The 60948-nt window shown below is 39.1% G+C and overlaps 1 protein-coding gene and 2 long non-coding RNA genes across 4 annotated transcripts; 1 reads left to right on the forward strand and 2 right to left on the reverse strand.

Moving 5' to 3' along the window:
• Positions 1–8670: 8670 nt before the first annotated feature.
• On the reverse strand, positions 8671–10767 carry LOC112166955. Of its 2 annotated transcripts, XR_005800191.1 has the most exons (4): positions 10503–10767; positions 9938–10182; positions 9452–9825; positions 8671–9245 (listed from the first exon to the last, which is right to left on the reverse strand). It is a non-coding gene; the product is annotated as an uncharacterized LOC112166955 (long non-coding RNA). The 2 variants fall into 2 exon arrangements; XR_002923509.2 differs by having other exon boundaries at positions 8671–9825.
• A 17996-nt stretch (positions 10768–28763) lies between these two features.
• LOC112164500 lies at positions 28764–36216 on the forward strand. The gene is made up of 4 exons (XR_002922351.2): positions 28764–28905; positions 29650–29691; positions 29791–29836; positions 36126–36216. It is a non-coding gene; the product is annotated as an uncharacterized LOC112164500 (long non-coding RNA).
• A 1166-nt stretch (positions 36217–37382) lies between these two features.
• LOC112163761 (lysosomal Pro-X carboxypeptidase) lies at positions 37383–40774 on the reverse strand. The gene is made up of 9 exons (XM_024300027.2): positions 40352–40774; positions 40060–40246; positions 39838–39974; positions 39498–39610; positions 39113–39356; positions 38371–38523; positions 38158–38237; positions 37971–38020; positions 37383–37857 (listed from the first exon to the last, which is right to left on the reverse strand). The coding sequence occupies exons 1-9, from the start codon at positions 40772–40774 to the stop codon at positions 37721–37723; spliced, it is 1524 nt and encodes a 507-aa protein (XP_024155795.1). The 3' UTR covers positions 37383–37720.
• Positions 40775–60948: the final 20174 nt, after the last annotated feature.

Below are 60948 nucleotides of genomic sequence, written 5' to 3' on the forward strand. Positions count from 1 at the left end.
ATTCCAAATAAATAAATGTGTCATAAGTTTATGTGATACTCTCATGCGGTGGGAAGCTTAAGTGGCGGAATTATCCAATAAAATATTGATCACTATAACTGTTTGACTGACAAATTGATTAGAAATGGTAAGAGTTGAAGTTATAATTTATGAATCCCAAAAATTAAGTAGTTTTTGTGTTTGCTGCATAAATTAATGGATCTGTAAAAGTAAAATGAGAAATTTCATTAGATAGTCCCTTCATATAAGGTGAGGAATATTACAACGGTCATAGCAATTACAATAATGACAATAATGGATGATTGAGTTGTAACTACTAATTCCCTAATTCCCTCTTCGTCAGTTACTTTGATGAAGGCACATAACGTGTTTTTCCTTTAACACTCCCCCTTGTGCCAAGTCAAAGACGGAATGGTGCATGAATTGTGCCTCAATAAAAACCTTGCCAAGTAACAATAAAAACCCTGTGGGAAAAATACACCTTGGTTGAAGGAAAAAAGCACAATGCACCTATAACATTTGATGATGACATGTGTGTGTTAGACCCCTCCTGAAGTCTACACCTGTAGACCCCGTGAAATTCCGAACATCACTTTTTGACGGAATAATTTTTCGTGTCCTTTGTTTGGTCAAAGAGTTTTGGAAATAGTTTGGGCTTGGGCCTTGGGTCCAAGAATAGCATAAGGTTAGAGTCCAAAATTTACTTTGGACACCCAACAAACGGATATGCTAGTGAACCTAGCCCAATAAGTTAGTTGACCTTTGTCCCGAACATCTCCTTGATCCAATAAGGTTCTTGTAGCTCATAATAGCATCATTGCATAATTTTGAAATCTACTTGTGCGTGCATTTACGATTTCTCATTTTACTCTATTCCTTAACAATTGGTTGAGTTCCTACTCGTCTTACCCGATGCTTACTCGTCAACTATCCCTCCAACTTTATAAAAACACTAATTATTTACTCCTTATGTTTTTCAAACTCGAGCAAAAATTCTGACAAAACTTACTTTACCATTTTCCTATCTAAGTAAAATTTTGGTGAGACACATTCTTTATTTGGTCTTGCCAACACTTTAATTTGAGTTTTCTTATATTTACTTATTTTACTTTTATTTTCTCCATCCTCTTGTTTTTTTTTACAACTTCTTGTTTTTACCCCAAATTTATCTGCCCAAGCTAAGCCTTCTCTTTCACATGCAAAGAGCTTTTCCTCTTTTCTTGTTCACGTCAGAATTGGGCTCAGAGAAAGGAACCTTGTTCAGCTCCACCCTTCCACGTTGCCAGCATGCATATGGCAACTCCTCCAAGAACATCATCTCAGACCTTCAAAAGGGAGAACCCAGGCCATAAATCGTCATTCACCCTTCTCTTCTCACATTTCCTCTCGTCCCTGGACACATCAGTGTGTTTGTGTGCCTCAAAACTCATGATTAGGGACCTCTGATCAAAAAACTTTCTTCACCAAAGTTGTTCGTCTATGTCTCCTCTATCTAGCCTCAAAATTTCAGCTCCATTGGAGTCTATTTGAGTCCTTTAAACCCCTCGAAGCGGAAGCTGTTCTGAAACGAGCCTGTTCCGGATTTCTGCTTGAATTCCCTCTCTTGCTCCACCCGAATCCCTCACATCTTACTTGAGACTGACACAAACACTTGGTAAGATTTTGGAACCATCAAGTTCCCCTTTCTTTCCTCGATTTTAGGCTCCATACATTCAAAACAACTCTTCCACATATTGAGAAGTTTCTGTTTCACTTTTCATGTTTGAGATGGAGCGGATTTCTTGACCTGCAACTGAGCTCGATCCAATCAGCTACCTCAGCTCTCTTTTCTGTTGAAACCCTCAAGAGAAACTCACCTTTTTTATTAGTCTTTGGTGAGTATCATCTTTTCCATAAAACTCTATATATTTTTGGTTGTTATTACGAATCCTTGAAGATTATGAACTTGTCACTGCTGTTGTTGGTATCTTGCTGCCTTAATTTTGATTTGTCATCCATTCTAATGTCTAGGGATTCTGCTAGGTCATGGCTACACCTTGAGTATTAGAATCATATTTGGTTCAAAGGTTATTTGTTGTTTGTAGCTGTCCAAATATCATGTTTCAATGCATTTTGTCATCGAGCTACAACACCTGCCCATATAGTATTAGAAAGTAACCTGAGCTATAGATCATTAGGAGCATTAGACTTGCCTCTTAAGTGTGTGGGATTTGTGCTAGAACATGGTTATTTTGAACTTCGAAATCATGCTTGATCATAGAGTTTATTTGTGTTATTGTTGTCCAAACACCATGTCTTCAAAACATCATGTTAGTGAGCTACAAGACCTTCCCCTTATAGTATTGAAGGGTGACTGAGACTTTAAGCCTTTAGAAGCTGTAGATACTTTCTATAGGTGTCTTAGAGTCTACTTAACTAGCCATTTTGGGTACCAAACGAGCTTTACACAAAAGAACCAATTTCTGCAGTTTTCATTTTCCAGTATAATCTGACCCAGCTGCATTCCTTTCAAAACTGGAGCTGAACCGTTGAGAATTTGGGGTCAGTTTCTTCTAGAGAAATATAGTAGACACAAAGGTGAACATTTCAAACTTTGAATCACTCTAAAACCATTTTTCTATAATTAGTTATGCAATTTTGAAATAGGAGGACAGACGCTGTTATTTCTGGAGAAAACCTGCACATTGTTTTACTTTAGCTTCTGAAACCTTTACTCTTCACATGGCTTCACTCAAAATTCTATAACCATTTCATTCTTACTGAGTTGGTGGTTAAACCATCTTCTTTCCAAAATTTTCCAAGAAACACCTCAAGTATTTTGGACACTCTTCCTTGGCCCTTAACAGTTCCTACTTAAACTCTGTTTCCAGCTTTTGACAACTTGTCTTCTAAAGGTGTTTTTGCCACTTTTTCCTGAAAAACAAACTCTCCCTTAGAGCCCTAATGGTCTGGTTATTAGTTAGTAATTAGGTTAAAGGAAAGGTTTTCTTCGGAGAGTAATGTGAGTGAATAGCTAGCCTAGTTTATCGTTATTAACGTCGCTTATTGATCTAGGCACGATACTGTTGTGGAATCTTGTGAAGTTGGTGGTTGCTACAAGGTTGGATTGAGGCCAAGTGCTGCAAGAGAAAGCTTGAGTTCCAGGTAGGGGATGCCTTTAAGTCTATCTATGCTTTTCTTGCATATACTATGTTTTATATGAGGCCTCTTGCATGTTTTGTAAATTATCTGTTTTTACAACTTGAAATGGTTTGCGTGGATTGGATTGATGTGTTGGAAATTGATGGGGATGTAAGGAGAGGTCAGTTCCTCCTTGAGCCACCGGTGGTGGGCAGTGTGCACCATGCCCTTGTTATCTCCCCTTTGTCTCTAGCCTTGTGATTATTGAATTCCGAAAAGTGATTGGCTAGATGGACGGTTGTGATGGAAGTGTGAAAGATGATCAATTGCTGTGGGATTCTAGTTACGTGGTGACAATCACGTGGAAGCGCAAACCGGTTTTTATCTACTTCTTTGATTCAAAACGATAACTCTTGTTTTTAAACTTAGATATGGGGCGGGCATGGGCAATGACTGGATGTAGGAGCCTAACCCCTACTTTAGTTTGTTTTGCAGGCTATTGTTGTCGAAGCTTAGGTACGGAGGATAATCCTTGGAGGCCAAAATTTGTTTTGTTTAAAGTTTATTTTATTTGGCTTGTTTGATTTTGTTAAATTTTTGTAACGTTATGTATGGTTGATGATGTGTGTGATTGCTTACCACCAAAGTGGAACCCTAGGGTTAGAACCTCCATTTGAGTTTAGGTCCTAGTGGGCTAGACCTAGAAGACTCACGTAACTTACCATTCAATGAACTTAATGCAAACTTGGGCTAAGAACTAAAAATTGACATAGGTTCTAAAACTCAACACAACACCACCTTCCTTTCCTCTTCCTCGCCTAGTTCGTAATCTTGTGATTACGAGCCAAGCCCACTATACAAGCTCAAAAATTTCGGGCTTATAGATTTCTTGTTTTCCAACCTAAAGGCCTTGTCTCTTTGAGGAATTCTAGGCCCAAAATACTTACTCCAAGTGTCGCGGGTGTAGGGTTCCTTGGGGAGGCGGCGCTGTGGTAATCCGGTCTCCGGGTCGCCACAACACCTCCCCTTGATCCTTACATCAGTCAAGGGAGCTTGGAAAGTCTTCACATTCCTATGTTTTTCACATGTTTCTCAAATATGGCCTTAGGCAATGATTTGGTAAACAAATCTGCGACATTCTTCTTAGAGCTTACTTGATTCACTTAAATCTTGAGGAGAGCCTGTTGTGGATGATTGTAGAAAAACTTTGGCAATATGTGTTTTGTATTATCACCCTTGATAATTCCTAGCTTCATATGTTTGATGCATGCTGTATTATCTTCATAAATGTAAGTAGGCTCTTCAGTGGTTGAGCTCAAACCACTAGTCCCTCGAATATGTGTAATGATAGCCCTTAACCATATACACACGAACTGCCTCATGTAGAGCAATAATCTCAGAGTGGATCGAGGAGGTAGCCACAAAGGTTTTCTTGGTTAATCTCCAAGATATCACCGTGTTGCTAATGGTAAATACATAACCAGTTTGGGAATGACCTTTATGTGGGTCAGAGAGGTACCCAACATCAGCAAAACCAACCTAAACATTATTTGGGGTTTCGATGTAGTAGGTGGTGCTTTCGCCATCAACATTTCCTTTAGGGATTGCAGTTCCATTTGCAATCCCCCTTGTCTCTCTGTAGGGAAAGAACAGTCCCAACTCAATGGTTCCTTTTAGGTATCGGAAAATGTTCTAATACCATTCCAGTGACGCTGCGTTGGCGCTAAGCTAAATCTAGCTAACAAGTTCACTGAGAATGCAATGTCTAGTCGAGTGCACTGGGCTAAGTACAATAATGCGCCTATTGCACTTAGATAGGGAATTTCAGCTCCCAATACCTCTTCGTCATCTTTCTTTGGACGAAATGGATCTTTCCTTGCATCCAAACTTCGACCAATCATGGGAGTGCTAGCAGGATGCGCTTTATCCATGTTAAATTGCCTGAGCATCTTTTGGACATACGCAGACTGGTGGATTAATATTCCACAAACTCGGTGATCTGGTTCAAGCCCTAGACAGAATCGAGTTTTCTCCAGATCCTTCATCTCAAATTCTGATTTCAAGTAGCTCGCGGTTTCTCTTATTTCATCAAGATTAACTATTATGTTAATATCATCGACATATATAGCTACAATTACAAATCCAGAACTTGTTTTCTTTATGAATACGCAAGGGCATAATTCATCTTTCTTATATCCCTTCCCAATCAAGTAGTCACTTAGAATGGTATACCACATCCGCCGTGATTGTTTCAATCCATAAAGTGAGCGTTTCAACCTAATTGCAAACGCACTCCATAGTTTAGAGTCACTTGATTTGGGTGATGTAAGCCCATCAACCACTTTCATATATATCTCTGAATCAAGATCCCCATAGAGATATGCAGTAAACACATCCATGAGCTGCATTTCTAGTCCTTCTGAAACTACCGAGCTAACTAAATAGCGGCACATTATAACGTCCATTACTGGAGAGTATGTCTCCTCATAGTCAATTCCAGGGTGTTGTGAGAAACCTTGCACCACAAGGTGAGTCTTGTACCTCAAGACTTTATTCTTCTCATTACGCGTTCTGACAAAATCCCATTTATGTCCTACAGGCTTTACACTTGGTGGGGTTAGCACTACCGGACCAAATACCTGTCTCTTTTCCAGAGAATCTAGTCCTGCCTGGATTTCTTCTTTCCATTTAGGCCAATCTGCTCTTTGTTGACATTCTGCAACAGAGCACAGTTTGATATCATCGTGCTTTATGATTTCTTGAGCAACAGTGTATACAAATACATCATCAATGTGTATGGAATATCTTTCCATCAACTCATACACACTCTCATAATCTATTGAAATTTCTTTGTTCACTAGAATCATTTTAAATATCGGAGCGTCCTCTAGTGTTGCTTCAATGACATTACTGTAATTAGAGACATGACATTACTGTAATTAGAGACAATCTCATGTGAGGAATTCTCTATATTGATGATTAATGGATCGATTTGTGCCTTACTCGCCCTCTTCTTCCTTAGGTGAGTGTCAGTCGAACCAAGTGGTCTCCCTGTTTTCCTTTGGGGAGCCGTGGCCTCAACCACACCTCCAGTAAGTGTGGTTGCAGCACCTCTATCTGTGGCGTCGTGCCCCTTGTTAAGGACTGCTAACCTTGCAGGCGCATTTGCAGCTGGTATATGTGATCTCACCACTTTTGTGTTATCAGTAAACGCATCAGGCATCGAATCTGCTACGTTCTGAAGATCGATTATTCTTTTCACTTCACGTTCATATTGTGAAGTGCGGGGATCAAAATGAGATAGAGTTGGGACAAACCATGACAAATCATGTTGTTCTCTTGGACAATCCTTTTTCCTATCTCCCCCTAACGACGAGAAGACTGTCTCATCAAAGTGACAATTCGTAAATCTAGCGGTAAAGAGATTGCATGTTAAGGTTTCCAAATAGAGGATAATTGTTGTAGATTCGTATCCAACATCAATATCTAATCGTCTCTGATGACCCATTTTGGTGCACTTTGGGGGCGTAATAGGCACATATGCTGCACAACCAAATATGCGTAAGTGTGAAATGTCAGGCTCATATCCAGTTACCAACTGGTACGCAAAAAATGGTTGGCTAGCAGTGGGTTTGAAACAAATAAGTAAAGCTGCGTGCAATATTGCATAACCTCAGGCATATACAGGCAGGTTGGTGCGCATAACCAATGCCCTAGCCACCATCTGTAGCCTTTTGACAGTGGCTTCTGTGAGACCATTTTGAGTATTCACATGGGGTACAGGATGCTCTACATCGATCCCAATATACATGCAATAATCATCAAATGCTTTTGATGTAAACTCTCCAGCGTTATCAAGCCTTATAGACTTGATAGGGTGATCAGGGTGGTGAGCCCTTAAACGTATAATCTGTACTAGGAGTTTTGCAAATGCAGCATTTCTTGTGGACAATAATGCGACATGTGACCAGCGTGTCGAAGCATTCACCAGAACCATAAAGTACTTGAATAGTCTGCATTCTGGATGGATAGGTCCACAGATATCTCCTTGTGTCCTTTGTAAGAATGGAGTCAGTGTCCCACATTTCATTGTTAGTGACAGCATAGGATTCAATGATCCGAATAGTAGTGAGGTGCAGTCCACTAGATTGACTCCTTAGTTTCTCTAAAATGCATTTCGTTCCACATTCATTAGAGGTAATATAAAGGTATTCCGTTCCATTCTCACAGTGGGTTTCTATATGATAACCGTTGGCACAAATATCATTGAAACTTAACAAGGTTCAATTAGCTCTCGGTGCATAGCGTCTGTGACTTTAAATATGGTGCTGTTAGGCAGCAAAAATTTGGCAGTTCCTCGCTCTTTTATTACTTGTGATGTTCCAATCATCATAGTCACAGAGGAATTATAGGCTATTAATTCAATGAATAATTGCCTGTTGCTTAATATGGTGTGGGTAGTCCCACTATCAACTAAGCACTCAAGTTCTCCTTGATTCATTCCTCTGTGGATAAATCGAGAGCTAATCGAACGCAACTCAACTGTTCAACGTCAAGCAGGGCGCAGAAGAAACATTAAAGGCATTCGTCACCATGTGGCGAGCGGCAGCATCTCAGTGCCGCGTTCTTGATAAAACAATGGCCTTAGTAGCCTTCAAGCAAGGACTCCTAAAGGGACCATTTCTCTATCATCTCAATTACAACCATCCAAATGCTGCGTATGACCATGTCATGAGCGAAGCTGTCATCCATGCATAGCCAGAATTCATAACATATGGAGAAACCCCACCATCACCGCCAATGCCAGCAAAGTCCACTCAGCCCTCCTCCAGCCATCAGGAAACCGCTAACAAAACCTCTGCTACACCGCCACCCGATAAGAAGAGAGAGTGGCAACAGGGCAACTATCAGAGCAAGCGACAGAAGGACCAGCATTATAATAAGGGCAACCGCTCATCCCATGGGGATAACAGTAACAAACAAACTGAGTCCTCCCAGTGGTCACTAGTACAAGAATGTTGATAAACATCAGTTAAGCACTGATGTCTATTTCAATAAGCAACCGATGTCTCATTAAGTGATGTCTAATGTTATGTGTTTATACATCAGTTGTTGGCCGATGTCTATACCATGTTTAGACAACATAGATTTACAAGAAAACGATGTCCTATGTATACTATAAACCCATGACTACCTAGAATTATCGATGTCTAAGCACCAACTTCTGATGTCTCACATTACTTTAACATCGGTAAGTTGTTTTCACCTAATGTGGAGTCCTGAAACCAAATCAGTTTTTTACTTATATTTGATGTCTAAGAAGAATTTGACATCAGTTATTTACTAGTTTCTGTTTACAAATACATCTTTACACCACTAATTGCTTTTAAACCTGTTGTTATCTAGTCTTTTGGCATCCCTTTTAACTTCAATCCTTACTATAGAACTAATAACTTTTGTACTTCAAGATAAGATTAATACAACCGTTCACATACTAAAAGAGCTGTTCTTATTGCTCATATTAAATAGAGAATAAAAGTAAATCGAGATTGATAAGAGGTATTGTTTATTAGCACAAAAAAAAAATACAATAGCTAGAGAGGGGGACATAAGGCCTGACCTCTTAGTAACAAAAAACATAAATAACTTACATAATGGAAAGCAACAAAAGTTCAACCGATCAAAATTAAATATCTTGGCTATTGAAATCAAATTGGTACCCAAGAATTAATATAATTAAAATGTTATATGAATAAGCACCCTTGGAATGAGAGAAGAACAACTCTTCCTTGCACAAAACATTGCAGAAAATCCTTGTGCAAATCCAATAGAGCAGCAACCCCTTGAATTATCTAGTGAAACCAATGCAACAAGTAAAATAACGCCAAAACACATAATCTCAGGAATAGATGCAGGAAAACAACGTTTCATAGCACTCGAGCAAATATAACACCATTTTTGTCCATGTACTTCAACTCGAATGTTGTAATTCCATAGCACCTATGGATTGTAAATTTAATTAAATCATCTTGAAATCAAACTGAAGCCCACATTTTAAGAAAGTTGTCACCGCATATATAACCATGTCTAGTACTCCAATTTTCATCTCATCTTGCATATCAAATCTAATAACCAAACAAACAAACATAATGATGATTTTAGTGAAACAACTACAAAAGAAATTGAAAAAAGCTTCACATCCACCAACTAGGTCCTATTCTCCTCTTTAAAAAAAAAATTTGAAAACAAAGATAATAACGGTTTTGGGGAATGAACTACAGTACCCAAAAAAATAGAAAGAAAGAAAAAACAAGAAGAAAGAAAATAAAACCTCAATGTCTTCAGCATTTGCAAAAATGCAAGGCAAATTCAAGGTCACTTGCTTTGTCCACAGCTTTTCCTTATGGGGCTGCTGTTCTTAATTTTTCTTCTTGTTCTTTCTCCCCGATCTACTGTAGACACATTCATAGTGCAAAACTTAAGAAAATAAAGACACAAAACGGCGTCATCTCATCCTTAATTGTTAGATGCTTCAATTCATTTAAGTTCCAAGTGAACCTGCAATTTCCAATTGATGTCACGCATTATATACCAAGTAAAAACACATATAATGAGTAAAAGCAGATCAATTGAGGTTTTCCTTCAAGTTCTTCAATAGTTCAACTCCCTCCTTTTTGCCGATCTACAGTTGTTCACCAATGGCTCCTTCAAAGATTGATGAAGGAATTTAATGATACTCCATAAAGTATGTACTTAATCAAACACCCAATTAAACAGGGATGTAGAAAAAACAAAGGATGGAAAGAGAGTTTCCTACCTTCAAATGTGCTCCGTGCAGCAATGATTTAGAGGGAGAGTACAATTAGAATTCGAAACTTATGGTAACTGCAACAAATGTGGGGAGTTGCCGAGTTTTTCAGAACTCAATTTCTAGAGTTCAAAAAATAATATATATGAAATGGAAATTGCAATAGGATGATACGAAATGCGAAGATAAGAATGAACCAAATGGTAGATGTGATAAGAAGGTCTTGGTTCAGGCTTGTCAATTATAAATCAGACCTGCAAAATCAAGCAAAATATACACAATCCACCATTCACAAAACCATCCAAAAACATTTACAAATTACAGGTTCAAGGTTCTCTACTAATCTCAGCACTACTCATCAATCAAAACCAAATACAAACTACGGGCAAAGAAAAGGCAATTACGAAAGCAATTGGGTGAAGTCCTTGTTGTCCTTTTCATGTTGATTGATTAGAGTGATTATTGATTTGACGTACAAAACCACAATAAAAACGGAATAGCTTCTAAGAGAGTAAATCAAATATGAATTAAAGAAATTAGTAATAGAAAAGGTATGGTAGAAGAGGAAGCTTACATCGAGGAGGATGAAGTCGGGCTTCATTGCGCTTGGGTTGGATTCCTTTGTAACAAGAATTCGGTCTTCTGAGAAATTTTTGGCCTTTGGTAATTGCAGAGAGAGAGAGATCAGAGAGAGAGAGAGAGAGAGAGATCAAAGAGAGAGAGGTAGCCGAAAGAAGGGAGAGATTTCGGTGACAGATCAGTTCAGGTCTTAAGGACGTGGGAATTTGATTTTTTTTTGTTTTTCGTGGAAAGTGGGAAGTTTTCATTCTCCAAAACTCTTAACAGAGGAGCGCGCTTCACTTTTCTAATTTTGAGGTTCCCGCAATTAAAAATAAATAAATTATATCAGTCGCCGTAAGGCCCGATGTGTATGTCCATGTTAGAAATTAGAAATAAGAGAATGCGATGTCAAAATACTTATAACATCAGATTTTGGTTAACCTGATGTCAGTCAGGCGATGTCTATAAAGGGATTTGTAGTAGTGGGTACGCAGTGTTTACAGTCCTCACGGCCTCGTATGAAGAGATATACGACTAGTGCAAAGACCATATCCCACCGCCACCTCCTAGAAAGTACCCAAGAGTGGGAAAACCAAGATACACTGGCTAGTGGTGTAAATACCACTAGGACAGCGGGCACAACACCAACAATTGCAACGCTCTTAAAACGGCAGTTGAGACTCTGTATCGTGATGGTAAGTTAGAACAGTTCCGCTCCAGGTCCCGCTCAACGACAACGTTAAGCTTGTCGCGGGCATCCAACGCGTCACACTCTGCCTTGGTCGGGCGCCACTCAACATCCGCTAACTTGTCTTTGGCCTCCACTAACTCCCTCTTGAGACCTTTGATCTCTTCCCTCAGCTGCCGCTCAACCCGAGGTTGGGTAGATGCCGCCAGGAACAGCTCGTGTAGCCCAACAGACAGATGCCCAAATGCCGAGCTGAACGGTGACTGCTGAACGACCGTCGAGCGAACGGTCCTGTCCAGCACGCCGAACCCAAGCCGCTCACAGAGGTGGAACAAGAACTCCCGCTCGGGATCGGTCAGAAATTTTGCATATGCAAAGAATGAGTCCAGACCACCCTGCTGCACCTCCCCAGCGACAGCCACAATCACCGGCTGTGAGGCCTGCTTCGCCTTCTTCTGTTGTCGGGCCCCGATGGTCTCTGCATCATCTACCTCGTCTGCCTCATCGGCGTCGTTCTGCCGCCGCTTCCTTTGAAGAACTACCCGTGTGACACCAGCGGTGACAGGCCTCGAGGTTACCTGCGGCTCCAACACCGCAATGGTAACGGGCTCCCTCCTTGACACCACCCTCTCCTTCTAGGGCCCACGACGGTTGGCGGGCACTCTCTCCCTTACCTTCTCAGGGGCAGCCTGTACCATGCTACCGCCGGCAGCCCCACGATCTGCGTTAGTTTCCGCCTGAACCACAGGCGAACCGTCGACACTGAGATGAGAGTGGTGCAGCATCGGCATCACCACCGGAGTCTCTGACTCACTCACCGTCGGGGTCTGCAGATCGAAGACAGTTTTCTTGGGTGCCAGCCCAGCCGCGTTCATGCCCTCCAAAAAGTTGTTAATTTCAGCGCAGTCCATGGTTTTGTCAAATGCGTCACGGCTCGCTTTGTTACCCGGCGGTGTATCTAAAACAAGCACAACGATAGTCAACCTGGGACAAATTGGGCAAAGGCACAAGTCAGCGGGAGTTACTTACCAAGGGCGCACGTCAATTGTAGGTTGACCAAGCTCCCAACCAGTGAGCAGGAGGAGGTCGAGAAGATTGTGGTTCTGCCAACAACCTTTAATCCTTACCACGCGGCACTGTTCCTCACGCGTTAAGTTGAAGCGCAAACTTGCTGCACAGAGAACCAATGATTAGGAAAAAGATATAAAATACAAGCATATCATACAAACATTTTCTGCCAACTTTGGTCAGCGGAGGCTAGTGACAACCTCAGATTGATTGAAACTCCGACTTAATCCTAAACGCCGGCGCACCATCGTTTGCTCATGCGTTATACTCCCAGCCCAAGGTCGCAACGCAGAAGGTCGCCCGCCAAGAAGACATCTAATCTTTCAAGTTCCCTATCAACTTGGGTGCCCCCTGTCGGCGAGTGAGGTTCACCTGTCTGCTACACCCTAGTCGCCTCACGTAGACAAGTTCGTAGAAATGGAGTACCTCCGCCATGGTCGGCCCTTCACACCCAGATAGATGCCAAAGCAAGTTCAGCGCCATCAGTAACTGCCACATATTAGGGCAAATTTGCCCAAAGGTAAGATTGAACTCACACACTAGGATCTGAAGGTTGGGGAGTAGCAGAAAGGTGACACCTTGGAGGAAGATGGCCTCGTGAACGGCATTGTACTCCGCTGGCAGAATAGAAGCCCTCTTGTCAGCAGTTGGCGGGCGCAACTTCACTACACTAGGAAGGCGAAACACCCGCTTCAGATAGCTGACGGCGGCCATAGTCATCGACCCTCCCGCCTCGTCAACTGCGGTACTGTCACGTAGAACCCAGGCTGACTTTATCTCTTCCCCGCCAACCTTTCCCCCCTCAGCGGAACCACTAGTGGCCTGTTACTGGCTAGCCTCTCCTCATGATGATGGCGGGCGGCGGTCTCCTCCCTTACCCTAGAACTCTTGGGGCGCCCGGCATGACCCATTGCCACTTCCCAGGGTATGGTCTGTAGCGGCTCGATATCTAGCGGATCGGACAATGAGGTTCCTGCATGGGCAAACGGATACAACGAGTCAATAAATATCCTATCTGCCACGCTGAGCGACATGTCAGACCCGGAATCCTCACTGCTCGAGATATCTACGACGCTACCCATCACAAACCCCAAAACCCAGGTCAGTTAGTTCAACAACGATCTAAGCTAACCCCATGGCAGTTTTCAGTCAAGAACATCAAGAACAACCATACCCAGAAAACCCAGAAAGTACCAAAACAAGAACAAAATGCATATACACTAAAAACCCAGATTCGACCATCTAACAAAGCACAAAACCTCAACCCTCTGTCAAACACCTAATCCTATCCCCAAAAATCACTCTACCTCTAAAACACACCAAGGAATGGAACAAATCACTCCAAGTAGCAAAACCAGAAACTGACAGAAAACAAGGAAATAAAGAAACTCGGATCACCAACCTGTAAATATGGAAGATCTGGTACGCTTGGGATGTATGCCTTCACTTCCAAGGATCTCTTTCCTTCACCGAAAGACGCTTTCTCCTGATTTGCAGAAATCACTCCTCGACTATCAGAGAACAAGGCTTGAAGACGACGATGATATCAGTTCTAAGTACAGAAGGTATCGAACCACTCGGTTTCCCTCTCTTTTACATCAACATCAAACAAATCTAGGCCATCCGCTGAAAAATGACATCGCACGACACCTGTACACGTGCCCCACGATCGCACTTACTCTCTGGATTAACTGAGGCGTCGCCTCAGTTACAAAATCAATAATTACTCGCATTACTGGCGAGGAGGCGGGCGTGCTGCGGGGATGTTATCCCACACGCTAACCTAGTACATGACGGCCACGTGTCGGGCGCCGTCAGACGAAGCGTCTATCCGAAGTAACCATCAAAAGGCCAAGTATACCAATCATCGACGCTCCGCTAAGTGCAACTCCGCTAGTGGGACTTCTCCCTTTTCATCTTGCAAGTGATACAGTCTCTGCTAAGCGCAACTCCACTAGCCAGACTTCTCCCTTCTTGCAAGTGACAGTCTCCGCTAAGCGCAACTTCGCTAGCAGAACTTCTCCCTTTTCATCTTGCAAGTGAGGCAGTCTCTGCTAAGCACAACTCCGCTAGCGGGATGTACTTACATGAGCATTTGCCAAGCATAATTAGCTATAATGAGCCACTCGCCGTGTCAAGATAGCATCAGAAGCTCCAGAAGCTGGGAACTGAAGCATATCAGTCACACATCGAAAACATGGAAGAGGTCAGCCTCTTCCCTACCTATAAAATGTTCTCTCCTCTCTCCTCATTAATTACGCATTTACTACTTACCTATTGTTATTCTGTCAGCACAAATACATTGATTAACTTAGGCATCAGAGAAGACAAGACCGCCCAACGCGGTCTCCCTCTGACGCCCTTTGTATTCTACTTGACAGGTAGCGGAAATATCAATAAAACTATAAATGTTTTATAGTTTGTCCAAAGAAAAAATGTTTTATAGTTTTATTTGAAATGTTTTGTCTATATCTATAAAACAAATTAATTAATTTTTGTTGAGATCTTATTTTTAAATTTTTTTTTCATAAGAGGGTAGAGATACATTTTTAATTGAACTTCTATTTTTATTAACATATTAATTGATTAAAATATCTAGTAAACAAAATTATTTAAATGGGTATTTTCGTCAAACTACTCTTGAATATAGGTCATGTGTTTTGCACATGTTAGTTTTTAACGGAAGTTAGTGATAGGTACCATTTGACATGAAATCGAAAAGTTCAGGTACTAGTTGTGATCAAAATTGAAGTTCAGGTATCATCGATAAGATAGAGGATAAATTCAGGTACCATTTGTGATAATAACCCTAATATAAAATTATAATACTTGTTAATTTTAAACACATTCCTCCTCCATGGTAGCGCTGAAAACCTTAACCAGCTAATTTCAAAAACTGTAAGTCAACACAGTACCTCATAAAAGATTTACAGTGATGGTCACCCAACTAAGCTCATTCCCTAAATCATGTTAGGTGTCAAGTGTCAACATAAGAAGGTTAAGATTCAATGATAGATGTTTAATTTTAAAAAGTATTAACAAATTATGCACTAGTAAATCTAAAAAGATGATAATTTAGTTCAACTAAAAAAGAACTTAGTACTAGTGTTTGCTTCAAAAAATTAAATGGATATTAAATATGGTTTGGTATTGTAAGTTCCTTTTGCATATTGAATGAGTAGCTAGGGACATGTGTTCTATTCCTCTTCACTTGATTCCTGAGCTAATTTCCTCATAGGGTGTCTTCAGTTCCACATTTCCATAACTTTAGCATGGATACTCTTACTTGGAAGGACAAGCGTGTAAATAAAAGGGTGATTCGAGTGGGATGGTTCGATACAAGTGAGCCTAATAGAAGAGAGAGCTCAACCTTAGTAGTTGATACTTGTAGCAGTTGAATTTTCTTAGAACTGTCTAAATTATGTTCATTCCAAGGTTCACACTTGATGTATGAAAGAGGCTGAGCTCCAGATTCTGAATTACGGAACTCTATTTTGATTTTGGCTAGATATCTAGAGACGTGATGATGCTTTATGCAATGTAATTTACAAAATATATTCGAAAGTGATTGCTAACAGGCTAAAGGTAGTTTTACGTTCAGTGATATCTCCTTTCCATAGTGCTTTTATTCTAGGTAGGCTGATTACGGATATTCTGGTAGCAAATGAAGTGGTTCATTTTGTGCATAACAAGAGGGATGGTAATGATGGCTACATGGCTCTGAAGTTGGATCTAAGCAAAGCATATGACATGATGGAATGGACATTTCTGGAATGAGTGTTCATTCATTTTGGCTTTGCAAAGAGTTGGATTGATGTTGTGATGCAATGTGTATGTACTGTCCGGTACTCATTTTTGGTGAGGGGTAAGCCACGGGGATATGTTACTCCAACTAGGGGATTACGACAGGGAGATCCTCTGTCTCCCTATCTATTTCTCCTTGGAGCTAAGGGTTTTTCTGCACTGTTGCAACAAAAGCAGGTCTCTGGTTTACTACCCGGGATTGAGGCATGTACTGATGCTCCCTTGGTGAACCATTTGTTATTCGTGGATGATAGTATGCTCTATGCTCAAGCCTCCTTAGAGGCTTGTTACGAATTACAGGAGGTTTTGGAGACTTATGGACGGGCTTCTAGACAATTGGTAAATTTTGCTAAGAGTTCAGTGGTGTTTAGTAAGAATGTGATTGAGGATATGCTGGAGGAGATTTCTGGTCTATTGGGGGTGGTAGTTGTGGACTCACATGAAAAGTACTTAGGTTTATCCACATATGTGGGTCGCAAGAAAATCTCAACTTTCCATTATATTAAGGAGAGATTGGCGAAGAAGCTGTCTGCTTGGCAAGGGAAGATTTTTTTAAGTGGTGCAGGGAAGGATATCTTGATACATGTAGTGGCCCAAGCACTACCTATGTATGCTATGAGTGTCTTTCAATTGACTCAGAGTTTCTGTGAGGATCTGGAACAGATGTGTGCAAGGTTTTGGTGGGGTAGCACCTTAGATAAATGGTAGATTCATTGAAAAAATTGGAATGTTTTGTGTAACCCGCGAGAAGAAGGTGGATTAGGTTTTTGTAGTCCCTCCAACTTCAATTATGCTATGTTGGCCAAACAAGCTTGGCGTACAAAGCGAAATATTTTCCTGATGGATCATTTTGGGAGGCTTTACAGCATGCCTGTCCTTCTTACTCGTGGAGGAATATATTTTCTACTAGAAACCTCTCATAAGACAGCTACTATTGGCAGGTGGGTAATGGGTCTAGCATTGATATTTTTACTGGCTATTGGGTTGTTGCTCTCCTTAGGGGTAAACCTAAAGCGTCAGCACTAGCTACAACGGAGGTCAGTAAGGTGAACGATTTAATGGTGAGTACGGGAGTGTGGAATGTTGCTTGGATTAACAGGTTGTTCTCGGTGGAGGAGGCGGCTGCTATCACTGCAATCCCTTTAAGTAGTCGTAATGTGGTGGACTGGTTGGTTTGGAAGCTTTCACATGATGGGAAGTTCTCGGTAAAGACTACTTATCGTTATGCTTTTGTTCATTCTTCAAGTTGTTGTCCTTTACTCTTACTAGTGGGTAGTGTGTGTTGGAAGAAGTTCTGAAAAGTGTCTATACCAAATAAGGCAAAGATCCATATGTGGCATGTGTGTCTTGATATCTTGCCATCTTTAGGCAGCTTGGCTTCAAAAAGAGTATTTTAGAATCTCATGTGTGTGTGTGTGTGTGTGTGTGAGGTTCACAGTGAAACTACTCTCCATCTATGTAGAGAGTGCCATTTCACGAAAGAAGTGGTTCAATCAAATGCTATCATACAACAGGTATGCTATAACCCTCAGATTGTGCATAGGGATGTCATTTCTAGGTTAAATCGATGTGCTCAAGATTTGTCTTTAACTCAGTTTGGGGATTTTTATTCTTGCTTTGGGGAATATGGACGAAAATGAATGAGAGGATCTGGAATCCAAAAAGAAGTAAGGCTTCTGATGTAAAGTTGGGTCTGATTTCAAGACTACAAGAGTTTTGATTCCATACTATGAAACAGGTCCAGAGTAGACTTGTTAGTTCAAGGGTAGTGCACTGGGCTACACCTGCTACAGGGCTTCTAAAAATAAATGTGAATGGAGCTTTCCATCATCAAACCCTGACAGGCGGGCTGGGATTTGTATCACGGATGAATGCGGTACAATGTTGGCTAGGGGAGCTTGTCCTCCGAAGGGACTGTTATCTCCAGAACATGCGGAGGTGCTGGCATGTAAACAGGTTTTGTAGTTTGCTCGAGATCATGGTTTCCTGCCAGCTATCTTGGAAACGGATACAATGGAGGGGCAACAAAAACTTAATACTCACAGTCCCACCAACACTTCTACGTTGGGTAGGATTTATGAGGATGTTGGGGTTCTGTTGGGTGTTCAGACCAACTTGAAGGTGAGTTATATAGGTCGAAAAGGAAATATGGTAACGCATCACACTATAAGAAAAAACATGTTTAACAACATGCAAATCATGTTATGAATCACTTTCGACAACATTCGGCACATAATGTAGATGTCAGAGTCGTTAAAAATCCTTAGCATCACGCTTGCACATTGTTGAAAATAGGCGAAGCTAGTTGTCGTAAGTATTCAACAATGTGCTTTGCACGTTGTCGTAAATTTTCGACAATGTTTCAACCGCGTGTTGTAATTTTTAACAACACTCTCGATATGTTGTCTTTAGTTTTCGACAACATACATGGTATGTTGTCATATTACTGAATGCGTTGTTATAATGTTTCAATATATTGCACCTAGATTGCTGGGTTCTTCTTACCTGTACCTGTACACATGTATAATTACTTAAGCACATTCACATGCCAATATCAGTACGCTATAACCATATAAAAGAAAAATATACATTTCATTTAGAGTACGGCATTGTTTGATACATAATTTCTTTACAAAACATACATGACAGCGTTTTGAATTCTTTGTGCATCATTGATAATTGACAATACATGAATAGTATTTCAACTTCCTGACCTACATACCAGTACGGCAGAGCCCTACAGTATTATAGTAAAGCAAAAGTATATCATAAATGTAGTATTAAGAAAGAAACATATTTCTTCAGGTTTCAATCTGTTGCAGATCAAATTTAGGATTTTAGCGAAAATGTCTTTGCAAAGAACAAGAGCTCTAAAGAAATAAATCCAGCACCTCTATCAGCAAATCATCCAAAGTAACCAAATAAGAAAATGCCACAAACGGAAAGAGGAAACTAGGAAGAAATTAGCTGCAGAACAACAAAGGAATAGAGGGAAATGGAACCTAAAATCAGTAGATGGATCTCTTCCCTGCCATCCCATCTCTTTCCATTGATCAGGTACCAAGCCATGAAGTTCTTGATCGGGATATGTAGCATACCAAAAGCTCTCGGCGCTTCATGTCCTCATCCAATTTTTGTAATACCAAGTATAAGAAACAAAATGCAAACATATACCACCAATTTTCTTTCCTACTGAATGTTCTTTCATGGGACTACAAAGTCAAAACTAAGACGACTCTCAGAATTTACAAATGAAAGCATAGAGCATCACCATTTGGTCCACAGTGCCACAAAATAATCAGCATTAGAAAAGAGAATAATCTCTAGAACTTTTCTCTGAGATGCAGGACTTTTGTAGAAGTCATGCGTAGATTTTTATCCCAAAGCTCCTTCTCAGCTACGCGGTGGTTGGCGCTGATCATCGGAGCCGGAACCCGAGGTCAATGGTTCGGCAGGAGGTACACGAGGGATTGGAGGAGCATAGCTGAGGTGGACATTCTTTACAACGCACATTCTTTACACGTTGTGGAAGACTGTTAGTAACAACGACATTTAGAGGATTATTGTGATGTTGTGGTAGACAACTTTTCTTGTAGTGTCGGCTAGCTACTTATGCTTCTACTCTTAGAGATGTTCAATTTTACTTTACTACTGATTTTCTTCTAGCTGCTGTTTTATATAGCAGATTTTTGTACTGTGTAAGCATGTTTCTATTCAATTAAGAGTTGACTTTGTTGGATTCAAAAAAAAAAAAGTAACACTTAGTTGTAATGATTCAGATATTGGGAAAGGTGCAATAGTCAGAACTTATTAGCAAATGTGTTTTGAAGATGATAAGATCCTTTATAATTAAGAAGGACCACATTGATTAATTCAAGTGAAAACGATTGAAACTTTAGGGATAAGATTGGTAGTAGAGACCAAGAGTGTGACGTAATTACAGTGTATGTTTAAGTAAATTGGAATTGCAGAGAGAATTGATAGGAGAATTGTAGTAGTATTATTGATAATAGGAGCCCTATTTATAAGGATTTACAGAGTACACAAAAGGTAATAGAATCCGAACATAACTAGGAAATCTAGAACCTTCTCCTATTACAACTCAAGGACTAAACCCTAGTTTGAAGAGGCACACCTGATGTCAACTTCCTTCAATACTCCCCCTTGTGCCGCTCAAACTTGGTGATGACGTTTTGATCGTCGCCTCACTAAAAACCTTGCCAGGTAACAAAAACCCTGTGGGACAAAAATAACCCTGGTCGAAGGACAAAAAGAGCACAACATGTCCTTCACTCTTCAAGATCGAACATGTAGACATCATACCTCCCCCTGATGTCGATATCTCCCCCTGATTGCTACAATCATGGGAGTTAGGATAACTTTCTCAATCCGATGCTCTTCACATGTTTCTTGAAGGTGGATTTAGGTAACGACTTGGTAAATAAGTCTGCTACATTATCCTCTGATCGGATTTGATTTACTTCAATCTTTAGAAGTGATTGTTGTTGTTGATTGTAAAAGAACTTAGGCGACATATGCTTGGTGTTGTCGCCCTTGATGAAATCTAATTTCATTTGCTCAATACATGCTGCATTATCTTAAATGCATGTAGGTTCATCTGTGGTAGACTTCAAACCACAAGTTCCTCGAATGTGTCTAATTATAGACCTTAGCCACATGCATTCTCGCACGGCTTCATGTAGAGCGATAATGTCTGCATGATTTGAGGAAGTAGCAACAAGGGTCTGCTTTGTAGACCTCCAAGATATCGCAGTGCTTCCCATGGTAAAGGCATAACCTGTTTGGGAGCGACCTTTGTGAGGGCTAGAGAGATACCCTGCATCAGCAAAACCCATCAAGACATCATTGTCATTTTGATGGAGGGGAGGAGGAGAACGTCGGCCACCATGGACGGCGGCACCGAAGTCTTCATCACGGAAGGTGGCATTTTGCCTTGTGGGGTCTGACCCCATACTTCCGTCATTTCTTTTCTCTTTGTAGGGATAAAACAAGCCCATATCAATCGTATCTCTCAAGTATCGAAAGACTTTATACCAGTCCAATGGTTTTGCGTTGGCGTTGGGCAACATCTAGCCAACAAGTTCATAACAAATGAGGTGTCCGGTCTTGAATTGTATTAAGTACAATAATGCGCCTATTGCACTTAGGTAAGACATTTATGCCAATTAACACGTCTTCGTCATCATCCATGGGACGAAACGTATCCCTCTTAGGGTCAAGACTACGGACGACCATGGGAGTGCATCTTTGACTTTATCAAAATGCAAAGCATTTATTGACAAGGTATACAAGTTCTAAATCTAGACAAATCTGTGTTCTCCCCAGATAATCTCAAACTCGGATTTCAGGTATTCAGCGGTCTCCCTTAACTCTCAAAGGTTCCAATTATGTTTATCAACATAAACCGTGACAATTGCAAATCCAGAACTGGTCATGAAAACGCAGGGCATAGTTCATCATATCCCTTCTCAATTAAGTAGTCACTTTAGTGAGCGTTTCACCCTTATTGCAAACGTGCTCCGTGGTCAAGAACCACTTGATTTGGGTAAATGAAGTACACAAGACCCTTCATTATATTTCATATCTAGATCCCCATAGAGATACGTAGTGACCATATTCGTAAGCTGCATGTTCAGTTATTCAGAAACTACCAAACTGACAAGGTAGTGGAGTGCAATGACATCCATTACGAGAGAATATGTCTTCTCGTAGTCGATTCCAGGGCATTTTGTGAGAAGCCTTGTGCCATAAGGCGAGATTATCATCTCTTTTTCTCATCACGCTATCTAACGAAGACCTATAATGTCAACAGGTTTTATGTTAAGAGGTGTTGGCATCTCAGGCCCAAAATCCTTCCTCTTCGTTAGTGAATCCAATTCAACCAGGATCGCATCTTTTCATTTAGGCCAATTTTCTCTACGTTAGCATTCTTCAACGGAGTAAGGTTCGATGTCATTGGTCTCAATAATTCCACATCTTCATATACACTAGTGTAATTCGTAGAGATCTCTATATTCTCATGAATTGGTTCTAACAATGAGGCGTCCTCCAGAATATTCTCATGAGACGGATTTTGAGTATCAATGATCAATGGATCAAGTTGTGCCAAACTCGCTCTCTTCCTAGGGCGAGAATCCATTGAACCTATGGGTCTCCTACGCTCAGTAGAGGAACCCATGGCCTATGACGCCATTATGCCACCTTTGTGTGTCACCATACCACCATCCATGGTAGTGGTGCCGTACCCATCTTCTTTGGGTGGCACCATGTCCTCTTGTGGGGACATCAATCCTTGCAGACATGTTTGCAGCAGGTATATGTGATCTCATCACTTTTAGGGGATCAAGATGAGATATAGTGGGGATAGACCACAACAATTCTTGTAGTTCCTGTTGAACGTTGACGTTCTAATCTCCCCCTAACGACGGGAAGATTGTCTCATCAAAGTGACAATCTGAAAATCCAGCGAAAAAGAGATCGCCTGTCAAGGGTTCTACATAGTGGACTTATGGTTGGAGACTTATGTCCAACACAAATATATATATATATATGCATTCATTGCAATAACTCATGTTGATGCGCTGTGGCGGCCCAATTGGCACATAAACTGTGCACTCAAATATGCATAAGTACGAGATATTAGACTCGAACCCAGTCACTAGCTGTAACGCAAATAAAAGTTGAGTGGCTGCTATGAGTCGTAGACGAATTAGCATAGCTGCATGCGATATTACATAACCCAAGCAGAAATATTGGTGAGCATTACCGAAGTCCAGGCTTCCATCGTAGTCTTTTAATGGTGGCTTTTCTGCAAGACCAATTGGCTGTGTACATGGGAATATGATACTTGATATCAATACCCAATGATATACAATAGTCATCGAAAATTTTCGATGTAAACTCTCTAGCATTATCAAGTCAAATTGACTGAATGGGATGATCTGGGTAGTGAGCCCGTAGCCATATGTTCTGGGCTAGGAGTTCATCATAAGCAGCATTACAAGTGGGCGATAGCGCGAAACTTGACCAGCATGTCCACACATCAACCAACATCCAAACAGTCCGCACGTTGGTTGAATCGGTCCACTGAATCCCCTTGGATTCTTTGTAAGAATGGAAATATTTCTGTTGGGTCCTTTGCATAGGATGGTCTCGATCCTAATTTTGCTAAAGAGCAGCCTTTGTGCTGCAGGGGGTAGGCGACGCAGGCCATTGATGGCCGGTTGTGCATAGGGATGGCGCCATGTGGTGCATGTGCCCTTCCTTGGACCGAATTTCGGTTTTTACTTCTTTTCGTTCTGAAAAATAGATGTCCGTGTGAAGTCTTTGGTATATGTATCATCATATCGTGACCTGGGTGTCCCAAACAGTCATGCCAAAGCCTATATGTGTCATAATCCCATAAGTCATCTCTCATGACATGGTTGGGTTCAGTGATGCAAATTGTGGTTGCATACAACCCACTAGAGCGACACATAAGTTTCTCTAATACTCGTTTATGTCCGTAGTCATTAGAGGTGATGCAAAGGAACTTTTGTCCATTCTCACAATGTGTGTCCACATGAAAATCATTGGCTTTTATATCTTTCAAATAATAAAGTTCGAATTAAGGTATGTCCCGGACATTAAGTAAAAGAATCGACACTTTATTAATAGCCAATGATTACATCAAAGTTTCTTAACCAAAGTCTAATCCAAAATAAAAATCAAACTTAGAAAAGTCGTAGTCACTCGATCCATTTAGTAACTCCAATCAAATATGGCCAGGGAAGTAGAGAGAGATGTCGGTGGGGCTCTCTTAAGTACCGCTAATCTCAATCACTTTCCTAGACATCATACTTCATTGGATACGCCACTTGAGAAAGAGTTAATACAAAATTGTCATTTATTGATTAAGGCATAATTGTCATTACATAATTCTTGGAAGAAAAAAAAAGACTATTCGAAATAAAAATCTGCGGCATTTTGTCTTCATCGCCAGATTTAAAGTCTTTTTGAACTCGATGTCTTGATCACGATGATGCGGCTACCTTCTTAGGTACATTGCAAATTTAGGTCCATTGATCAGACGTTCCATATCATAAATAGATACCATGAAGAGGATTCTCCCTTGATTGAGGCGCATTGGTGCAATGTGCATGGTCCCTAGGACCGGAGGCATTGGAAAATTATGACCATGGCCAACATTGGCTCTATGGTTTCCAACCCTTCGTCCCTCAAAGTCACAGCTTCTACGGTGGCGTCATTGTTGCCTTTGGCGACTACCTTCATGAGCATTTCGATTATATGGATCATGACTTCTATGGCGACTTTCTCTAGCCATAGGTAGATGCTCTGGATAGCTATCTCGAATCCTATCAATTTCTCTTCTCACAAGCTCGTTGCCTTGCCTTTCAGCAATTTCCATAGCTTCAATAAGCTGTTGAAAGCTTGTGATCCGTCTTGCATTTATATGAGTCTGAAATAAATCACAGGACCTCATAGCATAGACAGGGAAGGTATTGAGGGTTTTCTCAATCAAATGTTCTTCTGTGATCGTCTTGCCACAGAAGCGCATCATTCCTGTGATGCGGAGAGCTTCCGAATAAAATTGTATGACTGTATCAAAGTCAGAGAAGTGAAGATCATTCCATTCTGCTTCTAAATTTGGAGGGATGGAATCACGAACGTTGCCATAACGTTCACGAAGCGCTTGCCATAGCTTTATAGCGCTATCCTCATTCATGAACTCAAACCTGAGGTCCCTATCCATGTGACGCATCATTAGGGCAAGTACCCTAGAATTGTCGATCTTAGTTTGAGGGTCTGGAGCAGTTCCTTTATGACAAAGCTCTTGGATTGTATGCAATAAGTCACGCGCAATAAGGCGGAGCTCAACATCATGAGCCCACATTAGGTATCTTTTGCCTACATAATCTAATGGAACAAAATTGAGTATGTTCGAGTTTGACATCCTAAAAAAAAAGGTGAAAGAAGAACGAATTAGTTTCGGAGCTAAACTACCACGAAAACTAATAATAATAAGATTTCTGAGCTATGCTACCAAGAAATCAATTTCCAAGAATATTTGGATTAGACCGAAACATTGATGTTTAATATGGTCAAAAATTGATGCTTATGGACGCTCTTAGTCCGAAGATTATGAACACTCTTAGTTCATTGATTATGAACGCTCTTAGTTCTTTTATTATGAACACTCTTAGCTCATTGATTACAAAAGCTCTTAATTCGTTTAGCGTGAATCCCCACAATTCTGCTTATTAAATAATCGAACCCATGTTTGTATATTGCAAATCTTGCAGAAAAAAATGAAATTTAAAAGACAAGAAAGCAGGAACTTTAATCTTTAAAACTTGTTGAAATTTGGAGCAGATTCGCTTCTGAATAGCTCCCACTTCAAATAGTGTAAAGGTCTCAAAACCACTCCAATAGAGATGAAATTGGGAGGTCAGATAGAAGAGACAGAGATGAACAACTTTGATGAAGGAATGATTTTGATCTGAGGTCCCAATCAAGATGTTTTGGGGCGTGCAAACAGGCTAATATGCACAGGAACGAGTGTGCTGCTGTGCTACAGGGGCAGCAGGCGTGCGACGATGCTGCATGGGCAGGGCTGCAGCGTGGGATGTGGGCTACAGGGGAAGGGCTACAGAGAGGTGAGCAGGAGCACAGGAGGCTAGCACGGGCTGTAGGCTGCAGCGCTGGGAGCAGCTTGTGGCAGTTTTGGTGAAGGGAGTTTAGGGTTTTGTTTTTTTTTCTTCACTACAACAAATATAGACATTAGTGACCAAATCATAGTGACCAACTTATAACTGGTCACTAAAAGAATAGAATTAATGACCAACATTACCCATTGGTCACTAAAATAGTCAGCGCTAAATTTTTTCCAACTCCCGCCTAATTATTTTATGTTAGTGACCAAATCTATAATTGATAGTGACCAGGTTATGTTTGGCCGCTACAAGTTTAATGACACTTGTAGGGAAATGTTGTCGTTTTGCAATTAGTGACCAACTATTTTACATCTTTCCTTGGTGAATTTTCAAGCGGCAACTTCGCGGTCTCCAAAAAATTATAGGCGCGCTCCCAATTCCCAAATTGTGAATGAAAGAATGAAAGATGGATATTGTGATACCCATCTTGTTCTTCTCTCACTCCGACTCCGACTCAGATTTTCTCCTCTGCTCCTATTAATTCATCGAGTTATTTGAATTTCGAGCTATTGAGATTTTCTTTTGGAAAGATGATGTTGATTTAAATCTACTCCCGTGCTCCGACACCAAGGTCGCCAGGTTTGACTGCTTCAGCTTCGGGATCTCCTTCGCCTCCCGTTACGGCGCTAACTCCACCTCCCAGTTGTCTCCGTACGACACTAGACTCTCGCCCTCTCCGTCAACTCCTCTTTCGCTCCGGTCCATTCTCTCTCTCTCTCTCTCTCTCTCTCTCTCTAAACCATTGCGTTTCGTTTTGGTGATCCTTTAATTTTGTGAATCGCTACGGGGATTTGATGGGTTTAAGGTTAATGTTGATTTTGATATTGATAATTGCAAAATGTTGGTCTCAGTTTTGTAAGCTTAGCACTGAAAGTATCAGATTGTAGTTAAGTTAATGTTGACTTGTTTTGAATTCCATCGATTTATTGTGGTTTGTGATTTTGAATTTGCAGGATAATTATGGGGGATATATGGTTGCTTTTGCTGGGCATAAATATGCTACAAGGTCTACTGCGGCTCTTGTTGCCAATAGTACCTACACTGTCACCAGCTTTACTCTTGTAAGTGAGCAAGGAAATTGCAATTGGATTTGGAGTTTGAATTCGTTAATGTCGTTCGTGGTTTGTGGTTTAGGTTATGTAGTGAATGTGTTTTGATTTATGCAGGTGCTTGAGTTCACCAGGGCAGGCTGCAGCACCTGCATTGGAAAAGGGATGGGTGCGTCAAATGTTCTGGGAGCTCCAGCTTCGTTTGCCTGCACAATCGGGACTGTGCAATCAAGACAAACAGCTGCAAAACCCATGGAGGCACTGTGGATTGCAGCCTCAGGATCCAATTGGCATTTTCTGGCACGGATAAGCACCTATCCGTTCTGAACTCATGGTATGAAGCACAGAACCTTGGTCAGTACTCCCTTTATGGTCTGTATTCAAATATGAAGGATTCTCTCACTAGCCAGTATAACAAGTTCTTCTGATGTAAAATTGTTTCTGTCAGATTCTTGTAATTTTTTCACTACCCACTCGCTCGGTTTGATCGCTCACTTCTTTGTGTTTCATTTGTATGCTGTTGTAAAGTAAATCAAATTTGAGGATCATTGTGATTAGAGGAGAGATATATGATTTTCAGTAACATTTGTGTGCTTTGTTTTGATATGAATGTTTCGGTTTTGATTTGGTTTGATTTTCCTTATTTCTAAATTTTATTGATCAGGTTGCTTTTCATATATCCAGTGCAAGGATTAGCTGGAGACAACAAAGAAGGATCGACAGATAAACGATTGGCTTTTTGTATTTCTGGGTCTGCTAAGAAGTTGCCAGTGGTTTGATTTTTTTTTCTCATATAACTTGACTCTCTATGTTTGTGTTCTTTTCTATTGTCACTTCTATATATTGTGGATTTTAGGAAGTTTGGCAGTTGATTTTGCGATTAAATTGTATTCTGAATTATTAATTTATTAACTTGTCAGGATGCTCTGGATCTGCTCAATAGCATCTCTCAATCTCCATATGACCAAGACAAGTGCCTCAGCCTCATGAATTCATTGCGAGAATGCGTCCTCAATAAGGTCACGCAATCCCTCTTTCTCTCTTAATTCACACTCGTTTCTATGAATCTGTGCTTGGTTTGTTTCTCATTGAATTTGATATCTGTGAGAAACCCAGTAATTTGGTTAAACTAGTGACACAGAATTGGGTATGTTCTTGGGTTATGAGTTGGAATTTTATATATTTTGAGTGTATTTGATTGCAGAAGGGCTGAAACCCAGATTAAGATTTGTTCAAGGCCAGATATTTATGCTTATTTTGCCTTGGAAAGTTTAAAGCTTGATTTAGATTCATGAAGTTGATATGATATATATGCCTATTTCTGTACTGGTAATAACCAATTCAATCATGGATCGAATTGCTTCGTGGTTCTGGTTTGTTACTGTGTAATGTCCTACTTAACCTGGATTATGGGTTGCATAGTCCAGGTACAAGCTTTGCTGCTGTGAAGTTATCAAAGGATCAAGCACCAAAGAAGTGAGATTTTATGCCCCTTAAAACCAATTGATTTTACCCATTTTCAGCTAGTGTTAAGTGTTTGTCCTAGAACCCTATTTATACTTATATATTAACTATTCTATTTAGCTAATGACATGTTTAGGAAGAAGAGACTGGATGACGTGTGCCACGGTGAGTTTTATTTTGCCTTCAAATGTGATACTCCCATGCACTGTTTGTACAAAAGCTATTACATAAAGTAGACCAGTGATAGGAGTTAACTTAGTTATTCATGTTTGGTGGTGTAGGTAAAGTAGTAGTGGATGGGAAGGTGGTCAACAAAGGAGATACTCCAAATTTGATGTAGGTGATTACTTCATTTTAACAAACCAATCTACAGTTCATTAAACGAGAGTCATTTATACTCGAACTTTGGTAAGACCTGTTATGCTAATTTGTTCTTCTATTTTGTATATCCAGAGCAGGACACAAGTTAAAAGCCGCCATTGAACAACTAGGTATCAATGTTTCTGCAAAGTAGCTCTTGACTCAGGGTTATCAATCAGCGGATTTATCAACTGTTTACTTCAGTATGGTGTAACTTTTGTTTATGGAGTTGATGTTGTATATGGACAGGTAACACCCCTATTTGGTCGTAAATGATGTGTTATTTCCTATAGGTCTAAGTACGTCTATCAGTATAGGAGTTATTATTTACTTTTCAATTTCTTAAGTACAAAACACACAATTAACAGGGCATTCATTAACTTTCTATTTTCTTGTCATTATTATTTCTCTATTGCTTATAAATGCTAGCTTTTATTGGGTTAATGCAAGGAATTTCCAGTTTTTTTACAAGGAAAAAATTCCTTGCCAAAAGCCATTTTTCTTGTTGCTACTCATTGCATACTTTTATTTTAGGCTACCATATCTTGACTATGTGGCTGCCTAGTTATGTGACTCCTTATTTGGATGTCTGATTGTCTAAAACCATGTTAGGATGTGAACAATATTTGATGGTGATTCCAGTTCTTAAAAGGCACTCTATCAATTTACCCAGGTTTAGACATCAGAGTGTTATCAAACTGGGTAGTTTCTCAGTTAGAAGGTGTGGACATCCTTTAGTGTTTCATTTTCCTGAAAAATTATGACATATTTCTCGTTCTTCACTCAGATGTAGTCTAGTCTGGCATTTCTTTTCCAGAAAGCCTTAGTCCTAGCATCTTGTTTGTTTTTAATGTCTTACTTTTTCTTATAGGGCATTTCGGTGTAAATAAACTCTTTCCAAAAAGAATGCAGGATTGGCTTCATAGATTTAAATATATGTAACAATTGTAGATATGATTGGGTTAAACTGATCAAGGATCTCTCTTTGTGCAGTTTTACAGGCAAGTGATCAAGTTGATTTGTTCCTCTTACCAGGTAAAAGTTCCTTTCCTATTTTCTTATTAATTTCAGTATATCTTGTGTGTTAAATACAAACAATAGTTGACTGAATTTGCTTATCCTCCTTGCTTATAGGAGTAGCATTTGACAGACCTGGGAGACGTTTGGCTTGCGGCAGAGGGTATGATTATTCATATTATTGGCTTAGATGAAAATTTTATTTTGTCTTTCAAGTTAGTGAGCTGAGTTGTTTGGAGGTGTCATTGTGTACTTCCCCCTTATACATAAGGCTACTAGAGATGTGAATACTGTCCCTGCCCTATATAAGAGTTTTAACTTAAGTATGTTGTAGGAGAATGGAATTGTGTATATTATTGATAATAGGAGCCCTTTAAATAGGGAGTTACAAGGTACCCAAAAAGGTAATAGAATCTGATTACAATTGAATACGTAGAACACATTCCTATTACAACTCTAAACCCTAGTTTGTAGAGGCACACATTATGTCGATATCCTTCAACACTCCCCCTTGTGCCGCTCAAACTTGGTGATGACGCTTTGATCGTTGCCTCGTTAAAAACCTTGCCAGGTAACAAAAACCCTGTGGGACAAAAATAACCCTGGTCGAAGGACAAAAAGAGCACAACACGTCCTTCACTCTTCGAGATCGAACATGTAGACATCATGCCTCCCCCTGATGTCAATATCTCCCCCTGATTGCTACAATCATGGGAGTTCGGATAACTTTCTCAATCCGATGCTCTTCACATGTTTCTCGAAGGTGGATTTTGGAAACGACTTAGTAAATAAGTCTGCTACATTATCCTCTTATCAGATTTGGTTCACTTCAGTATTTAGAAGTGCTTGTTGTCATTTTGATGGAGGGGAGGAGGAGCACGAAAGGTGGCATTTTGCCTTGTGGGGTCCGATCCCACACTTCCGTCATTTCTTTTCTCTCTGTAGGGATAGAACAAGCTCATATCAATCGTACCTCTCAAATATCGAAAGATTGTCTTTATACTAATCTAATGGCGTTGCGTTGGCGCGGGGCCATGTCTAGCCAACAAGTTCATAATAATTGAGGTGTCCGGTCTTGTATTGTGCTAGGTACAATAATGCACCTATTGTACATAAGTAAGCACTTCTGCTATTAACACGTCGTCGTCAAACCGATCCCTTTTAGGGCCAAGACTGCGGACAACCATGGTGCATCTTTGACTTTATCAAAAATGTCTATTGACACGGTATACAAGTTCTGAATCTAGACAAAACCGTGTTCTCCCAAGGTCCTTCCTCTCAAACTCGGATTTCAGGTGTTCAGCGGTTTCCCTTAACTCTCAAGGGTTCTAATTATGTTTATCAACATAAACCGCAACAATTGCAAATCCGAAACTTGTCATGGAAACGCGTGGGCATAGTTCATCATATCCCTTCCCAATCAAGTAGTCACTTTAGTGAGCGTTTCACTCTCATTGCAAACGCACTCCGTGGTCAAGAGCCACTTGATTTGGGTAAATGAAGTACACAAGAACCTTCATTATATTCCGTATCTAGATCCCCATAGAGATACGTAGTGACCACATTCGTAAGCTGCATGTTCAGTTATTTGGAAACTATCAAACTGACAAGGTAGTGGAGTGCAATGACATCCATTACGAGAGAATATGTCTTCTCGTAGTCGACTCCAGGGCGTTGTGAGAAACCTTGCACCATAAGGTGAGATTACCATCTCTTTTTCTCATCACGCTATCTAACGAAGACCTATTAATGTCAATAGGTTTTATGTTAGGAGGTGTTGGCATCTCAGGCCCGAAATCCTTCCTCTTCGTTAGTGAATCCAATTCAACCTGGATCGCATCTTTCCATTTAGGCCAATTTTCTCTACGTTGGCATTCTTCAATGGAGTAAGGTTCGATGTCATTGGTCTCAATAATTCCACGTCCTCATGTACACTAGTGCAGTTCGTAGAGATCTCTATATTCTCAGGAATTGGTTCTAACATTGAGGCGTCCCCCAACGATGTCTCTTGGACATAACCACAATCCAAAATATTCTCATGAGATGGATTTTGAGTATCAATAATCAATGGATCAAGTTGTGCCAAACTCGCTCTCTTCTTAGGGCGAGAATCCATCGAACCTATGGGTCTCTTACTTTCTCTAGCGGAACCCATGGCCTATGACGCCATTATGCCACCTTTGTGGCATCACCATACCACCATCCATGGTGGTGTTGCCGTACCCATCTTCTGGGTGGCACCATGTCCTCTTGTGGGGACATCAATCCTTGCAGGCATGTTTGCAGCAGGTATATGTGATCTCGTCACTTTTAGGGGATCAAGATGAGACATAGTGGGGACAGACCACGACAATTCCTGTCGTTCCTGTTGAATATTGACGTTCTAATCTCCCTCTAACAACGGGAAGACTGTCTCATCAAAGTGACAAATAGAGATCGCCTGTCAAGGGTTCTACATAGCGGACTTATAGTTGAAGACTCATGTCCAACAAATATATATATATGCATTCGTTTCAATGACTCATGTTGATGCGCTGTGGCGGCGCAATTGGCACATGAACCGCACACTCAAACATGCATAAATACGAGATATTAGACTCGAACTCAGTCACTAGCTGTAACGCAAATAAAAGTTGAGTGGCTGCTATGAGTCGTAGACGAATTAGCATAGCTGCATGCGATATTGCATAACCCAAGCGGAAATATTAGTGCACATTACCAATGTTCGGGCTACCATCGTAGTCGTTTAATGGTGGCTTTTCCGCAAGACCAATTAGGTGTGTACATGGGAATATGATACTTGATATCAATACCCAATGATATGCAATAGTCATCGAAAATTGTCGATGTAAACTCTCTAGCATTATCAAGTCAAATTGACTGGATGGGATGATCTGGGTAGTGAGCCCGTAGCCATATGTTATGTGCTAGGAGTGTAGTATAAGTAGCATTATGAGTGGATAATGGCACAACACAGGACCAGCGTGTTTGCTTATCAACCAACACCATAAAACATCTATACGGTCCGCAAGTTGGTTGATCAAATCCACAGAATTCCCTTAGATTCTTTGTGAGAATGGAATTATTTCCTCAATCTCCTTTGCATAGGATGGTCTCAATCCTAAATAACAGGCTTTACAGAACGAAACGTGGGCCTTATAATCAACCAATAAAGGTTTTGGTTAAGCCACAATATCACAATAGACTTGAGAAGTAGAGAGATGAGTTTATGGCGTCAATGCCATGTATTTGCCGCAGGGGGTAGGCGGCGCCGGCCATGTATGGCCTGTCTTTGCACAATCATGGCGCCATGAGGCGTATGTGCAGCTCCTCGAACCAATTCTTGGTTATTACTTTTCTTCGTTCTGAAAATGGATGTCCGTGTAAAGTCTTTAATACACGGATCATCATGTCAAAGCCTATATGTGTCAGAATCCCATAAGTCGTCTCTCATGACATGGTTGGATTCAATAACTCAAATAGTGGTTGCATACAACCCACTAGAGCGACACATAAGTTTCTCTAATACTAGTTTATGTCCGTAGTCATTAGAGGTGATGCAAAGGAACTCTGTCGATTCTCATAATGTGTTTCCACATGAAAACCGTTGGCTCTTATATAATAAAGTTTGAATTAAGGTATGTCTAAGATATTAAGTAAAAGAATTGACACTTTATTAATAGCCAATGATTACATCAAAGTTTCCAAAATCCAATCCAAAATAAAATCAAAGTAAGACACATTGTAGTCACTCTATGCATTTGGTAACTCCAATCAAATATGACCAGGAAAGTAGAGAGAAACGTTGGTGGAGCGAGGCTCTCTTAAGTACCAATAATCTCAATGACTTTCCTAGACATCACATTTTATTGGGTCCGCCACATAAGAAAGAGTTAATACAATTGTCATTTATTGACTAAGGCAAATTGCCATTACAAAAGTTCTTGGAAAAATAAAAGGACTAATCTAATCAAAGTTTGCTGCATCCTTGTGCACTTCATCTTCAGCTTTGAAGTCCTCTATGGTGAGATTGACATCTCCACCATCTTCTTCTTCTTCTGCAAGGTACACTTCTTGCTCTCTCAGGTCCCTATATGCCCTGTATCTTGCAGCTAGTTCCTCGCTTGCCTTGCATTGCTTGAACCAATGCTCAATTGATCCATATCGATGACACTCATCATTGTGGTTGCCTCCCTTTAATTGAGGTGCACGTTGTGCACATTGCGGGCGTTCCCTAGGAGGGTTGGTGCCACCACCACGACCCATTGAGCCACCATTACGGCTAGGGATTCCACGACCCCCTCTCCCACGTATGGCATTACCACCACGTGTATCCACACCAAACTTGCGGTTTCCTTCCTGGTTAGGGCGGTTATATGGGCCCATACGTCCCTCATGTCCCCCATTCTTAGGGTACCGCTCCTTGCGCCCTCCTTTGGGTGCATTATAATTTGCCTCATGAACGTTCTTAGTTCCAATGGGCCTTGAATTATAATTTCTCACGAGTATGTTATCATGTTTCTCAGCTACAGATATAACATTGATAAGCTGATGAAACCTCGTGATCCGTCCAGCATTGACTTCAGTACGGTATTGCTTTGATACCACAATGGCTGAAACGGGGAAGGTGGAAAGAGTTTTCTCAATTAGCTCTTGCTCTGTGACAGGTTGTCTACAAAACCTCAACATGGACTGTATGCGAACAGCTTCTGAATTATATTCAGCAACAGACTTGAAATCAGCAAAGCGCAGATTGTTCCATTGAACCTTCAAGTCAGAGAGGAGGGAATCTTGGACATTGCCAAAGCGCTCTTCTAGCGCTACCCATAGCTCTCTTGCATTCTTGATCGACATATACTCCAATCTGAGTGCCTTGTCCATATGGCGTCGCATCAAGATAACTGCTTGAGCATGCTTTGTAGGTGTTTGCACGAACACAAGATCCGGGTCAGGTGCCTGGATTATGGGTAATATTCCCTTTAAAGTGAGATGGTTCTCAACATTGGTTACCTAACTGTGGTAATCCGAGCCTGTTGAGTCAAGCATGGGAAAGTCGAGTCTAGGTTCATTCAACATCCTGAAAATAAGAAGAGAAGATATATTAGTTTCAGAGTTAAACTTCCACGAAAACTAAAACAATAAGATTTCCGAGCTATGCTACCAAGAAATCAATTTCCAAGAATCTCTTTTGGATTAGACCAAACAATAATGTTTTAATACGGTCACAATTTGATGCTTACGGTCGCTCTTAGTCCAAGCATTGTGAACGCTCTTAGTTCACACGAACACTCTTAGTTCACACGAACACTCTTAGTTCGTTAAGCGTGAATCCCTACAATTCCGCTTTGTTAAATATCAAAATCATTTGGCAACATATATTCCAATATTTGCAGAAAATAAAAGGAATTTAAATATAAGAAAGCAGCAACCTTAATTATAAAAACTTATGTGATTGTTCTTGGCTTGAAGACACGCGCTTGTTGATGCAGGCGTGTAGCTAAATTAAGATCGCTGGAATCTGATCGGAAATTGGCAGTTGTTGGGTTGCCCTTCTCCCTTCCTTTTTTTTTCTTCCTCCTTTTTTTTTTTTTCCCTTTCCGGGCCCAGCCCTTCTCTTTTTCCCTTTTTTTTCTTTTCCTTCGGTCTTCTTCTTCTTTCTTTCTTTCCTTCGTTCTTCTTCCTCCTAATCTGTAGGTGGGTGGCTGGAGCGTGCGCGGCTGGTCGCTGGCAGGAAGGATGCAGCAGCACCGGGGCAGGAGACTGCAGGTCGTGCGGACTGGGCAGGGGCGCAGTTAGGCGTGGAAGCTGGTCGTGCGGCAGATTGCTGCAGGTCGGGCGGCAGATGGCTGGGGCTGCGGAGGTGCAGGGCGAGCAACAGGGGCATGCTGGGCTGCAGGGGGGCTGGCAGCAGGCAGGTGCGCAGCAGGAGTGCTGCAGGCTGCAGGAGGCAGACTTGCTGCAGGGGCAGCAGGGGCTGCAGTGGGCTGCTGGCCGAACTAGGGTTTAGGGAGGAGAGGACTGCGGCAGATTTTGTGAGAGATAGTTTTAGGGTTTTTTTTCTTTTTCTTTTGGGCTAGGGTTAGAGCGTCGTGCTGATAACGTGTTGTAGGAGAATGGAATTGTGCATATTATTGATAATAGGAGCCCTTTAAATAGGGAGTTACAAGGTACCCAAAAAGGTATTAGAATCTGATTATAATTGAATACCTAGAACACATTCCTATTACAACTCTAAACCCTAGTTTGTAGAGGCACACATTATGTCGATATCCTTCAACAAAGTATCATATTTTCTTAACCAAAAAATTATTATCTTATTCAGATTTATGACTTAGTGATCTTAGCCCATGGTCTTCTACAGTTATTATGATACTTTTCTTTCCCACTCTTTTTTGTGTGCAAGCTCAAATAATGTCTGATTACTTTTAGTCTGATTCATTTTACATATACAGCAAATCTTGCTCAAGTGAGGGAGGCAAATCAAGGCAGATCAAGCAGAAAGACAAGAAATGCAACTTGCAGAGTGAGTTGATGGCTGCAAAGTCTACTGCAGCTCAACAATGAGGAGTTAGAAATCGTCAAAGCTGGTGCAGCTCAGCAAAATGAAGAGTTAGAAGCAGTGAAGGCTAAAGCAGTTGCACAAAATGAAGAGTTTGGAGGCACTAAAGGCAAGACAAAATCATACTGACATACTTGTACTTAAATTGATGCGTTATCCTCCCAAAACTGATGGTATGCATACATGATTCATTTGTGCTATTGTAATTATATTATATCAAGGAAATATAATTAGTGTATAACTGTATATAGTGAATACTAGGCCTTTCTTAGATGTAGCTCTTACCTACATTAGGATGAAAATTATAACTTGTTGTATATGTTTTGTTATATTGCAGATTGGTCTAAGCTTCAAAAAAGTACATCTTGCAAACTGTCATTGAAGGCTTATGGAACTTCTAGAAAGACTTGTATGTATTCCGATTTATTTTGAAATTGCTATTAAGGATGGATATTGACATTTGTTTATTTTGGATCTGCAAATGTAATAGAGATACGTGTCTTATATTGTATTGGAATTGAGTAGTTTAATATTGATAACTGGTTTTTGAGTACATTTCATTTTGTGGTGTTGGAGTATTGAAGGCTACTTTGATTTGTATTGACGCACTAAGTGATCAGGTTTGTTTTAGCAACCAGGAAAAATTGCCGATTCAGTTACCAAACCAATGATCTAACAATTTGGTCACTAAAAGCATGTCAGTGAATGGTTTTTAATGACCAAATTTTGCTATTCAGTGACCATTAGTAACACTTTTAGTAATGATTCATAGGTCACTAATGCCATTACTATTTGTGACCATAAGATTGTGGTCACCAAAGACATTTTGAATTAGTGACTGTAAAATCGTGGTCACTAAAGACAATTTGTATTAGTGACCAACTTACATTTGTTGGTCACTAAATAGAATTAGTGACGGACCTATAGTGAGCACCTTGTGACCACCTAAGTTTGGTCACTAATCATATTTAGTGACCAGATTTGTTACTTTTAGTGACCAATGTAGTGGTCATTAATACCCAGATTTGTTGTAGTGCTTTTTCTTTTAGGCTAGGGTTAGAGCTCGTGCTGATAACGTGTTTAAGTAAATTGGAATTGTAGAGAGAATTGATGGGAGAATTGTAGTAGTATTATTGATAATAGGAGCCCTATATATAGGGATTTACAGAGTACACAAAAGGTAATAGAATCTGAACATAACTATCTAGGAAATCTAGAACCTTCTCCTATTACAACACTAGGACTAAACCCTAGTTTGAAGAGGCACACATAATATCGACTTCCTTCAACAGTGTATTATTTCTATAACTCTTGTCGATCCGTTTAAAAAGAAATTTACAAATGAAAAGATGGTGATTATTGTTTTCTTAGAACTTTCACTTTGTTGTTATCTCTTGCCAAAAAGAAGCTACTTGTTTGCATAGAGATATTAATTTTGGGTAGGTATAATCTGGATTTGTCCAACTATAGTATTTAACGTGGTATTTCTTACTGGAGAGCTTGTAGGTCAGCATAGTATTTAGCTATCCATCCTTTGATGATTTTGACCTCACTTTTCCGCTGATTGACCAGCCAGTCTGGATCGGTAGTCTGGTTTGAGGTGAGAATATCCAAGCAGTGAGACCCTGTAAAAGTAAATTTTAATTTTGGGTAGTTGAAAAGTTAAACGAAAATATGTACTGCTCTAAAACTCGTAACATGGGGTACTCCAAACAAATGAATTTGGAAGGATACATACCATTTTTTGCATGGACAGCAACCACACTGTCTGATATGTCTTCCAAAACGCTATCATGAGAGTAAAACAATGTTAAATTTAGTCAAGTACTATTAATCTTGAATCGTGTTGTTTTATCAAGATAATAAAAATGATAAACTTGACTCATTTATATTTGTTTTGAAGTCATCTTCGTATCCGTACATACCCGCCAATACTGTAAGGGTCTCTTAGCCCATTGGAGAAAATGATGTTGCTAGCAAATCTGGAGAGACTCAGTTTTATGTCCTGCATCACATATTTAGCACACTTGTATCAATATTAGCATATATATCCATGCATTTCGTATGAATTAAGCAAAGTAAAAGAATTAGCTAGGGTAGGTTATGAGTAATGATAAGAAAGTAACAGCATTACATACATGGCCTCCAAAGTATGTAGTCACCCAATTAGGTCTGGGAGGGACGCCATAGGTTGCCTTGCATTTATTGATATATTCATCGACATCAAATTTGTACGGTGGAAACATGGTGTCGTTGTTCACGCTTATGGGAATCACCAAGTCGCTACATGTCTAAATAATCAAGAAACAAATAGGTGGATCGTGGTTAACCATCTTCAAACATATTTGAATTAGGAAAATGAAAGTTTGTAATTACTAATAAAACAACAATCTTATCAAATTTCACAAGTTGTTAGAAACATGGCCTTGATGCAAACTATAATAACGTTGTGAAACAAGATCAAGGCAATACTAATGGGCCGGAAATTGCTAGCTGTTTCTTTAGTAATTTGGCCTGATGCATGACTTCTTAGATATTGCAAACGTACTTCCAAGTCCCAACTTAGAATGGATTGCAAATCCCTTTTCAGAAAAGATGAAAATTAAAAAAACATTGCAAACGCATTTTTTAAGCAATAAGAAGCATTCTCCCTGGCCTGTCAATTCTGTGACCTCAAAGCTAGCTAGCTGACCTCAAAGCTAGCGAGCTTTTCATCATGATCATGTACCATGGACCCTTAGAATAGTCAGCATGATGAATATAAGCTCTAAAAATACAAATGTACGTGGACGTCTATGTATTAGGGTTGACTTTCAGATATAACTATTATCTAAACAAACAGTACAGCTTGATAAATAAATTAATTATTTGATCAATTACCTGCCATCGCCACCCCACGTCTGTTTCTGTTAGGTTTCTGGGCTGGTTGACATAGCATGACCGGTTTCCAGTATATGCAACCACACCTGCAAATATTTTTGTCAAAATATCATCTGTAGATGAAGCTCCATCAATGCCACCGCAGACTACAGTAACCGGATATTTCGGTGGACGATCATATTGAGCTGCCCTAGCATACATCGACTTCAAGTAGTTCTTGAGCTCAGACGACTTGGTCAACGGTCTAGTTAATAGCAAAACAAGAACGCAAAAGGGAAATCACAAAAATAATCACCTGAATATATTATTATTATTCACTAATTAGGTTTTTAGGAAAAAAATGATTATACACATTACAATATATGAAACTTATCAGGGGATGTACCTGCAAGTTCGGAATTTCTTGCTAAGACTTGAGAGGCCTTCACGCTTAGAAGCAATATTATCAATTTCAGACCATGACTTTTTTATGATTTGGTAGCAAGTCTCACTCGCTTCCTGTCCATAATCAATTAAAATTAGTTACCGTTTATGTACGAATTAACTGAAAATAGAAGCGTGCAAAAATTATCTTGTGTTAGACCCTAGCCAACTGTGAATTAAACGATTGGTCAGTGGGATTTTTGCTTAGCTCTGGTACGTTCAGATTGCCAGTAAGGGGTACACCTTTCTAGCAGTTTATGTATACTTATAGAAGGAAAGAAATTAAGGAAGAAATATATTACTTGAAAATCCTTGGTGACAATGGAGTAGTATCCTGTTTCTGGAGGAACAATGTCATCGAAGTATAGAATTGGAGCTGATGAGGCCAGAGCTCCAAGAGTGACGTGGGGATACTTTAGTCGAAACCATGAAGCAAGCACTGTCAAAGAACATACTTATATGTTATCAAACGAACCCTTAATGTAACAGTTGTAATTTCAAGAAGTGTACATTTAGTCACTCACTTCCACCATATGAGCCACCAATAACAATGACCGGAGAATGTTCAGCATGTAGTTGCTTCTTTACATGTATGAGAATTTCTGCATAATCTGCTATAGCTTGGGCTGAGTTGAAGTATCCAAGAGTGCTTGCATTTTTAAATGCCACTTCCCTGGATCCGAATGGGATTGATTCCCCATAGTACCGGTGCTGATAAGAAAAAAAGACTACAGTCTCAGACCCAATAATACATAAGTATAATACAGCTAGCTAATCGATAATCTCAGTCTTACAACAGATTCATACAGAATGTACCTCTATATATATCTGGAGGGCTTGAAAGTGAATGGCGTTTTCAGGTAGGAACCCAATAATAGGTATATCAACATCAATTGACTCTTCTGCGCCTAAGTAAGCGAGTATTGGTGCACTGATATTGGAGCCACCCCAATGCTTGGAATTGATCAAATATCTTTGTTGAAAAGTATTGAAGCTATCATACCTAAAGTTGAAATGGTCAAGTGTTTGGTTGTAATAAAATGCCTGAAAATCTTTGGGATCAAATGCAGGTGATGAAGCTTCGCTGGGTCGGCTTTGTGTCCAATAGTTACCATCTATAAATTGTCCTCCAGTTGGACTCAGCCTGGGAATTTTTAAGGAAACTGAGGTTGTGACAAATATAAGAGATATTAGTAGAAGGGATGATTGGTGTGAGAATGTCAGTCGCTTTATTTCCATGGTATGGCAAATCCTTGGAGGACAGCAGTTGTGTTTCGAATGCCATATATATACTACAAGATCTCAACAAATGTAAAAAATTGTATTTGGATTTATTGACTTGGACTATAGGGATAAAAAGATAAGTTAATGTATTTGCTTCAAAAAAAAAATGAATAGTTCATATAGGGACCATATCATATAATTCATCCATGTGACTAATTGTTTATACTTTATACACTAGTTTGAATTTTTATTCAAAAAAAAAATACACTAGTTTGAATTTTAGTGGTGAGCTGATCATGTAAAATTAATTAGATGATATTTTCAGAACAATTCATAATTAAAAGTTGATTGGATGGTACGTATGTTAGGAGTTCAATTATAAAACAAACAAGAGCCGGGTTGGTAAGAATTGACATGTCGATGGTTGATTTGTTTAGAAACCAAAATTGATTGATTACTTATATACGAACACCCCAATCTCCATCTTTTAGCAGCATAACAGTAATTGCGTCAGCAGCATAACAATAATTGCATTGTAAAGCGACACAACTGTCATAAACGGCGACACAACACAACTGTCATAAACGCGCACATGAGATATTTTTAGCCAATTTTCTATCTTAATTGCTTAATTATTTTGAAAAACATGTTTCGTATTTTATCAATTTTAGCAGCTGTACCACACTCTTAAATGACCATATTTTTACTTTTAGTTATTTTGATTTTAAATATAGAGAGCAAGATGAGGCTATTTATTATTTTTATTAATTTAAAACATTCATTTTGTAAAAGTAAAAATGAGAATTGGAATTGGTTTACTCATTTTATTTCATAGCTCCCTTTATATAGGGATGGAATTACAATGGAAATATCGATTAACATCAATTACAATAATGATAGTACATATTGATTGTGATGTGATTGCAATTCCTTGATTCCATCTTCGTCTGTTTCTTTGACGAAGGGACATAATATATTTTTCCTTTAACACTCCCCCTTGTGCCAAGTCAAAGACAAAATGGTGCATGAGTTGTTGCCTTACTAAAAACCTTGCCAAGTAACAATAAAAACCCTGTGGGACAAAAAATACACCTTGGTCGAAGGAAAAGAGCACAACGCACCTTTTACATTTGAGGATGACATGTGTGTGTTAGACTTCCGCTGACATCTACACCTCCCCCTGATCCTTACATTAATCAAGGGACCTTGGAAAGTCTTCGCATTCCTATGCTTTTCACATGTTTCTCAAATATGGCCTTAGGCAATGAGCTGGTGAACAAATCTGTCACATTCTCCTCAGACCTTACTTGATTCACTTGAGTTTTGAGGAGCGCCTGTTGTTGCTGATTATAGAAAAACTTTGGCGATATGTGTTTTGTATTATCACCCTTGATATATCCTAGCTTCATCTGTTCGATGCAAACTGCATTATCTTCATAAATGCAAGTAGGCTCTTCAGTGGTAGAACTCAAATCACTAGTCTCTCGAATATGTGTAATGATAGCTCTTAACCATACACACTCACGAACCGCCTCATGTAGAGCAATGATCTCTGAGTGGTTCGAGGAGGTAGCCACAAGGGTTTGCTTGGTTGATGTGATGCCCCGGAAATTCGTATTTATTTTCCGAGGATTTTCCGGAATTTAAATTGTGGGTATCGGACGGTTTCGTGGCTCGTGGACGGAGCGGAAGTGTTTCGGACGAACTTTTATTCGTAAAGTGTGGAATTAGGGGGGTTTCAAGGTTGACTTTTGATACGTTGAGATTCTCCGAAAACTTCATTCACAAAAGTTGTAGAGCGCGTCGATATGAGTTCGTGGACATGCGGAACGCGAGAATCGGAGTTCGTATGAAGAAGTTATGGGCTTCGGAAAAACTTTCCATTTTGGTATAAAAGGACGAAATTTTCCGGAAATTGCAAAGAAGGCCAGATTTCCAAAAACGGAAACCCAGCCCTCTCTCGAGCCCGCGCGCGGCCTCCACTTCGCCGGCGTCGTTCTCGCTCCTCCGGCCACCATTTGCTTCGATTCAAGAGTGGGTTTTGCTCGCCTCAATCCCCTCTTGAGGTCTGTGGAAGGATTGAAGAGAGATTCGAGCTGTGGAGGGAGCTACATCGACTGGAAGTGGCCGCTTCGAGGATGAAATCGCCTTGATCGGAGTCGGAGATTCCGGCCACCTTTGCCGGTGATTCTTGAGGGCTTTTAGAGCTTGGAGGACGTTGATGCTTCCCACAAGGTGGCTTGCATCGATTCAACTCGTGGAGGTCGAATTTTGGAATTGAAATTCTAGGGTTTCAATCGAGCTGTTTTGTTCAAAGGTAAAATTTGATCGATTGGTTCATATTTGGACTTTTTTGTAGTTATGAAAGTTGAAATTGGGGTTGAGATGAAGAACTTTGGTGTTGGGAGTTTTGTCAAATTCCGACTTTGGTCCGGCGGCGGTGCCGCCACTGTGGTGGTGTTTTCCGGCCGTTTCCGGCCACCTCAGGGATAGTTTCTGTTCCTGAGTTCGATCTACTCGTCGATACGAGCATTTCGATATATTGTTTGTAATTTTTGGAGATCGTATGATTATGTTGTGATTTTTACGGTTTCGGACCGTTCGATGATTCGATCCGTGAGGAATTGAGCGTCCGATCGACTTGTGAATTTAATATTCGATCGTGGAAGTATTCCGGAGACATTGGGTGGTCTCGGATATGGTTTCGCCTCGATTGGCGTTACTTTGGGAATTTTGGTTCGATTTAGGGTTTTCGAATGTTATTCCTTGTGTTTCATTGACTGAATTAAGGCTGTACTTCCTTAGGTGCTTGACAGAGGACGTTCTGTAAGCAGTCTAGTGGTGTGAAGACGCAGCGGGAGTTTCGAGGTGAGTAATCTCACAAGGTTCATCAATGAACAGAATTACCATTATCGTTTTGGTGTTAATTATTTAACTGCAAACTATAGTTGGTATTAGTAGGCATTCCTGAGCAAATGACTACATATATATATATATATATATTTACATGAAATATATATATATTCTTGTGGTTGATGTGTGATGAATAATATGCATGATGGGTTCATATTATTGTTGAATGAGACTTTTCATATAATCAATATTGTGGAAAAGATGTTTTCTATTGTTTGAAAAGTATTGAGTTTGAGGTTACATTTTGGAGTCAAGCGTGACTCATTTTAAATGTATTGGTCCTTGTACCAAGGGTCACAGATGGTGAGCAGGGATAGGGAAAGCCGGAACTAGATGGTCGTAACGTTTTTAGGTCAGGTGTGACTTACTTAACGTTGACTTGAGACCAGATGGGGTCTGAAAAGCATGGGTCGCAGATGGTGACCAACGGTTGGTTCTAAGACCAGACGGGGTATGAAAACCAAGAGTCATAGACGGTGATAGGTTGCAGATGGTGACCAATGATTTATCTGTGTTATGAGTCTAGTTACCATGTTGTCTTTGAGTTATGGAATTAACTGTGACTATAGATGATATTAATGGCATTTCTGAGTGAATGATTACGTGTGTGCATATATATATTATGGGATATATATATATATATATATATATACATATGTATTCATGTATTGGTGGCCTTTCTGAGTGATTGACTATGTGTGTACATATATATATTATGGGATATATATATATACATATGTATTCATGTATTGGTGGCTTCGTGGTGAATCTGTGTTGTTGTGTTGTGTGTCTAGGTTGGACTGATTTGTTGTTGGTACATCATGGGGGGTAGCGGGGAGCTATCTGATGCTCATGAGTACGTGTTTTTAAAATGGAGTTTCGGGGATTCTTTCTTTTAAATGTCCTGGGAGGACTTGTTTATCATATTTAATTGTCAGAGTTTCAATTATTATGATTTCGTCATGGGGTGACTTGTGTTGATTTGAGAACGTGTTTTAAAAGAGAGTTTCGGGGATTCTTTCTTTTAAATGTCCTGAGAGGACTTGTTTATCATATTTAATTGTCAGAGTTTCAATTTATATGATTTGGTCACGGTGTGACCTTTATTGTTTCTTTTGGGAAAAGAATGTACTGTTTTGGGAAAATATGGTATGTTTTCCTTATTCTCGAGTTGAAAGGTTTTGCTCGTGTTTGGCGTGAGTTGTGCGGGCTTTCATCCCGTGAATTGGTGTGAGTTTTTTTGAGTTACTCATACGGGCTTGCAAAAGCTTACCGGGTTTGTTGTGTAACAACCCGGTACACCATTCCAACGGTGTAGGGGTTATTCTACAGGTCAGGTTGATTGTGGCTGATGCTGAGGTAGCGTGCTTGCAGCTTAACGGTAATAAGTCAATTTTGTGACCTTACCGTTATAGAGACTTCCGTTTGTAGTGAGCTCTGAGGAGTATTTACGTTTTATTTTGTTGTTGGCAATTTAATTCGTAAACTCATGTGTTGTGTGACTCTGTGGGGCGAGTCAATATAGAATTTGTGGGTTCAGGGCATCAATATGTACTTGGGTTAAAAGGGAATAAGTTTCTAAGTATTTTGTATTGATGGCTGAACATTTCACGCATATGTAATTATGGGGTTATATATCGATTTATTGTGTATAAAATCAGGGGCGTGATAGTTGATCTCCAAGATATCGATGCGTTCCCAATGGTAAATACATAACCATTTTGGGAACGACCTTTATGTGGGTCAGAAAGGTACCCAGCATCAGCAAAACCAACCAAAACGACATTTGGCATTTCGGTGTAGCGAGTGGCGCTTTTGCCATCAATATTTCCTTTAGGGATTGCAGTTCCATCTGCGGTCCCTCTTGTCTTTCTGTAGGGAAAGAACAGTCCCAAGTCAATGGTTCCTTTTAGGTATCGGAAAATGTTCTTGATACCATTCCAGTGACGCTGCGTTGGCGCTGCGCTAAATCTAGCTAACAAGTTCACTGAGAATGCAATGTATGGTCGAGTACATTAGGCTAAGTACAATAATGTGTCTATTGCACTTAGATAGGGAATTTCAGCTCCCAACACCTCTTCTTCATCTTCCTTTGGGCGAAATGGATCTTTCCTTGCATCCAAACTTCTACTGATCATGGGAGTGCTAGCAGGATGTGCTTTGTCCATGTTAAATCACCTGAGCATCTTTTGGACATGCGCAGAATGGTAGATTAGTATTCCACAAACTCGGTGTTCTAGTTCAAGGCCTAGACATAATCGAGTTTTCCCAAGATCCTTCATCTCAAATTCGGATTTCAAGTAGCTAGCGGTTTCTCTTATTTCATCAAGAGTACATATTATGTTCATATCATCGACATATACAACTACAATTGCAAATCCGGAACTTGTTTTCTTTATGAATACGCAGGGGCACAATTCATCGTTCTTATATCCCTTCCCAATCAAGTAGTCACTTAAACGGGTATACCACATCCGTCTGGATTGTTTCAATCCATAAAGTGAGCGTTTCAACTTAATTGCAAACGCACTCTGTGGTTTAGAGTCACTTGACTTGGGTAATGTAAGGCCATCAGGCACTTTCTTATATATCTCTGAATCTAGATCCCCATAGAGATATGCAGTAACCACATCTATGAGCTGCATTTCCAGTCCTTTGGAAACTACTGAGCTAACTAAGTAGCGGAACGTTATAACGTCTATTTTGGGAGAGAATGTCTCCTCGTAGTCAATTCCAGGGCGTTTGTGAGAAACCTTGCGCCACAAGGCGAGCCTTGTACCTGAGGACTTCATTCTTCTCATTACACTTTCTGACAAAGACTCATTTATGTCCTACAGGCTTTACACTTAGTGGGGTTAGCACTACCAGACCAAATACCTGTCTCTTTGTCAGAGAATCTAATTCTACCTGGATTGATTCATTCCATTTAGGCCAATCTGCTCTTTGTTGACATTTTTCAACAGAGCGTGGTTCGATATCATCGTGCTCTATGATTCCTTGAGCAACAGTATATATCATCAATGAGTATGGAAGATCTTTCTATCAACTCATACGTACTCTCGTAATCCTTTGAGATTTCTTTGTTCTCTGGAATCATTTCAAACATCGGAGCGTCCTCCAGTATTGATTCATGGACATAACTATAATCAGAGACAATCTCATGAGAGGGATTCTATACATTAATGATTGGTTTGTGCCTTACTCACCCTCTTCTTCCTTGGGTGAGTGTCAATCGAACCAAGTGACCTCCCCCTCTTCCTTGGGAGCCACGGCCTCAACCACACCTCCACTAAGTGCGGTTGTAGTGCCTCTATCTGCGGCATCGTGCCCCTTGTTGGGGACTTCTAACCTTGCAGGCGCATTTGCAGCTGGTATATGTGATCTCGTCACTTTTACGATATCAGTAAACATATCAGGCATCGAATCTGCTACGTTCTAAAGATCGATTATTCTTTTCACTTCACTTTCACTTTATGAAGTGCGGGGATCAAGATGAGACAGAGTGGGGACAAACCACGACAATTCCTGTCGTTCCCTTGGAAAATCCTTTTTCCTATCTCCCCCTAATGACGGGATGACTGTCTCATCAAAGTGACAATCCGTAAATTTAGCGGTAGAGAGATCGCCTGTCAAGGTTTCCAAATAGCGTATAATTGTTGGGGATTCGTATCCAACATAAATACTTAATCGTCTCTGAGGACTCATTTTGGTGCGCTGTGGGGGCGCAATAGGCACATATACTGCTCAACCAAATATGCGTGAGTGTGAAGTGTCAGGCTCATATCCAGTTACCAACTGGTACGCAGAAAATGGTTGGCTAGCTATGGGTCTTAAACGAATAAGTAAAGCTGCGTGCAATATTGCATAACCCCATGCAGATATAGGCAGGTTGGTGCGCATAAGCAATGCCCTAGTCACCATCTGTAGCCTTTTGATGGTGGCTTCTGCGAGACCATTTTGTGTATGCACATGGGGTACAGGATTCTCTACATCGATCCAAATAGATATGCAATAATCATCAAATGCTTTTGATGCAAACTCTCCAGCATTATCAAGCCTTATAGACTTGATAGGGTGATCGGGGTGGTGAGCCCGTAAACGTATAATCTGTGCTAGGAGTATTGCAGCATTTCTTGTGGACAATAAAACGACATGTGACCAGATTGTCGAAGCATCCACCAGAACCATAAAATACTTGAATGGTCCGCATTCTGGATGGATAGGTCCACAGACATCTCTTTTTATCCTTTGTAAGAATGGAATGTTTTGTTTTGTAGCTTTAGCATAGGAAGGTCTCGATCCTGTTTTTGCTAAAGAGCAGGCTTTGCAAAATGAGTGATGTGCCTTTGAAATAGTCAATGAGGCATAATGGGAGGGAGGTAGTGCTTCTGGTACTTCAGAAGGCAATGACTGCATTTGAGCAATACTAGAACCGACACCTTGCAGTGTGGCGGATTTTTCTCCAATTTTCACTCGAAAGAAGGGATGTCCGTGTGAGTTCTTTTAAAAATACGGATCATCATGTCATGACCTCAGTGCCATAGGCGGTCATGCAAAAGCATGTATGAGTCAGGGTCCCACATTTCATTGTTGGTGACAATATAGGATTCAATGATCCAAATCGTAGTGAGGTACAGTCCACTAGATTGACTCATAAGTTTCTCTAAAATGTGTTCCTTCCACATTCATTAGAGTTAATGTCAAGGTATTCAGTTCCATTCTCACGATGTGTTGTTACCTGATAACCATTGGCACAAATATCTTTGAAACTTAACAAGGTTCGATTAGCTCTTGGTGCATATAGAGCGTCTGTGACTTGAAATGTTGCGCCATTAGGCAGCAAAAATTTGGCAGTTCCTCGCCATTTTATTAGTTTTGATAATCCAATCATCGTAGTCACAGAGGAATTATAGGCTATTAGTTCAATGAATAATTGCCTATTTCTTAATACTGTGTGGGTAGTCCCACTATCATCTTAGCACTCAAGTTCTCCTCCATTCATTCCTACAAATAAATGGGAGGTATTTAGAAAATATAACTCATATTCTTTAGAGTATTTCTATTTGCGTAGAATGGTATTCTTTTCATTCTAATAATTTTTTTCTAGATGTATTGCTTTACATCTTTATAGTGCTATGTCGAACCATGTAAATATGTGTATAGAAAATAAATTTGAATAAATTCAGTGCTTCAGAATAAAATTCGAAATTTATTAATAAGCCAACGATAATCAAATCAAGGTCTTGTTCAGAAATCTTATTCATCAATCCATGATTGAAAATAAACTTTAAGACCAAACAATAGTCTAATTAAAAATGAGGCATTATGCCTTCACAACTGTCTTTGGAAAATAAAATGAATAAAGCAGATCAGTCAAGATTGAGAGCATCCATTGACTTAGCAAGTTCCTCTTTGCCATTGGAGTCTGCAACTGTAAGGTTGACGTCTAGGTCATGACCTCCTTCTTCCATATAGTGAGCCACTTGTTCTTTAGACTCTCTATACCTCTTGTAATTGGCTGCTACTCTGTTGTTTGCTTGGCAGTTCTTGTACCAATGCCCAATGAATCCACACCTATATCATGGTTCATTGTCAACTCTTTCCTTTGGCATCTTGTTTCCATGATCCCCATATCCCTTTCCACGTCATGCATTATTGCCACGTGGGTAGGGATTAGCACGTCCAAACCCCCTTGCATTGGAGTTATTTCCACCTTTCATTTTTCCATAATTAGCCTCGGGAATTTTCTTTGTCCCAGTGGGCCTGGTATTGTTATTCAAGAGAATCTTATTTTGTCTCTCAGCCACTTGCAGTAGGCTTATCAACTCATTGAAGGTTGTGATTCTTTTGTTGTCATAATCCAACTGATACTGGTTCGCTAGTATAAAAGCTGAATTAGGAAAGGTGGTAAGAGTCTTATAGATCATATTATCTTCTGTGATTTCCCTTCCACAGAAATTGAGACGTGCCTTTAAGCGCAACATGTCCTTGTTGAAGTCATTGACCTTTTTATAGTCAAGCAAGCGGATTCCATTCCACTGAACAGCCAGTCCTGGGAGCAAAGTATCCTGAATGTTTCCAAAACGTCCTTTAAGGGCATCCCACAGTGCTTTGGGTGTCTTCAACTGAAGGTACTCCCAGTGTAGGCTAGGATCAATATGTCGCCTCAGAAAAATTAAGGCATCTGCTTTCACCTTATTAGATAGTTCATCATCTTTGGGATCAGTAATGGTGGCAGTGTAGTCTTTTGCCACAAAGGCAGTTTCCGTATCGGAAACCCAATGATGGTACTCAAGTCCTTCTGAGTCCAAGATGTCAAACTCAGGTCGAGTTGGATCAGCCATCTACATAAAACAAGAGAGAAGATATAAATTACGCAGTCATAAAGACATCCAGGTAAATTATTTTCCAAAAATATGAATTAGATTTCAAGACCAAGATTCGTAATGGTCACACATTTTTTTTCGATGCTATGTGAAAATACTTTATCACAGTAAGTGTGTGTATAATGCGCATGAATTTTCATTATCATGGCCAAACGGTATTGATATGTTGCATTAAAAATAATCATAGCACATTTAAATATAGCATATAAAAATAAACTACATGGCATGCTCAAATTTCACAAATATACGACAAATTATACTACACATAATAATAGCAATAATATAGCATGCGTAAAATAAAATATAAACCATACGTAGACATGATTTATATAAGCGTAAATAAAATAAAAACATGCTCAAAATTTCATAAATAATATATAACAATATATATATATATGGCATGCTCAAAAATCAAATATATAATCACGGCTTAAAGATAATTATATAAAGCATAAATGACAAAGCATGCGTAAAATAATTAATATAATCTAACTAAGCATGCTCGAAAAATTTATAATAAAAGCATAAACAAAAAAATATATAGCATGCTCAAGAAAATAAATAATGAGAATTTACCATAGTATGAAATTAAATAAAGTAAAGAGAACATACTTGGTTTCGAAAAATAAAACAATCCTAGCACACGCGCGTGTTGATGCAGGCGTGTGTAGCGATATTTTTGAGCTTCAGAAAATTGGACCGCTTCCTCTTTTTTCTAGCAGTGGGCCACAGGCCTTGTTGTTTTTTTTTTTTTTCTTTTTTTTTTCTTGGCCTGCAGTGTTTTTTCTTTTTTTCTTTTTCTGTGAGCCTCAGGGCCTGTTCTTTTATGGGCCTGTTTTTTTTTCTTTGGGCTGGTCCTTTTCTTCGGGCCGGATCACCCCTTTTGTCAGTTTTTTTTTTTTTTTTCTCTTCTTCTTCTCGTCATCTCCTTCTGGTTTTCTGGTTTCTCTTTTTTTATTTTATTTCGGCAGGGCTGCTGCGTCGGGGCGTTGCAGCAGGGGCTGGGCTGTGCTGCTCCGGCGCGGTGTACAGAGGATCGATCTAGAACGGCAGCCGGGCGCTGGTGGGCAGCTTCAGACGCGGGGTGGGCTGCCGGGAGGATGAGGCCGTCTGTGATGGGGTTGCTGCTGCAAGGATCGCAGTGGCTGGAGGCTGAAGACTGCAGCGGTGGGGGCTGGAGGCTGTAGCGCGGCCTGGAGGGCTGGGATCGAGTGGAGGCGCTGCTTGCTGGGTTGAGCTGGAGGCCCGTGTGGGCTGTCCGGGACGAAGGACAAGGCTGGTTTGGATACGATCTGGCCGGCTGTGGGTTTCGCGGCGGAGAGGGAAATTTTTTTTTTTTTTTTTTTTTTTAGGTTGCCGGCACAAAAGAAGAAAAGGTTTTTTTTTCTTTCAAAACTCGGGTTTTTTCTTTGGCTATTGGCTCTGAGCGTGCTGATAACGTGTAAAAGTAAAATAGGAAATGGAATTGTCTACTCATTTCATTCATAACCCCTTTATATAGGGATAAGATTACAACGGAAATATCAATTACATTTATGATACTAAATGCTGATTGAGCTGTGATTTGTAATTGCTTGATTCTCTCTTCGTCTGTTTCTTTGACGAAGGCACATAATGTGCTTTTCCTTTAACATAAACTACTTTTTCTTAATTAGATAAATAATATAAACTCAAAACTAGCTAAAATATAGAGAACTGATGTGGTCGGATTTTAAAAGTGGCTAGTCAAAATGACTTTTTAGCTACTTTTGCTAAAATTCGACTAAAAAATGGCTAACATTAATTGAATATTGGGAAAATCTGGCTTAGCAAGGATAGACGCAGGTTTGCCAAAGATGTTTTGGGCTGATGCAATTAAGACTGCTGCTTACTTAAGCCCCTTCTTCCCTTCCCTAATGAAAGAGTCCACCGCCTGCCTTAGTAGTCTCAAATAGGGCGCGCAGGCCAGCCTCTTTGATCCCTTTGGAATCTCACATCAGAATAGTGGGGAGTCATCCTTGAGATATAAGAAATGGTACCACACACACATTTTTTTGAATTAAAACCTGTAGGGGTAATCAACCACTTTGAACCACCTTCATGACAATTAAATGTCGTCATAAGTGTGCGAGTAATGACGATCATGAATACGATGATAACTACCATTGTAAATGCTACAATGAAGGAGGCTATTAAACGCAGCATGATGGCGATCATAAATAATGCGGCATGATGACGATCATAAATAATGCAGCGTGATGGCAATCATACATCAGGTTATTAATGCGGCATGATGGCGATAATAAGTACAGGTATTAGGCGATATTAAATGCAACTTTTGGTGCAAGCACTCCCTCACCTATAAATAGGGGGAACAATGACCAAGTAAGATATCGAATTCTGACTCTTTCTATTACATACAACTCAAACAGTTTATAACTTAAGCGTCGGAGGGTTTTCTGCAGGTACCCCCTCTCTCCTTTGCACCGGTGGTTAACTCCAAGTCAACGATGAAGGAAGCTTCTCGATCATCCTTGGTTAGCTCCTGCTCCAGTCTGCATTCATTGGTGAGTCAAATTTCCCTTTGGAATTTTTCGTTACCAACAAAACCCATACACCTTTATTGGGTGGCTAAAGTGAGGGGAATATTGGCATTATTAGACCCCTGTGTGTGAGACCCATTCGCCACTTTTGCGGAGATTGTTGGAAAAGTGTAGCTTAGATTTTAACCGTTTAGAATCTCGGCCACATCAAAAAGATGAAGAGTCATCCTTCCTTTGTAAAGAATACTACCACACAGACTAAAATTTTAGATTGCTTCACTTAGGCCCCGTTTGGGATTGCTTCGCTTTTAAAAAAATCAGGTTTTGTTTAAAATTTTAGATTTTATTGTGTTTGATAAATAAATAAAAAGCAGCTTTAATTGAAAATTATATGTCACTGGCAGCAGATTTTAGAAGCAGCCCAAAGGTTGTTTTTAGAAGCTACTATGGATCAAAACACGTTCTGAAGTTGTTTTATGTATTGATAACACTTTTAAAAAAGGACAAAATACTATTTATTCCCTATACTTATAGGGTCACGACGTTTTAGTCTCTGACGTTTCAATTTCACCTAAAAAGTCCCTGAACTTTCCAATTTCACCAAAAAAGTCCCTGCCGTCAATTTTCCGTTAAAAAGTCTGTTATCTTGCTGACGTGGCACTATTTGAACAGTAAAATGACTATTTTACCCTTACTGACCCCCAAAAAAAAAAAAACTCTCTTTTCTCTTTTTCTCTATTTTTTTTAATTTGTTCTTTTTATTCCTACTTTTTTTTAACTCTTTTTTCTATATTTTTTTAATTTGTCCTCTGTTTTTTTTTTCCTACTCATTTTTCTTTTTAATTCGTTCTCTTTTTTTTTTTACTCTTTCTCCAGTTTTCGGCCACACCTAGAAACCGGAATGGTCAGGTTCTCTTCCCTTCAGATTCCGGCCCCTTCGTGGTGTCGGAGCTATATCAGAAGTTTTCTCTCGACGCCAATAACGTTTCTTTGGTGTTGGTTTGCTGAGATGATGAGCCAATAGAGAGTCGAAGAGGATAAGATATTTGAGTTTTCCTTTAGAGAGAAATGTTTGAACAGTTTTGGCACCGAAGAAAGGGAGGTGGAAGGTGAATTGATTTGATTTGGGTGTGCTCCGATTTGGTTTGGAACCATTGTAAGGAGAGGGGTGATTAGGAGAGGTGGTAATGCTTGCTGGCATGACGGGGATGATGGATGGATGGTGGAATGGCCAGCACTTCCTTGGAGCTGCGGGCACGCCAACGGTGATTAAGAGAGGTGGTGATGCTCACCGAAAACTGGAGCTGCGATCAGGGAGGAGGAAAAGAAGGCTGAAGAGCAGAGAGGAGGAAGAGGAAGAAGAGGTAAACAGAAAAGAGAAAGAAATAAATAAATAAAAACAAAAGAGAGAGAACAAATAAAAAAAAGAGGAAAAAGTTTTTAAAAAAAAAGACAAAAAAGAGTTAAAGAAAAAAGAGTAGGAAAAAAAAGAGAACAAATTAAAAAAAAAAAAAAGAGAAAAGAGAGTTTTTTTTTTTTTTTTAAAAGGAGAAAAGAGAGTTTAAAAAAGAGAGAAAAAAGATTTAAAAAAATAGAGTAGGATAAAAAAAGAGAACAAATTAAAAAGAAAAAAGAGTAAAAAAAAAAAAAGAGTAGGAAAAAAAAATAGAGAATAAATTAAAAAAATAGAGAAAAAAGAGTTAAAATAGAAAAAACAGAAAAGATAGTAAATTTATTTTATTTTATTTTTTGGGTCAGTAAGGGTAAAATAGTCATTTTACTGTTGAAATAGTGCCACGTCAGCAAGATAACAGACTTTTTAACGGAAAATTGACGGCAGGGACTTTTTTGGTGAAATTGGAAAGTTCAGGGACTTTTTAGGTGAAATTGAAACATCAGGGACTGAAACGTCGAGACCCTATAAGTATAGGGAGTAAACAGTATTTTGTCCTTTAAAAATATTATTTACCAAGCATGAAATTATTTTAATTCACAGCTGATTATTCTCACAACACAGCAGCAGCAGTTTTTTTAAAAAGTCATAGCAATCCCAAACTAGCCCTTAAACCTCTATTTTTTTTTCAAGTAATAGTTGACTTTGTCAACCCATGTCAAATTACCACCAAGGACACAAAAGATGGGAGGTATAAAAAAATAAAAATAAAAAAGATCTCTTCTTACGTCTAGTAGTCTTCAACTTGGAGAAAACCTTCTCCTCCAACGCAAACCCTAAAATCACTAACCATTATATCGTGCTAATGTCTAACTCTGGTTTCTTGATTAGTGCTACTAAAAACTAGAAGCATCCATTTGAGAAAATTGGAATTTTGGTTATGCAGCTTGATTACATGTATGATGTTCTCGATTAGTACTACTGTAATTAAAACTAGAAGCATCCACTTCATAATTAAAGTTGGAATTTGGTTCTTGGTTTGATTAAATGGTTCGATTTGGCACCATATTTTTTTGTGCAGGCCATTGGAAAAAAGGATTCGAATTTGTCCTTAGGGAGTCCAGGTTGTGTTTGATCTTACTTTGAATGGCCTTTTATTTAATTACTCTTCTATAATTGTAGGATTTTTGGTGCTATCTTTGAATGGCCTGAAAGGTTGGTGCTATTGTGCTATCTAACTATCTAATTGTTGGATTTCTTTGTTTCCTGTTTCCACTTCAATTCTCTTATAACTATACTTTAATAGACTGAAGAGCATGGTAGACTATTTTTTATTTTTTTGGTAATACAATAGCAGTACACAAAGACCAGAAGGCCAGAAGAAACATAGTAAGAAAGCATAACATAAATCAAACTAAAACAAAAGCCAAACTATGATAGTTAGAATGGCACCTAGCCAACCCAAATATATAGTTAGAATTTGCACACCAGCATTCTAAACATACTGATATCAAATTGTGAGAATTGAAAACAAAGAATTATTTGGTCTCTACTAGTTTCAAAATTTTACCAAGTATTGTAATTAGCTATTTTTGGTCATTCATTCTTCTCCTCTTGGCTTTTTTTTATCAAAGTTTATTTACTTTCAGGAACAACAACAAGAACACAATGAATCTAGTCAAAGTGGGGTTAGATTGGAGTCCACAAAAGACTATACCAAGCAATTTACAACTAATCAGGTGAGTGACGTTGAATACTATTCACAGTTGTATGTGCAAAAGTGTAAATCATATATATATATATATATATATATATATATATATAATTCTCTTTATTCCCTTGTTCATTCACATGTAACACATGCCATATATTAGGTAAAAAAAATTGTGATTCAGTATACAAAATATAAATCCCATCATTGCTAGGCTCTCAATCCATTAATTGTATGTTTGATGAACATTAAAGCAAAATGATGGGCATATCAGATGGCTATATAACAAGGCTAGCACCTTTGATGGTAATTAGTTAGTTGTTTGCAGAGCTTGCATAGGTGCCTTGTAGTAATTAAATTGGTTGCAGATTATGTAGGTAAGCCTTCTCGTATAGAGTTATAGAATTGTATGCAAAAGTCCAAATGATTTATATATGTGATTATAGAGTTGTTTGTTTGCAGAGCTTGCAATATACATGTATATAGGGTATATATAGAATTATTTGGACTAAGAGTTGAATGCAAAAGTCAAAATGATATATATATGGTTTGTGCAAATTTTCAAAAGTAAAGGTGCATTACTTCAATGGGTCCTTTCTGTTGGTAGGAAGAATAATATGGTGATTAATTATCATTCAGAGATACAGGTGCTGTTGGAAATAAGAAAAAAAGACCTAAATTGAGATTTTGTTGTGAACGGGGTGGTGACTATAAGCATGTTGTGAAATCCAGCACCAATACTAAAAAGTTTAATGTAGAGAGCAAGGAAAAAGATGACGGGTCAAGTAAAAAGAAAAAGCGCCCAAGGGCTAGTGTTACAAAAAATGTGGGTGTCCATTTGCATTAAGGGGCCTAAATATTGTTGGAAATGAATGGGTGATGGAGGCGACATGCGGAGTACATAATCATCCTCATTCTCAATCCCTTCATGGTCACTCTTATTTTGGGATATTATCTAAGGAAGAATATGCAATGTTAGTGAACATGACAAATAGTGTGATGAAACCGAAGGACATTTTGACTGCCCTGAAGAAACGAGATCCAGAAAATGTAACAACCATGAAGACAATATACAATGTGAGGAAAGTACATAGAAATTTTAAGGTTTTTAATTTTTTTTTTCTGTCAGTTTTCTACATAGAAATTTGTACCTCGTTATCTAGTAGAAATATGAGGATTTGTGTTTGACCTTTGAACAATGATAAGATGATTATGCATATTCATATGTTCTACAGTACCTAGCTAGCTTTTGATAGGACTGGTCAATGTCACATGCACAAGTTCATGGAAGAAAGACTAAACATTACATATGGAATGAAAGAAACAAAATAGAAATGACAAAATTAATTGAAAAAGAGAGACCACCACCTGGAGATTTTTTTTTTTTTAAAGGTAAAATAGGATTATGACTTGTTCAAAATTTGAAGGAGGTCCATCCACCGATTTTAGAGGTATGAATAGAATCTAAAAAGAAAAGAAGACTTTTATTGATTTTATTGGATGATGGGCATTTTGGAAAAATTCGGGAGGTGTCGATAGCATATTGGTTATTTGTAAAAGTAAATTCGAGGTCTATTAAGTGGAGAGGTCCAAATACCAATTTTGGAGGTATGAATAGAAGCTCCCTTATGGTATATGAGTTGTATATTTGATAAAATAAAAAATTTAATTTAATTTAAAAAATACATATGTCCAAATTAAGAGATAAGAAGATATTCCATGTTACAGGTAGTCATTAATTATCATCTACAATTTAAATCTAAGAAAAAAATAACAAACAAAAGAATAATAAACTCAAATCTAACGTTCAATCCGACATTCCTATGAATATGTATTTTTCACATTATATTTTCATAATTTACAGGAACCCAACAAACTTCGAATTTATATACTTGTGTTATGCAAATCTATTGATCGAATTATATGGAATATTTTCTATTCTTGGTTAAAGAAAAAAATTGTTATAAATCTAAGCAAGTGTGTATAGAAAAGAAAAAAAAACCACCACCACCTATTTGCCAAATCATGCCATGGAATATTAAAAAAAAAAAAACCATCTTATCCTTCCAAAATCCACTGGCTCTAGATTATGTTGGTTTTTTTTTTTTTTAAGCTATGATTAAAGCCTTGTGTGTAGGTGACATAACATGACACCTAAAATTAAAGCCACAAATCTTAAGCCTCATTAAAGCTAACAATCATTTTCCATTCTAAAATTACGGGTCATACTCCAAAATTTGGAAAGGTTATCATTTTCCTTCGTCAATTGGTATACAATCATAGTCTAATCAAATACTAGCCACTCGCCAGAATCATCTTCTAATTATTCACCAAAACAGTCGAGAAAAAAAATCCCCAAAACATCAATTTCACTTGATGTGGGAATTTCATGAACATCTAGAAAGTAGAGAATCAAAATCCACAGAAAAAAAAAAAGGTTGAAAACTAAAGGATGCAACTTCCTATAAAAATAGTGTTTCATGCCATGACAGTTCAAAGTTAATTACGGGATTCAGTTTGGTTGGTAGAATCTCCGTCTGCAATAAATTTAAACATGTGGGAGGTATGAATAGAACTATAGAAGTAACCAAAGAGAAATTATGGTAAAGCAGGAAAAAGAAAATTATGGGACTCAGTTTGATTAGTGGGGTGTCTTTGAACAAATCTAGACATGTGAAGGTATGAATAAAAGCAATGGAAGAAGAATTACGTTAAAGTAGGAAAAAGAAAATTATGGGACCCAGTTTGGTTGATGGGGTGCCCTCCTACAACAAAGATGAACGTGTGGAGGTATCACTAGAAGAAGAATTGTGTCAGACTAGGAAAAAGAAAATTAACCAAATGGGAAATCCAGATTCATCTTAAGTGCATGAGCTTAATTTCGACCTTCCCCATGTGTTTCTGAGAAACTCATGTCTTGTCTCAATCCTAAACTACGATGAGGACATTTTGTAGGTTGATTATGACTGGAAAAGAAGCTTGATCTACCACTTCCAGAAGGTCATCGATAAATTTCTTTGTTTTTGTTTTTCTTATTTATTTTCTACTAGGATCGGAGTTCTAACTCCACTACGTACCATTGGAATGACTTTGTTTTTACACTTCAATTATTCATTTACAAGTCTTTTTCTTTGTGAAGTACGCAACTATTCTTTTGGTTCAAGTTTAATGACCAACCATTGAAGATTCAATGATCCAGATTCGAGTGGCCCAGTCTTGACACTTAAAGTGGAAACTATCTATCTTGCTTTCACTATTTATGTTTCCTTTTCTTTAAGTAATTACCTTATATATATGGTGTTCAAAAGTCCTTCAATTCCTTTCGACATTCATGACCATGCCACTTAAATATCAATCTGGTTTCTAGATAGTCCACCAGAAAAAGATGCATCTAGCACATGATCCAGTTATGTTTCAGAGACCCTTTTATTCGTAGGGTTGAATCCGGAATACCAAAAAAAAAAAAAGAATTAACTAGAATTAGGGTATGGATCAAATAATGGTAGATGCAATGAGTTAGGCTGCAAAAATGGCAGTTTATTTTGAACTCAAATTCTATTGCAGACCCTTTTCCATGGAACGCTGCTTCAATGAGTACGTGTATTTGTGCCATACAGGTATGTACTATAGAATTGCTTAGTAAAGTACAAGCAATTTACATAATATCAAATAAAAGTCACAAGACCATTACCAGGTCAACAATATTAGTGTCAGAAATGTCATTGGCAAAATGAGTATTCGCTTAAGCTAAAAAAGCATACTTGTTCTCATGCAAAAGGATGACCGATCGACCTCCCGATGAGTATCTCTAGTTATTAATTTGTTGTAGCAGACAGAGATATAATACCTGCACCACCCACAAAACGATTGAAGTTATCTCTCCTTTTTCTCTCGTGGCTATAATCATTAGGATGGAGTGTTTTATTCAAGTAATATAGGATGATTGATGGATGAACACATAACGAATCTTTGACAAGAATAAGCACAATTCAAAATGGCTTACTAAGACCTCTCCCTTAACTTTATCATATGTCTATAATTCATCAAATTCTAAAATAAAAACAAACCTTTTCAATTAGATTTAGAATTCAAAACAACGTCGACAATTCTCTATAGCAATTGATGGTGATACAAGGTGATCAATGGATCTGAGTAGTGGAAAGTCTAAACAACTTTAACATATTTACACCATCCTTTCTAAATTTTCATTTCTCATATGTATTTAATTTGTGAAATAATCCAGGAAGATATTAGTACTACAAAGGACCTTGCAGTAGATTCTTACGTACAGATTCTCCGTCTCTTAGAGTAGGATTCTACCAAGTAAGTAACTTGGTCCATTTTAATGGCCTTTTGCTTTATTTTACTAATTGTTTGAGAAACTCCGACTCATCTTTTATAATGACACATTCACTTATTTGGAATGGAGAAATTCATGAATCGTATACAACTTGAGTGGGAGAGAAAAGACATTGGTATCGGAAAGAATCATTTTGATTATACTGTTTATTAACCATAAGCGATATTGTTTACAATTTATCCAGAATCGGAATCAAAATTAATATGATTATTAAAACAACCCTACTTGATAAGTGACCAAAATCTTAGTTTACATAACATCAAAGCTCGGAAAAGTTATATAAGAATTATTCTTTAATATATGATGATCATAGTTATAGATCTAGTTACATATCTGAAAGTTTTATTCTTATACGGCGTATATGTAGTTTTTTTTTTTTTGGATCAAAGTGTATATGTAGTTGGTATGTAAAGAATAAAAAATACTATAGAAAGAAAAATAAAATATATGTATAGAAGTGACAAAATCTATGTTAATTGAAATACGTAAAGATATTTTTGGTAGAAAAGTTTTAGGGTTATTATCACAAATGGTACCTGAACTATACCTCAATCTTATCGATGGTACCTGAACTTCAATTTTGATCACAACCAGTACCCGAACTTTTCGATTTCATTTTAAATGATATCTAGAGCCACCTCCGGTCAATATTCCGACTAAAAACGGCATGTGAGGCGATCATAGTGATGATTTTTGATGATTTCAAGGGTTGCGATCATATATAGTGATGATTTTTTGGTAATAGACTTGCCTTGAACTTGAAATTTTTTTTTTTTTTTTTTTTTAGATTTGGCTTTTTTGGCCGGAATAGTGACCGAAGGTGGCCTTAGGTACCATTTAAAATGAAGTCGAAAAGTTCGGGTACTAGTTGTGATCAAAATTGAAGTTCAGGTACCATCGATAA

The sequence above is a fragment of the Rosa chinensis genome, chromosome 5, assembly GCF_002994745.2.
Source record: "Rosa chinensis cultivar Old Blush chromosome 5, RchiOBHm-V2, whole genome shotgun sequence".
Taxonomy (NCBI): Eukaryota; Viridiplantae; Streptophyta; class Magnoliopsida; order Rosales; family Rosaceae; genus Rosa; species Rosa chinensis.

Excerpts from the sequence above, each read along its gene's own strand:
- LOC112163761 (XM_024300027.2), bottom strand. The coding sequence starts at position 40,774 with ATGGAAATAAAGCGACTGACATTCTCACACCAATCATCCCTTCTACTA. Across the intron at positions 40,247-40,351 it reads CCCTCCAGATATATATAGAG|CACCGGTACTATGGGGAATC; the intron begins GTACATTCTGTA and ends TTTTCTTATCAG. Across the intron at positions 39,611-39,837 it reads TTGTCACCAAGGATTTTCAA|GAAGCGAGTGAGACTTGCTA; the intron begins GTAATATATTTC and ends GATTATGGACAG.